The following is a 72,089-nucleotide window of genomic DNA, read 5'->3' as shown; positions in this document are numbered from 1 at the left end:
GCACGAAGACGTGCACTCACAACCTACTTCACTTGTTCAGAAACAAAGAAAGAAACTAAACCTTTTCTATGCCTTCCTTTTCTTTCCTCGGCTGGAACTCAGAGCATTGAAAAACTAGTTTCCATGGTCCTCTTCAAAAATAGCTACATTTTTAAGAAAGCCAGGAATTTGGGGGCGATAATCAACAAACCATGGCAATAATGGGATGTTTTACTCTTTAGTTAGATGACAACTGGCAGAGACTGTTCCCGTAACCCCATGCATCTTCACTAATCTTAGAAATTCTGTGCATCAAAATAATTCTTCAATTATTAACTTCGGATGTGGTTTGGACTCCCTTAATTAACTTTGTTGGGTTTCCCAAAACACATATATGCAGTAGAAGTAATAAATTTAAAATTTTTCAAGAATTTAAGGATCTCATTAGACAATTACTAATGAAAAATCTCTTAAACCCTTTTAGAAAAGAGGGATTGCTATACATTTAATTGGTAACTCTTTTTTGTGTATTTTAGATATTTATGTATTGTATTCTACTCACCTTTCTATGTGAAAATAAAAAGCATACCATTCTATTTATAAAAAAACTTAAAAATTATGTAAATGGTAAAATATCAATTTTCCCCTTAAATAATATCACATGTATTATTTTAAGATAATTTTAGAAATTTATTCAATCAAGTCCCTACTTAGTTTTTTCTAGGTCTAAAATTATAATTCTCTATATTAATTACATTACAATCAAGTCACACTTAATTAATCATATCATTTTAATTACTGACTAATGGTTCTTATTTATGTGACCCATTAAGTTTTCTAATAAGCTGGCCCAAATACAAATCATAATTATAAATAAAATAAGATCAAATAAATAAAATAATTTAATTTATTATTAATTTAACAATTGATTGATTTATATTTGAAGATCAAGTACAATATCTAACAACCTGTCATGATCCCTAAAATTTTAAGAAAATCATAAGTGGTTTGACTTAACCTTTCAATGATTAGTTTCTCAATATAATTATTATCCTTTCATCATGAATGTTTTAATTTAGATATTATAGCATAAAGTATGCATGCTTTGTTAAATCATATCATTTCTCAACACTATAGTCATTGATTATTTGAATAAGATTTTGTAACTATTTTCAAACCTTATTCTATCTTGACCAAGAATTTCACAATCAATACTATTAGAGAACAAGTGAAACATTTTCTCTAATTCACATATATGTTTCACATAACTACTGCCTCTAATCGTATATGATCATAAGTACTCATCCAAACATATAGGTTAATTGAATATGACCTAATTTTATAGCATTAAACATATTCGATTAATGATAACCTTGAGTAGCTCAACATGTTATCCATGAATAGAACTTTGGTTTTATGCATATAAAATTGGTAGGCAACAAATCATATTCTCAATATTTACTTAATATATTAATGAAGGATTTATTATCAATTTTTAATTAGATCTCATTTCATGGCATTATATATCATACATAACAATTATATATTAACATACATCCCTAACATATCATTCTAAATGGATGATTATGGACATATCTAAATTAATTCCTTCGAGCTATCGAGGGGAATTAGATGGTAAAAACTTAGATAGTTAATGCAAATTTTCATAAATCATTTGCAAGCACCGTCATTCACCACCATTCTTTCTTTATCTTGGATTACACAATAATTTTTCTTTCTAAATTTCTAAATTGCATAACATTTACATAATTGAATAAAAAACCTTGAGTTATATTCAAGAGGAATTATATGAGAAACAAATTTTACAACTCATAAAGAAAAATAGAGAAAAGACAGAATACACAGGCCCTATTTAATATTACAATCATTCAACCATAAGAATACAATTGCATTGGTCTTTAATGTCTATAATCATACATCATGCATAATAACACATTATTATGTATAAATAAATATATTACAAGCTTCAATTCTAATTATTATTTTTATATGCAATTTTAAAATAATATTTCTAATACTTAAAAATATTAAATCAAATCTAATTTGATAATTTTCCAAACCTAATAAATTTTATTTAATATAAACTCTTTTTCATTGAAAAACATTTTAAAAAAAAATTAGAAAGAAAATCAATCATATTAAAATTCTTATTGATATCCTAAACTATTTTAAGATCAATTAAATAAAGATATTTTGGCTTAAAAACTCTCTTTAATTTAGAAAAACCATTTTCTAAACATTATTAAGTTAAATGTTTTAATTAAATTCTAATTCTATTAGGATATTAAATGACTTAGAAAAATTGAATTAAACATTTTAATTCAACTTGAATCCAATTAAGAAAATCAATTCTGTAATTAATTTAATTTAGGGTTTCAATTTTAATTTAAAATTATTATTTTATATATGGAGGGCTAAAATCATAATTTCAGCCTCATATATACCTAGATGTAATTAGATATAAGTTATGGGGGTAAGTTCATAAATTAGACCTGAAAATCCTAAATAAATCTTTAGGGTTGATTCGTAAAGTACGCTTGTTCTTCTTTTTCTTCCTGCTACAGCTAGTAGTGGGCTCACTAGTTGCAAGACAAGGCTACCCCTACTCATAAAAGGCATTGACAACAACAACCTTGTTGTTGCTTCCCATAATAGTCTTTATGCGCGACGCAGTAGCCTCACACGTGGATGGACAGCATCGCCAACAACATATGACGTTGTTGTGGCAAGGCAACAATCTGCTGCCTCCCTCTAGCAATGAGCTAGTTGTGCGTAAAGCACATCCAACAGCACCAACATTGATATGGTAGTTATTGGTGGCTTTCTCAGCCACCAAAAAACCTTTTTTATAAGGATTCCAACTAGATTTGGAAAATCTAGTCAAATCTTACCAGACTAGTAACCAAAAAGTTTTTTTTAAAAAAAAAATTTTGAAAAAAAAATTACACACAAATTTAATTCACAATTAACACCAATAACAATTAAAACATACAATCAATAACCCTAATTGTCTAATGAAGGCTCTATTACAACTGTTAGGTTTCTCAAAACATATACACACGTGGAAATGGTAAATATAAAATTTTTTAGAAGTCCCAATAATCTCATTAGACATATCTAGAGTTGTTTAAGGTCTATGTGAAAGTTATCGCAAATTCAAATGTTCATTTCAGCTTTGAATATTTGCTTCAAGATTGGGTTGTCTCACATCACAAGTTGTTCAAGTGTTCAATCTCTAACGTTAATTCAAACGAACCACCAGTAAAAAATCTCTTAAACCCTTTTTTGGAGAGAGAGATCGTTATACCTTAGAGTGTTAACTTTATTCTTTTGTGTTTTAGGTGTTTCTGTATTATACTCTGCTCATCTTTTTTCTTGGAAATAAAAGGCATAGTATTCTATTCATATAAAAACCTAAAAACCCTATATATGGCAAAATATTAATTTTCCCCTTAAATAATATCACAAATATTATTTAATGATAGTTTTAGAAATGTATTCAATCAATTTCCTAATTGATTTTTCTAGGTCTAGAATTGTAATCTCCTGTATTAATTATATTATAGTCCTCAATTTATAAAATTTTATTACTATCAAGTCATACTTAATTAATCATCCAATTTTAATTTCTGACCAATGGTTCAAATCCGTTATAAGATGGCTCAAATATAAATCATAATTCTAAATAAAATAGGATTAAAAATTAATTTATTATCAATTTAACAATTTTTTATTTATAATTTTAAAATCAAGTACAATGTCTAGCAACCTATTATGATTCCTCAAATATTAAAAAAGTCATAAGTGGTTTGACTTAACCTTTTAATGACCAGTTTCTCAATGTAATTATTATCTCTTCATCATGAATGTTTCGATTTAGATATTATACCATAAAGTATGTGTGCTTTGTTAAATCATATTCATACTCAACATTATAGTCATTGATTATTTGAATAAGATTTTGTAACTCTTTTCAAAACTTATTCTATATTGGTCAAAGATTTCACAATCAATACTATTTGAGAATAGATGAAATATTTTTTCTATTTCACATAGGATGATGAATTATCTCTTAATTACTTACATATCTTCGTATAGTTTATGTTATACCCAATATATATCATGTTACTCTTGATTAGAACAACATGTGGTTAGGATCATAACATAACACCTTATATATGATAATTTACTGATCTCAAGTCTAAATATCACTTACACAACTATCAGGTGAATATTTTTATGGACATAAATAATCTCTCCATATGAAATTCTCTTACAGGTCATTTCAGCATACATGTCTTCTGACAAACACCTATATATTAGTTTCAAGTATCCCATATACCTCTGTTGATAAGAGCAGTTGTTTTTTTAAAAAAAAATAATAATATGCATCGGTTTTAATAACTCTAATTAATATCTAGTATTAAAAAATATTAACTAGAAACATTTAAAAATAATGTTTTGATGCAATAAAAATCTTATAATTGTAATAATTTTATAATTTTCTTTGCAAAGCATTTTTGTTCTATTAAATTTATTTTTACTTTAAATTTATTAATTAAATATAATTAAATATTTAAAAAATTATTAATAATAAATATATTTTATATGAATAAAATCAATATTTTAGTGGGTGAACCCAAAAACAATCAAATAAAAAAATTCAGTGGGGTCAAAACATTTGTACGGTGCCCCTTGTCAATACCTGAAGAGGGAAAATTAAAACGTTTTTTCTTTCTATCAAATATGTAAATTATAAAAGAAGACAAAAACAGAGAGACTCCCCACATAAAATTCCTCTCTCTCTCTCTCTCTCGTAACAACTCAGAGACAAAAGAGAAGCAGACATTTGTAGAGGGAGTTTTATCTTCAATGTTCTATTCTATCAAAAGAAATGGCAGTTGCAAGCTCAGATACCCAATCACCTCCACTAGCAAAATCAAGTCCTCAACTTGAAGTAGAGTCAGTCAAATGCCACTCTTGTGGATTCACTGAAGATTGCACTCCTCCTCAAATTTCACGCGTTCGTGAGCGATACCAAGGCCGCTGGATTTGTGGGCTTTGTGTGGAGGCGGTTAAAGATGAAGTACTGAGATCAGACAGGCATATCTCCACCGAAGAAGCCTTAAACAGACACATCACTTTTTGCAAAGACTTTAGGTCCTCAAGCACTGATCCCCTGAATCAAACAGAGCATCCCATCCTTGTCATGAGCAGGATTCTTCGAAGGAGTTTGGATTCTCCGCGAGCTCTTCGATCCGATTCTAGCAGTGCTTTGCCTGCTGTTGATAAGATTGATGGGTCTTCCTTGGTTCAATCAGGGATTTGTTTCTCTGCTTTATCTCGTTGAAATTATGGTTAGTGTTCGTGTTGCATGCTAAAGCTCAAAACTAAGGTTCATACAAAAACAGAGGAACTCTGTGCTTGAATGATTATTTTAATAGGGTGGTCTTGTTGGTTAATTAAGCGTTATCTTAATATTTAGGAAAAAGATCGAGATTTTAGCTTTAATTAAGGAGTTTCATAGTATGTAAACATTTTATATGCATTTCTCAATCATTTGTTAAATTCTTAGAACTTTGTGCTTTTGTTCTATTGCTTGCTTGTGTTTTCTCTCACCATGTTGTAGAATTGGAAAGACCAACATGAATGATCCAGCAACTCAATCTTATTCACTTCTTTCACCAAGAAAAAAATAGTATATTGGCCATTGATAAATATTTCTGTTCATGTTCTTGGCTATTATAATTCACCAAACCTTATCTTGGAGTTCATGATTTAAATGGTGACATCGTAGATTGTACAGAAATATTTGGTGTCGAAGACAACGGAGCATTTCAATTCCGTTTTCAGTAATGTCTGGACTGTATTAAATTTTGTGTCTTGTTTGCATGATTTAAGGAAATCTCACAGATAATGCTTTTAATAAAATATGGTAATTCAAGAATGATTAGGTGTTTTTTTAGTGCTTGTCAGTAATGCATTATGGTTTAGTTGGAAATTGGAACGGACGCCATATAAGGAAAACTAAGTTTTTTTTTTTTTTTTTTTTTTTGAAGTTCGGTTCTCGAGACAACAATAGCCCCTCGGATATCAATTCCTCACCAGGTAAAACCGTAAAAGATTTCTTTTTAATGTAGCCTGTTAAATAAGTAAATACCAAGAGAGTTGTTTGGGTTTATGAAAATAGTCATTTATTAAAGTATTTTTTACACACAAATATATTAAAATAAAATTTTTTAATTTTTAAAATTATTTTTGACATCAACGTATTAAAACAATTCAAAAATATTAAAAAAATTAATTTTAAATAAAAAAAATTAAAATATAATGAATAACAAAAATAGATTGTTGACAAAATTCCTAGATGTTGTCATTGATAATAAAATTGGAGTCTGTTTGATATAGTGATTGATTTTGTGTTTGTGATTTTAAAAAAATAGTTTTTGAAAAAAAATACAGTTATTTTAATGGTTGCTTTACGTAAAAAAAACACCCTCGAAATCTAATAACAGCTAAAGCCCATGTCAGTATTTCCATTTGAGTTGGGTCTCCAGGAGTAGAGCACATTTCTTCTCAGGCCTTCATGCATGGGGGCTTTTTTTAGCCACGTGTCAATCTGTAAGGATTAGCCATGACAATAAATGCTCAGAGCTGGAGCTCTCCCTCACGACCCAGCTGTACATTCTGGATTGACATTGGAGACCAGATTCCTGGTTAGATGTGAACTGTTATGATGTAATGAAGAATGACAAGAGGATACGTGGGACAGGCTTGTCGGTGCCCCATCTTCATTTTGGTCAGGTTTGGATCGACGTTTTGGGTCATGTTTATCCTTGTAATAATCCTCAGGAGGCCATCTTGCAGTGCCGTGTTGCTGTATTCTCCTTGGTTTGGGTCATGTTTATCCTTGTAATAATCCTCAGGAGGCCATCTTGCAGTGCCGTGTTGCTGTATTCTCCTCGGTTTGGGTCGAGCGTGCACTCGTGGTTTCTGACATTATCTAAGATAATTCTGAAAGAACTTTGGTGCCTTGGAGATTCAATTTTTACTTCGCAAGACATTCTAATATATGCGTCTTGAAAGACTTGTAATTTTTTATTGCGGGATTTAAGGTTTCTGAGTTTCAAGATTTTGTCAAGTAAAAGCTTTTAAGATTCATTTTGTGTTCATTCATGATTGGTTTATGACATGTTAAAGTATTTATGAGTAGACCAAGATTTAATTTAAGCTTGTATCTTTTCATTAACCATGTTGAAGCCACTTTCCAGCAATCTCAAGGAGAGGAATGGATTAGGACATCGGTATATTAGGATAGCTATTTTTTGGCTTTCAATCTTTTTTAATGAAGTATTATCAAATTGCTCAACTATGTCTCAACTATTCGGTTTTTCATGTAAAGTAAAACAATAATATTCATATAATTCTTTTTATAAAATTGTTTTTTTATTCTCATGATTGTGTTCTTTTTAACTCTGAACAATTCTTAATTTTATAAATCTTTTAGAGAATTTAATTTTCAAAAATCTCAAAAAAACAATAATGTTTTCTACTTATATAAGTAATCTCTCATTAACAGTATTTTATTACACATACCACCAACCACCCCGAGATATTCATAATCACCCCCGAAAACAATTCTACATCTTTCATGGTCACCAGCCATATCATGTTGTTTGACCAAACCCCAAACAAACAAACTTTTTCCTCTTGTCTTTTTCAAACACACCATTCAATGTATACACACTACATGTTTTTCGACTTACAAGGAGTTAGAATGAGGTTATGAAAATATCCACACAACAAATTTGTTTTATGATTTATTGATATATTCTTTTTAAATATATATTTTTAAGGCAAGATTGAAATCATATTTTCTAGCAAATAGTGACAATGCAAAAACTATTTTCTAGCAAATATATATTTTTATCAAATAAGTCCATTCAGGTCTTGCTTATGCCCTTTCGTGCTGACTCTTTCATGTTAATTTTTTTTTTTTATGTATTTTTTTTCTCCTTTTTTTTTTTGTCAATTGGAATTTATGGTTTTTCACTTTCGTTAGGGTCTGTCTTCTTTTCCTTCTTTGCTAATTCAATATGTTTTGTTGAGCCTTCAGCTTGGGCTTGAGATTCAATTCTTCTTTTCACTCATTGGTTTCCTTGGGTGTTTAAGAACGACATTTGGCTCTCTCTATTTTTTTTCTTTTTTTTTGTTCTCATTTTACTGTCTTAACTACTTTCTTTTTTGAGTTTCATATCTGTGTTTGCCATTGTAATGTATGACATTGACTGCTATTTGTGGTTTGTTGTGTTGTTTTTCAGGAGTTGGAAGATATGCTCCCTGCTATGAGCAAGTCATTATTCGTTGCGTTTGGGCTGTCCCTTCAATCCGTTGCTTTCTTCGTGCCTTTTTACCTTTTCCTTGTGTTTCTCTTTTGGCCTCCTTACTTTCATGCTTTACAACCACTAATCAAGTTCCCGGTTTTTTCCCACACTTTTTAGATAGTTTTTAGATATATTGCCCAATCATAATCGAATAAATTTTTTAAAAATATAAAAAATGTAATAGGTTAAAAAATATCAAAGTTCAAGTCATTTAAATAGGCAATTTAAAGATTTATAAAAAAAAACAACAGCAATAAATAAACTGATAACAAAACAAGGAAAAAAAAAAGAATCACATCCGAATCTATTCGGATTATCAAACAACTTAATGTTAATCTAACTTAAAGGGAGAAAAAAGTCAAACTTCAAGAAAAAAAACACCAGCTAAAAAAAAAAGCAAGCGAATCTAAGCAAAACTCCTAAACTTAGTCTAATCTAAAAAAGTTGCAACTTGTTAAATCATGAACTCGAGTTCAATCAAGAAATTTAAATGTCATCCAATTTATTTTTGAAGGATTGAATCATTGAAAAAACTATTAATAAAAAAACTTGCAACAGAAAAGGAACAAAAAAATGGGGCTAAAATCTAATAGGAAAAAAATCAATAAGGATTAAATCTAAAAAAAATATTGCAAACAAAAGAATTGTAATTAAAAGAATTAGGATCAAACTTGAAAGATTAAAAAATCATAAGGGGTGAAATTGAAAATCATTTATAATATGGTGGATTATTTATAGATTAAAACATGGTAAGAGTTAAATATATATATAAAAAAAAAGTTGTCGAGGGTTAACCCAATAGAATCAAACAAAAAAAAATTTAAAAAGGAGAGAATTAAACCCAAAAAAATAAAAAAAAAGTTAAAAAAATAGGATAAAAAATAAGACAACATCAATTTAGAAAAAGAAAAAAAATGGGATAAACCTCTTAAATCTAGTCTACTTTCTAAAAGTCACATCTCGTGAAATGTTTTACCCAAATTTAATTAAGAAGCCTAATTCTCAACCAATTTAATTTCAAATGATGAGATTGGTAGAAAAATATTAATAAAAAAACTGCAAAAAAAAGAGGATAAAATTTGATAAAAAAAAACCCAAGAATGAAGCAATTTAATGAAAAAAATAAAAAAAAAATGATCTCAAATAAAATAAATATCGATTAAAAGAATAAGGATCAAATTTTAAAGATTAAAAAAATTATAAGGAATGAAATTAAAAACATTTGTAAAAACAAAGTAAATTCAGACAAACATCCGAAACATGGTCAAATCTTAAAAGCTCGCAATCTATGAAACTGTGGATCCGGATCCTATCAAAAAGTTTATTATAAAGCAATTTTAAAATATAAATTTTAAAACTTTTTCAAAGTAAAAAAAAAGAGATAACAAAAAAAAGCATCGAGTGAACCCGACAGTCAACTTGGGTCAACAAATTAAACACATAATCTAGGACATAAAATTGGGATGACCCTGTAAATAGGAAATCGAAAAAAAATACAGTAAAAAAATATTCAAAAACAAATGCTTTAAAAAAATGGAAGTCAACTCGTGTTAATCCTTTAGATCTAATACTCGGGTCATGAGACCGAGGTGACCCCATTAAATGCAAACCTGAAAAAACAAAGAAGCATGATTCTTAATCAAATGAAATTAAATCTTTAGGGACGGAATTGTAAAAAAAAATCCATTAAGAAAATGATTAAAAAAATAGCAATTAAAAGAATTAAGATCAATTTGACATAAAAATTAAATGAAAATAAATATCTAGGAGTGGAATTGGAAGAAAAAAATCAAACAAGAAAATGATTCAAAACAAAACAAATAGCAATTAAAAACCAAATTTGAAAACAAATCCAAAAAAAATCAAATGACTAGGGATTAAATCGAAAAAAAATTCAATTAGAAATAATCAATGTAAATAATTACAAATAAGGTAAGAGGAATTGAATCAAAAGAAAAAATAAATTGAAGGGATGATGATTTTTTGCATGGCTAGCACGCAATTTGAAAAGGAAAGAGAAGAAAAAGAAATAAAGAAAAGAAAAGCAATTTTTGGTCAAACCACCATACGCGTGCTACCCAGAGAGGAAGAGGATGCTGAGACGAATCAAATGATGCGAAGAAATCACAGTTACTACCACTAGAGCCACTCTCACGCACCTCCAGAAGACGACGTAGTGGCTGACGCATGTGAGGCATGTATCATCAGCTTTTTTTTTCTTTCTTTTTATTATTTGTACAAAACTGAAAATGCGTGTAAGACTAAATAATAATAACAAATAAACTGTGATGAAATTACAACCAAGCCCCTGAAGCCAAGGATAAAAAATTCAAATGGTATGGATAATGCAGTAAGTATACTGCTGTATCAAATATAAAAATACAAAAATACCCTTGTGCATAAGGTATTGAATTATTGTATTCAAGGGCTATATTGATAATTTCACTGTGCATTAAAAAACACAATTACCAAAATAACCTCACACAATCTTCAAAAATAACATTTATATCATAATAAAAAGACCACTTTCCTTCAAAAAAAAAACCAAGAAATAAAATAATAATTACACTATTATAATTAATAATAATCCTTGTCCCGGGATACAATAATATCACCGTCGCTGGAGGATTATTTTTGTTTTTGGATAATTGTTGTACAGAGTTGTTATAGGAATGGTTTCTTCTGATTGCTATTCTTTTTTAGATACATTTGTTTTTGACAGGTCCATTATTAATTATTTTCACGGCTACTAATAGATCAATTCGTTGATTTCAAGTTTCTTATGTTTACAGTCCTTTGTGATTTTTTCTTATTTATGACCTTATTGGTCAACACATCATTTATTTTTTTTTATTATTATTATGAGTATCCGATTCAGTTTATGTATATCTTAATTAATTTTATGAATTCTAAAATTAACGATTATATAAGTCTTTTATGATCCTGAAAAAATTCAAATCAATCGCGATTAAAAAAAGCAAATTCAAAATTTGGTAAATTTAACTATCCATCTTTAAGTTGTCATCTATTTGTTCTTACGTCTATTCGTTCAAGAGTTGGGCAACAAATGAATGGCATCTCTAGACGCACTTCTGCAAGGAGATTTTGCAGGCAATCACATCTCTACATGCACTTCTGCAACGAGATTAATAAGTATTTTATTGGAGATTGAACAATAATATAAAAAATTGGATGGGAGCGGGTAGTAACAGAAAACAGAATCATTGATTGTCCTGGTCTCCTGAGCACAATGGCCTAATTGTAATAATCGATATTTCTTTTACAACGGAGAGGCCAATAAAAAATAAAAAAAACAAATAAAAAAAAAAACATAGAGGTCTCCCTTTTCTATGATCTAACATCGGCGTCATTTCACATCCACCCAGCCAACTACCATTCATTCACAAAATCCAATAGAAAATATCGAAGCAAGGCAGCTTCTTTCTCCAAATCGATCATCCTCATCATAAAAGAAAAGGAAAAATGATGCACATGACCTTGTACTGGGGCATAAAAGTGACCCTCCTCTTCGATTCCTGGAAAACAGATTCTTGGTTCAGTTACCTCCTTTCTTTACTTGCTTGTTTCCTCTTCTCTGCCTTCTACCAATACTTGGAAGATCGTCGCATCCGATTCAAGGCCATCGCTGTCTCCAACCCTCCCCAGCAACCAACACCTGTCAACGCCCCTCTTCTCACCCCTAAACGACGCGCCAGTTCAGCCAAATTCGCCACCGCTTTGTTGTTCGGGATCAACTCGGCCATCGGGTATTTGTTGATGTTGGCTATCATGTCCTTTAATGGGGGAGTGTTTTTGGCTATTGTTTTGGGTTTGACTGTTGGGTATGTATTGTTCAGGAGTGGAGATGAAGAGGTTGTTGTTCTCGATAATCCATGTGCTTGTGCTTGATATCTATATCTTCTTTTATTTTCTTTCCACTAAATCTCAAAGCTCAATTTGTATTATAGTTGTTGTAAGTTTATTTGTTGTTTTTGAATTGGGGCGTTTCATTTTCAGATCTGAATTTGTAAAACAAGAATTATGGCTTCATTTGTCAATGAATTTCAGTCGTTTGCTTACTTTTAACCTCTGATTATCGTTGTTTGAATGATTTGTCAATTGTTGTCTTCTTTTGTTGATTTCATACCCTTTGCTCCTTGCTTGCCATGGAATTATGTTTTCTTTATTTCTTCACTAGGGAGATGGGGATCCTTCCAGTGTTGATATTCCCTACAAATAGTATACTATGCAATACAATACAATACAATACAATACATTAATGGCTTGTTCTACTCGCCTGGATTTTTTATGGGATATGAGTTGTCAGATCAAATCTAATTTTGTTGTCAATGATTCCATTAACAATCGAAAAGAGTTTCTTTTTATTGTTTAGTTCTAAGCCAGCAACCCAACGAACAGTTTCTTTTTCCATTTTGAGATTCAAAAACACAGCCTAGATCAAGATTCTCTGGCTCTCTCTCTAATTTTCGTCAGTCACGCTCACCCCTTCTTCAATTACTAGATGAACTAGTGACCACCACCATTAACTAATCATTCTGAACCGAACTCAATCAATGAAAACAAGAGAGCAGAGGCTGATTTGCATGAATGGACGTTAGAAAACTTGAAAAGTCATGGTGGAAAATCATCATCCCTGAACCCTTCATTTCCCCTTCTGTCCAGGTATGTGACCCCTTTTTTTCTATATAATTTGCTAGGTTTAATTTAGTGGAATTTGAACTGCTGTTAGGTTTGCCTAGCAAAAAGACTGTTAATTTTCCACTTGGAGGGTACCTACATATGGTGCAAGCAACTGCAAAAACCAACCTTGGCTTGGTGATCGACATCCTAGTAACATTATGGCGCATTGCTACCAGTAGATACTGAATGAAATAAAGTGTGGAAAGAAAACAGTTACTTTTGGGATTTTCTCATATTTGTTTTATGCAGCGGGAAGATCTTGCATATTGACTTTGGAGATTGCTTTGAAGTGTCAATAAACCTGGGAAAGTTCCCTGAGAAGGTATACTGCATTGCCATATTCTTCCTAATTAACAATGGTTCTCTTGGAATTTAAAAGGGTTAGTATGCTTGCGATGATACAATGTAGGTTCCTTTTCTCCTGCCTAGAATGCTTGTGATAGCCATGGAGGTTATTAGTGGTACAGGGGGGAGTTTCTGCTTTACTTTCGAAGGCATGATGCAAGTTCTTAGAACTGTGTTATGGGCTTATGGCTAGAGTGGAGGTAGTTGTGTTATGGCTAGAGTGGAGGTAGTTGTGTTATGGCTAGAATGGAGGTACTAATACTGAAATTGATTGTTCCATTTTGTGTTTCTGTGTCCCTTCTTATTTTGTCTTCTGAGTAACTTTTTTATTGATCGGGATCATTTTGCACTACAGCTACTTAATTTCTCACTGTCAATTAAAGTTGGCCTGGTCGGATACTTCTCAACTGCTCATTTCTCAGTCTCGGTTATTGGTTCTGGTTCTGCACGAGGAGGCTTGTCTTTCCACCCGACCCAATGTGTAATAATAAGGTTTGCTCAACTCATTGAGGCATTGCTGCTGTTCGCTCATGTAACTTCACCTTGAGAACTGTTCAGATGGACTAATGTGAGCTGGTGCTTGCTTAGGTTTGTGATGGAGAAGCTGGTCATGGTGGTGCATCTGATATTCTCTTGACTTTAACTAATCGTTAGTGAATATTTGATTAAAATTACTTTTAATTATGGCATTGGTGAATACTAATATTCTTGATTCTAGCGTAAATATATATTAGTTGAATAATATTTTTAATTTTAGCATTGGTGTGAATATTGCTCAAAATTTAATATTTCTACTTATATCAATAAATATATTTTCTTTGTGGATGTTTTAGTCTATTAACCTAAAAAATTGAAATTAACGGTCAAAATGTTTTTGTTTTGATTAATGAAAGAAAACAAGGTTGGGTTATTATATTTTTTTAAAAAATAGATATGTTTTTTTACAATGATTAAAGCACGCAAAAAATGCAACTTATGGTAATTTTCAACATTTAACAGACTTGGCCACGCGAGGTTTTCTTTTAAAAATAAAAATTAATGGAACCCCATTTAACAGACTCGCGCAAAACCCACGAGGAAACCTGATTTATGCACATGAAAAAGATACGGAGGCATACAAAAAACATGGGAAAATTCAAATTAAACATGCGACATCACTTGGTTTTTCACACGTGGGATTATAGCATGCAAGAAAACAAGCGGACCTTGGAGGAGTTTGAACATGCTGCCCTAAAACACAGAGAAGCCTTGAAAAAGAAACATCGTCGTCACCATGCGGGAGCAAAATACAGACTTCAGAAACGATAGATTAAGGGATCTTTCTATGCTTCAAACATCACTTTCATTGCCGAAGCTTATGCCGAGGAAGACAAGGCCTTGAGCTTAGAATCCTATACACAATAACGCATCAGCTCACTTGGAGATTGTTTTTACACACTTGCAATTGATCTTTGGAAACAAATAAAGTCGGTTTAGAAGCCACAACAGACATGCCAACAAAAAATATGTCTAAACTCTCAGACCAAAGCCTCATTGTTGTTTTTTTTTTTTTCCAGGAAGGAAATTTTATTTCACCAACACATTAAGATATCAACTCAAAAGTACAAATATAATAAGGAAAGGAGGAAATATCTTTACCTTCCTAATTGCTGTAAGGTTTGCCGATGGTTCTACTTTTTTCGTTGGACTAGAGGATGAATGTGCACTGCGCAGGCGAGTGGTGATTGAAATTTTTTATTAAATGTCATTTGGTGTGTTGGAGGATGATCCTTTCAAGTGAGGGAATTAATCTCATTGCCTCTTAGTAGTTGGTTATTAGGGGTGAGAAAAAAACCGAATAACTGATTAAACCGAACAAAACCAGAAAAAAAACAACAAAAAAAACTAAACAAAAAAAAAATCGAATTAACCAATTAAAAAATTATAAAAAAAATCAGGTTCGGTTTCGGTTTTCAAAGTCTAAAACTGATTGAACCGAACTAAACCGAACCGGTTCAACCAGGTCATTACTTAAAAAAATAAGTATAAATAAGATATTTTTTTGTAACCCTAAACTTAAAGTAACATTCTCTAAAAATAGTCGCCACTCCCTTTGCTCTCTACATTTCTCACTCTCTTTTCTCTTTGATTTTCCTCGGTACTCCACATCCCACAATTGTTAGGAATAGTTAGGCTCTTGCTGCTCCATGCTCATCTATCCTCCTATCACACCTTTCTTCATTTTTTATTTTAATTCTTTTAGTTCAGGGACGCCTTTTTTACTTTAACTTTTGCTTTTAACCTTGTAATTGTTATGTAATTTTTCATACCCATGTAACCGAAGAAAATTGTTATGTCAAACTAGTAAAAGGTTTTTTTTGTGATTTTCTTGATGTTGGTTTTTTTGTGAGGACAACAATTAAATATCGGGTTTGGTTATTTATTAAAGAAACTGAGTATAAAAATACCACACACTTAATTGATGGTGTGGATCTATGTAAAAATTTATAATTGGTTTCCTCTCGTTCTAGTTTTACATTTGAATAATTCATATATTTTGATCTTCATTTTTTTTTCAATCAAATGGCTTCTTCTTCTTTTTTTGTATTTTTTACGCAGAGATTAATTTTTGAGCAAGGATCTAACAAAAAAAAAGTTAGGGTTGAATTTCTGGATATTATCCTGTTTGGCTTGTTGAAAAAACCAAGATTTCTTAGAAAATAAGCACAAAGCTATGAAAATAAAAATAAGACGAACTAGTTTAAATGGTTTGAAAGGAAAAAAAACCAAATCGAACTGAATATGGTCGGTTCAAACTGGTTTTCAATTCGGTTCAAAAACTTTTAAAAAAATAATTTTAGTTTAATTATTTATTTTAACTCAAAACCAGACTGAATTAAAAATACACACCAACCAGTGAGAAGGTATATGTGTGAAGTGTTAGTATAATTAATTGATAGGGGAGACAAATATGCAGGGGACGAAATGAGGCAATTAGGCATTGGAAATGTGTGATTTTTTTTATATAAAAAAAAAAAACAATGCATCTACTTGCATTCATCCATGGTCATTGCTGCTATCTTCGAAAGGATTCTGGATCTTTTTGTCTTTGAGGAAGTGAAAAATGTGAAGAGTTACAACCTGGAGGTAAGTGGGGAAAACTTCTTAATTACTCGCTAGATCTTTGTCTTCTTGGAATTTTGATGATAAAGATCATCACTTTAAGGTCAAGACAACAGGTTGGAGATAAGATTGATTTGGCTTCATTCTTGGATGGAGGTTGTGATTTGTAGTGGAGGCCAGCCATGGAATTTTGGGTGGAAGGAGAAAAAGGACCATGAAAAGGGTGGTGTTGTTTACAGTACTGAGAAGAAGGGAACAAGATGTTAATTGTTTTTTAATTTCTTTTTAATGGGGATGTTTTTGTCCTTTCGAGAACATTTTCTAGTGATTAATATAATATTGATCCCACTTACTTCTCTCATTTTCTCTCCCCGTTATCCCTCCCCATCAAAAAGCCTAATATATTTTCTCTCCCCGTTATCCCTCACCACTAAAAGCCTACTGTAGGCAGTAGGCTTTTTAGTGGTGAGGGATAACGGAGAGAGAAAATGAGAGAATTGAGTACATTCTCAATCTAAAAAAAACATATTGGGGTATTATTAAAATGTTTTTAATTAAAAAAAAACTATGTAAAAATTAATTTGACATGACTAGCAACTTAATAACTTTTAAAAAAATTCAAATAATCGGTAAAAATATAATATAATTTTAAAAAAATAAAGATGATATTGTTTTAATATTGAAGTAATAACATATTGGATCGACTAACATCAACTCGAGTTAACCTGATAAATTTATGACTCGGATTATGAAACCGTGATAATTCTATAAAAATTAAATTTAAACAAATTATGAAGCTCAATTCTTAATTAACATAATATTAAATGATAAAATTAAAAAATATATATTTAAAAAAAACCTGAATCAACCTTAGTTAATCTATCAAACCAACAACCTGGGTTATGAAACTAGGATACCCTCAAAGAAAATAAATCAAAATAAATTATGAAGTCTAATTCTCAACCAACCAAATATTGAAGGAAGGAATTGAAAAAAAAATTAACTAAAAAAACATAAAAAATAATCTGAGTTAACTGGGATTAACCCACCAAATCAAACTCATGATTTATGTTATGAGATTGGGATAATCTTGCATGAAATAAATTGAAACAAATTATAAATAAACACAATTTTAAAGGATAAATTAAAACAAATCAAAAAAAAAAAAAAACAAAGCATTACACATTACTTTGCAAAGAGGTGAACAGTGAATTCAATTCATCTTTTGAATTTTTGTTAATATATCCAGCCATGGATAATCGGTTAAGCTACAAATCTTACTAGGCTAGAAATCAATAAGATTAATGCACTAGTCATCATTGCTAGCAATTGTCCTGTGCATGCTATAATGAGATGCCTCATGGAAGGGCTAGCGTTTTCATAAATCCGTATATTCTTTAGTTCAAACTAGACGTGTATCCGCGTGCTATGCTGCAAGTTTATATTATTTTTTTTCTTAAAAAATAAAAAATTAGTACTACAAGCATCTTTTAAATAAAAAGAAAACTTTACGACTATAGCGCTGAGTAATTAAATAAACTCGTTTTATTTTAATTAAGTGAAAAAAGCTAACAATAATAAAAGAATAATAAAAAAATGATGATAATAACTTTATAAAAATACCTTTTCTCAGGAGCATAAAAAATGTTGATCAATTTTTTTTTGTAAAAAAAAATGTGGGTCAACTCAACTCAGGTTAATAGGGATCAATTATATATGATTAATTAGAATTGAATGATGAAATCAAAAATAAATAAAACTTTTAAAAAATAAGTAGAAACAAACATTAAAAATAAAAAAAAAATAAGAATTGTATTTGAAATATTAACAATAAAAATGATCAACATGTAATTAATTTACAGGGAAAGAGAGAGGGAAAAATAAAAAGTGACACCAGCTGTACTCGATGAATTTGGTAATAACAAGAAACTGGAGTTAAAAGACCATCCCTGGATGCATGATTTATTTATTTTTATTTCAAGGATAATCTTATTATTTTACTGGATTTAAAAAATTAGAAAGATAAAAATACTCCTCCTCTTCATTAATTTTAAATTTCTTGACTTGTAGTGTGACCAGATCGTTTTAATGTGCTTAAAAAAACTAGAAACAAAAACACTTATACCCCGAGTTAATTATATTATTTAATGACTAATGTCTCAAGTGAAAAGATCTAAATTACTGAAGATTCAATTATAACTGCTCTCGTGTTTATTTATTTATTTTCTCTTGAGGCCTAGACAATTCAAATAGCCACAATTGCACATCTCCAATGCAATGCTTCTGCTTCTCCCGCTGTACTTGATGAAGGAGACCGATTCAATGTCAGCCAGATACCTTTGAAATGAAGGCAAATTCATTTCAGAAGAAATTAAAGGATAATGGAGGGACCTACGTCCTTCTTTGGGCAATTTACAGCTTATGCTGCTCGTCGTTGATTAATATAATCATCTAGGCTTATTCTCTGTATAATTTAAAAAAAATAATGCTATTAAATTTGAACTAAAATATAATTTATATTATTTTTTAAATAAAAGCTTTTTGATTTTAAAAATTTTTCATACCATATAAAGAATCAATTCAGTTTAAAAATTTAAATTAAATAAAATCTAAAAATATAATTTATATTATTGGTTATGTACAAAAATTTTCCAAACTTACTGTAGTTCCGCAAAGATCTACTTACAAAGCGCACCTGCTAGTTCATTTAACCAAAAAGAAAAAGAAAAAGGAAAATAGGGATCGATGCTGAGCTAGCATTAGCTTTCGGGAGACAAAAGCTACTAATTCGACATTTTTTTAATGTGACAGAAACTATAGCTTCACATCTGAACAACTTCTGGATCAGCACCTTGTCGATTCACCATAGATATAATCAAGAACTGCAATGACACCGAAAGTGAAAACCTGATCAATGCCTGGTCTTACAACTACATGATAGAGATCCTTGTTTGCCATCAACTGGTCTACTTCCTTATTGATTCCAATCTGTGTACGTGGTATTGAAGAAAAACAATTCACATGCAGGTTAGCATCTTTGTCTTTTGTAAAAGTTCATAAATATATGATGCCGTCAAGGATTGTGCCTTACGGTTCAATCAAATTGAGAAAAGAGACTAGAAAAAAGCAATAAGAAAAAAGGAAGAACAGTGTTTTCTTAAATTATCAGAATCTAACACATATATAATTAAAAAACAATTCAAATATTTCTTTTTCTTTTTCTTTTTTCCTGGTCTCTTTTCAGCGTGTCATTTTCTAATGTATAGTTTAATGAATAACTCATCAAACATATATATGACACTTAAACTGAGAGAGATTCACTGAAAAATACACAATTATATATCCTTTACATAATTGTAAGTTGGAGGAAAGAACCTATAAAAAGAAAAAATTGTATAAGAGAAGAAATTAACCATAAAAAAAAAATAGATTACGATGACGGACAAAACGTTTCATTTACCCATGAAATCTCTATACCAATTGTGGAACATATATAAATCCCATACCTGAGCTACAATATTGCCCAAGGAGTCAACAATGCTACAAGACCGATCAGGAAAATAACCTTTGATCTCAAAGTCCCAGTCTTTGTTGCTTCTTCTAGGCTCAGTGGAAACTCTGATTGCATTGTTCCTTACCAAACAAGAGAAGTTTGGTTCCTTTAAACTGAAAACCAGCTTCTGTGATCCTTCATAGTCAAAAGTGTAACCTTTCCATTTCCTATGGATGCTTAAGGCCTGAACCATGCCTCCCTGCAGGATAAAAAAGGAACAGAAGGAACCAAATTGAAACACCGTGCAATTAGCCAAGGTAACTTACAAATCGGATTGAATGATGTGCATGTATGGATACATTTTCCTATCCATGTTTACATTTTATTTATTCCTGGGTAAAATGCACATGATTTGGCCCTTTAAAGTACTTTCTAGGTGCGTGCATGAATGATATTATGCTGTTTCCTGTTTAATTTGAAGCAGTCCAAAAACAAGACGAATTGATAGCCTAGCTGGCTAGCTCTTGTAAATGGAATAATATATAATGTCTAATCTAAAGATGAATTAATGGATATATACTACGTACCTTTCGACGAATAAGTAGCAAGGCTTCACCACTACTGTCACGTAATATTAATTCCCCTTCTGAGCCACTAACTCCACATCCATCAACCCTAAAAACAACCTTTTGGCTACAATCTGTGACTACAAAACCCCCTCCGCTGACCACATGAGGCCTTTTCCTAACTACAAGCACTGCTTGAGAAGACGAACAATATAACTTGCTTATGATCGGCATGGCATCTGCCTTTGCTGCAGCCATACACATCTTAAACCTGTGTCTTTCTTGAAGCTGTCTCCTTCTTCTCTCCAATAATGAGCTTCTTGCACGTTCCTTGTTGCAATACAAGAATCTATTTATACAAACGAAAAGGGAGAGAACAACAATGTAATTTATGTTTTTGCTACGTTCAAAGGTTTGGCAAGCTTTTGACTTTGTGTTACGTAGAAGTTGCCCATTCATGCGTGGCAGATGCATTCTACTTCAAAGGTTGCTTGTTAGATGAGGAATGTCGAGTCACGCGCCCCTCGTCAACCAATCACAAAAGAGCGTGGGCTGCTGGGGGGATGCATCAGCTTCTGCTGCACAAAGGGTATATGGCTAAGATTTTCGAAGCAAAACAAATACTAATAATAAAAAAAAAAGTTGGTGGCAAGTAGAACTAATTTTCTTTCTTTGATGGCAAGGCAACCACATAGTTTTTCAAAAGGGGTTCGTGAGCTTTTTGAAATTTGGCAGATTGGAAACTAGAAAACGAATATTATTATTTCAAACACAGGACTTGCTGCCCTCTACTGACTATACTCCAAGCCCATTTTCAACGTAATTTCCTTAAGTGGATAACTTTTTGAAACTGGTTTTGGACTAACGTTTGGGAAACTTCAATTACTCATGCATGCATTTTGATTTTGTGCTAATTAAGGATATGCTAAGCATGACTCGTAGGCTTAATCAAGCAAAGGTCGCAAACCCTGCACCCTATTCATATTTGTAGAAACAAAATTATTAATCCGCCACTTGAGGTTTGTATCATCTGAGCAACGTCTGATCGATCGATGAGAGTACATGATCATCATGATATAACGGTTTTGGAATACGATGGATTATCTATGGATTTTTTTTCTTCGTCTATTGAGTAGCGAGAAATAGGTTTTTATTCTATTAATAGCTTGAATAACTTCTTACAATAAATTAATTAGATCAAAGTATTAGGTAGGTGAACGGAAGCTTTAGCTTAGACAACTTTTCTTTTCTTTTTTCTTTTTTTTGTTCTTGAACAATGTAAATTATCATGTTTAGGATCGCGGTTCAACCCGTGTTTTTAAAAAATTAAAATTTTTTTTTTGTTAAAATTTAATATAGTTTATATGTTTTGGATCGTTTTGATGTGCTGATGTCAAAAATAATTTTTAAAAAATAAAAAAGCATCATTAATATGTATTTTAACATAAAAAATTATTTAAAAAACACCTGCAACCACACTGCAAATAAGCTCTAAATCTGGAATGTTGATTGTTGACTAGTCGACCAATAATAATTGCAGAGGGACGGCATGCTAATTGTCAGCTAATAAATCTCTGAAACCAGAAAGTCTTCCCCTTTTTCCTAAATTAATTGTGTGGTCATAAAGCCATAAACTAGGTAGACATCTATCACGACGAATCACTAACACCACCCCAGTTGGATTATTAAATCATAGAAAGTTACTAATTATTGGCTGAATGACCAAATTAAAGGTTGCATGTTGCTCTAGGGTTATGCTGTGCTAGCTTGTTCAAGAAAGTTCGAAAGGAACCTGTGAAAGTTTTATCTCAGAAAGGCCAGCCTGCGAACTAAAAGTAAACATTTTATGTTGGCTAAATCTCAATTTTCCCTGTTGTCTTCATTTCACATAAAAGCTTTTATCTGTTTTAATCACGTCCGGTGTCCTTGATATTCGTTCCCCTCTCCATTTTCGTCAATTTCAATCTATAGTGATAGAAAAATATGTAAATCTCACTTTTATCTCCAAAGTTAATGTAATATTTCAATACAGCTCAAAAGGTAAGAATGGATAAATTAAAATTAAAAAATTCATTAAAGAAAGATATTTTTTTAATAAAACAAATACGATAAAAAAAAGATTTTTTTTCATTAACAGTACTAGCTACCAATCTTTTGATAATACAAGAATAACATTAAGCTAAAAACAATTATGATGAAGAAAAAAAAAACTAACAACGTGAACCAGCACAGTTGTTGCCTCTCCTTCTCTCTCTCTCTGATCTCATATCATAACTAAATATTTTATCAAGTTTTTCATTGAAATCTTTAATAAAATCTTGAAACCCTAAAAAAAAATCAAAATCCCATGTGTTTGGAATGGTAGAATAAGGATAGGTCAAGTTCATCATCATCTTAAATTTATTTGAATTTATTTTAGTAGCAACAAAGTAAAATATGATGGTACAAATGAGAATCTAAGTTGGTAGAATTTCAGTATTTCTTGAAAAAACTAATTGATGATGTCCCCAAATCTAATACACTAATTAAGAATAAGGTTATTTGATATTTGGATAGTGGTTAATCAAATATTTATCTTAGTATCATCTTCTTCGTAGCTTAGGAAATACGTAATGGATGGTAGATATTCTAGTACATACAAAATAGTCTTTTTTGTAGGATTTGAGGTCCCTCCGATAATAAAGTCAGTAACTTTAAATTAGGATTGTAATAAATAAAAAAAAGAACGTTAGATTTCAAGAACAAAAATATTAATTCTTAGTTTTGTGTGATATATAAATGCTCTAAAGATTAAGACATGAATGTTTGGAGAGTAAAAAAAACGAATCATTTATATGAGTGGTTTAGGGAGAATTTATACTCCCTAGATCTTGTCATTTTTCATATGGTCTTGATGGCATTAATGATGGAAAAAAATCTCTGACACATCAACACATGCATATTAATTAAAATCCGCACTCAACCCTTAAAAATCTTTTATACATCTACAAATGCTGCAGGGACATTATTATTCTGACATGAATAGTTCATGTCAATAGATTTTAAAAAAGAATTCAGACCGATTAGGTTAGATGCATAGTTAAATCAAGGAGGGATAGGTATGGAAGTTTATTAGATTCATGGTACTTTGGATTCGACTCATGATTGAACTCAAGTATATTGAGTTTGGAAACTTACGAAACCTATTATCTCTGGTATATATAAGATAATAGGTAATATATATAAGATAATAGAAATGACTACAAGATTTCACAGTTTTACCGATGGAAAAATTCTGTCGGTGTGTGATTAGAAGTTCGTCGGTGATTTTTTTACCGACATCATCACCGACGGATTACGTCCGTCGGCTTTCCTTTCGTCGGTGATTCCCCATTCCGTCGCTATATCGGTCAACAAAACAAAAAAACCATTTGCCGATGGTTTTACGGACGGAATTTGTGCGCCAAAAAAAAAAATCCCGCTTGAAATATACCGACGGATTTTTAGTCCGTCGGTGATATCGTTATTTACCGATGGCAACTAACCATTAGAAAAGTTGTCGGTGAGTGTATGAAATACCAACCGAATATATCCGTCTGTAACTTCATCGGTAAGTGTGGCAGCTACTGTTAAATGTCGACGGATTAATTCTGTCGGTAAGTCTATCGGTGAGTGTTTAAAATACCGACCGAATGAATCCGTCGATAAAATCCTTGATAATATTTTTTTTCTAAATTTGTTTTTAAAAATTATTTAGGATATATAATATAAAACTATATAAATTAATTGTAATACAAACCAATTATGCAAATAAAATTTACATTAAACATAAAAAAAACGAAGTTAAATAATATTCATTACAAACTGAATATGTTTCAAAAAAATTATTAAATGAAGTTTTAAAGGTAAATAATGTTTATTACAAATTAATATAAAGGTGGAGCTGGAGGAGGAGGCTGGTGGTTATACGGCCAAAAAGGATTAAGCGCACATGTTCCACTATTTGTCATGTTCATAACCATTTCGCAAAGCTGTTCATAAGTTGTTTTTTGTTGTTCATACTACGCTTTTTGTTATGCTTGAGACATTTTGATTTGCTCAGACTTCGCTCTTTGTTGTGCATAAGACGCTTTGAGTTATGCGTACTCCGCTGATAGGTGGTCGTATTTATCAGTGAGCTGAGCCATGTGTTGCTGCAAGGCCACGAACTCCTTAGATTGGGAGCTCGATATTGATTGGGAGCTCCCAACGGTTGAAACACTACGGGTCGACCGCAAGTTGTCGGCCGTAGTGTTGGAGAGCCTGTAAACTCGATTTTTTCGAGTCCACCTGACGAGCCAACCTCCATCCATAAATCCGGATCGAATTCTAGATGGGTCAAAATATCGTCCCCGTATCTCTCCCTCAACCGATTATTATAGGTCTCCTGAAAATAAAATAAAAAAAGTAATCATCATATTCAATTCAATAAACATAATAACTTACAAAATAACTTACAAAATAAAAAGGTCGAACAAACATACCACGAAATGTTAAGCATGGTTATCAATGAACTGTTGCGCCCCTTTTTGGCAGTCTTGACTCTGCACGTGCGTCTCCACAAACAGCTCCATCGGGCTCGGCTCACATCCAAAAGACGCAGCCTATAATGAAAAAAGATATATTAGCAACAAATTAATTTAACGATATATTTCATTCAAATTAATCTTACCATCTGTTTTGCATGTGCAGCAAACGGAACGGAACCGCCAGTTTGCATTGTCACCAAGCCATGAATTGGCCGATTCCGGTTGCCAGCACCGGACTGTGAGCGTCGTGTGAACCGCTCAAACGTCACGTGTTCAAGATAGTGCGGCCATATATCTTCCGGGATGTATATCGGTTTGAAATCCCTCCAAACCGCAACATCGTTCCAGCTTTGAAAACCCCTATCCCTCGCAGTTTTTCTTGCCCTTTTCTGTGCTTCATACCAAAAATCACGCAACCTACTTCACGTAACCAAAAATTACATTTCAAAACATAAATTTTAGTCTAAAAAAATCTTGTATTTTTTTCGATCTTACCTAGTTGCCGCGTGATTTTCCCACACCCTCCTCACAACAGTGTTATGCTCACTGTCCCAGCAGAATTTGTTCTGTGTATAAATAAACAAGTTTAAATAAAAACAATAATTTATTTACAATTATATTAATAATTTATTAGAAATAAGCTGAAAATTATAAATTAACACCAACCTGAAATCTGCCAAACCATGCATTGATTTGAGGCATCCATTCAGGATGCTTGGATATCTGACTCCATTGAAACAATGGAATCTCCATCGATGATTTAAACGCCGATGATATTACTCGGGCTGCCTCAATGTTTGTGAACCTGAAAATAAATGAAATAAATTAAATAGTGATTACTTCATAAATTATGTTGTAATTTTAAATAAAAAAAATTAAACCTTAACAAACTTACATTGAAAGGTCGTCCTTCCACTGTGCCTCATACTTGTCGGTAAATTCATTCCGCTGTGAAGGCACACCGCCTCTGCGCTGTGAAGTACCACTGGAAGAGGTATCATCAGTTGACGGCGCAGGTGGTGTAGGTGCCTCTTCTTGAGAGGCACCTAAGGAAATATCATCATCGCTGTTAGATGAACTAGCTGCGACCGTTCGTGAGCGACTAGCTCTGGTTTTCATTCTACGCATCTCCACAATTTTATACAAATAATTATATAATTAAATTCAAATGTTAAAAAAAAATCCGATAACACCTCCCCTATACCGGATACTACCCAAATCCACAAACCTGCACATATTAACAAAAGCCACAACCAATTGACCCAATCTATACTAATTATTCCAACATATTCAATTACTAATCTTAAGATAAATTCAACATTAAGAATTACAATTCAACAAATTATTCAATAATTATGCCAATACAACAATAAAATATATTCAATAAATAAATAAATAATTGTAGACTAACAATTAAAATTAATTGAAAAAAATTAAACATAAATCATGCAATAATAGAGTAAAATTAACAATTATTCCAAAATATTCAATTACTAATACTAAGGTAAATTCAACATTAACAATTACAATTCAAAAAATTATTCAATAATTATACCAATACAACAAAACAATAAATTAAAAAAAAACTCTAGAATAACAATCAAAATAAATGCAAAACATTAAACACAAATCATGCAATAATAGAGTAAAATTAATAATTATTCAAACATATTCAATTACTAATTCTATGGTAAATTCAACATTAACAATAAATATTCAACAAATTAACTAATAATAATTATGCCAATACAACAATAAAAAATATTCAATAAATTCAAAAAAAAACTATAGACTTTATCTACATCACAAAAAATACACCAAAACAAAAAACATACCAAAAACAAATAGCAAAAAAAATCCTTAAAGCAAAAAACATACATACCTTTTAAACTGATGGAGATTCACGAGAAAAATTGCTAGAGATTGCTGGTGAAACCTTTGAAGAACGGAGAGGAAAAGAATCGGTGAAAAACTAAGGAGAAAATCGGTGAAATGCTAAGGAGAAGAAAAAATGAACTGAATGGGCGGTCGTTGGAATTTATATGGCAGTTTTACCGACGGATTCACCAATGGATATAAAATTAATTATTATTTTAATTTATTCTGTCGGTAACGTGTCAAAAATCCATTGGTATTTTTTGAATTTCACAACAAAATTTTTAATGACCCTTCATATTTTTCGTGGCCCGTCGGTAATTCCGTCGGTGAAGTAACGCAAGTGATGATGAGTGTATGATATTACAATATATAATTAACAGTATATTACTAACAAAGTTTAATTAGTATAAACTTACTGAATAAAAGGTCTCAGCTCATCACAGTTAAATAGAACATAGTTGTGTGCTTGTTTGAACTCTATTTCCGACAAATATCTTCCTCTTACGGTATTTTTAGGTGTGGGTCGTCCAGTATTGGAGAATATTGACAAGTTCTCACTAGAAGGCACTTCACCGCCATCATCATGTCGTGGAACGCGATTGATTCTCTTTCTCAGATAAGGTTCGAAATAGTACAAGATAAATGTTAAGCTCTCTTCAACAATATAGGCCTCACATATCGAAGCCTCAACATGCGCCTTGTTCTTAACCTTTTTCTTGAGATTAAACAAGTACCTGCATTGAAATATTAATCAAGTATTTTCAATTAAGAAAAACATATAAAATACTTTTATATGTGAATTACATTGCAACTATAATATCTAACCGTTCGAATGGGTACATCCATCTATATTGGACCGGTCCTCCAGCTTTTGCCTCGAACGGTAGATGTATAGGGAGATGCTCCATTGAGTCAAAAAATGATGTAGGGAATATCATCTCAAGTTTGCATAGTGTCTCGACAATATTCGTTTGAAGCCTCTCAATGTGATCAACATTCAACTTGCTAGAGCATATATCTCTAAAGAAATGATTGATCTCCGTGAGTGCATCTCATATTCCCTTTGGCAACAAATCACGAAAAGCTAATGGGATGAGTGTTTGCATAAACACGTGGCAGTCATGACTATTCATTCCATACAATCTGCAGTCCTCTATATTAACCAGCCTTGGTATGTTCGATGCATGTCCATCCAGAAAACGCAGACTCTTAAGCCATTTATAGACTAGCAGTTGTGCGTTTTTCTCTAACACGAAGCTTGCTCTTGGTTTTGCGACCCGTGACTCATTATAAACCAACTCTATATTTTTACGGTTACAGTATAAAGTTATATCCAATCTAGCCTTGATGTTATCCTTTGTCTTCCCCTTTACATCCATGACGGTGTTGAAAATGTTCTCAAACATGTTATTTTCGATGTGCATGACGTCAAGGTTATGACAGAGCAGATTGGTCTTCTAATAAGGAAGCTCCCAACAGATACTTCACTTTACCCAATTATGGGTCAAACCAAAACCAGGAAACTTTTACTTACCTGATTGAAGGTCAGGCACAATGTCACCGTACTCTGAGACAACATCATGCAATTCTTCACCAGAAAGACGCGGGGATGCAACATCTTTTTCAACTGTGCCAACAAAGAAATCTTTTCTGTTCTTTCTGTACCTATGATTAAGTGGCAAGAAGCGACGGTGACAGTCAAAAAAAGAAGCTTTACCTCCATTTGCTAGCGTGAATGCCTTGTTGTTTTCCACGCAGTATGGACATGCGAGTTTCCTATGCGTGCTCCAACCAGAAAGCATTTCATAAGCTGGAAAATCATTGATAATACACATCAAAGCCGCCCTCATAAGGAAATTTTGTTTCCTCAATATATCATAAGTCAGAGCTCCGGAGGACCACAACTGCGCCAACTCATCAATCAACGATCGAAGACAAACATCTATATTCTGCCCCGGGCTGCTTGAACTGGGTATGACAGTAGATAAAAACATGAACTCCGGCCTCATACACATTCCCGGTGGCAAGTTATAAACTGTGAGTATGACCGGCCAACAAGAATAAAGAGCAATGACCCAAATGGGTTGAATCTGTCTGTACACAACCCAAGACGCACATTCTTTGATTCAGCTGAAAAGTGAGGATGAACATGTTAAAGCATTTCCACGCTTCACCGTCAGAAGGATGAACCATCACTCCATCAACCGCATGGTGTGCTTGGTGTCATGTCATGTGCTCAACAGTCCTTGGTGACATGAATAACATCTGCAGTCTAGGTGTGATCGGGAAGTATCTAAGTTTTTTATATGCCACTAGAGTCTTTCCCCTGCCAGTTCTAAGTTTGTAACGGGAATGCCCGCATGTCATGCACTCGGTCATCTCAGCATTTTCAAGGTAGTATAACATGCAGAAGTTAGGGCACATGTCAATTTTCTGGTATCTTAAACTGAAGGGTTTCATCATAGACTTCCCGGTATAGAAGTTCTCTTTCAGCCTGTTCTCTTCAGGTAAAATGCTTCTTGCCAATTCAATAATCTTATCATACCCGGCCTCACTCAACTCGTGATCTAACTTGATGGTGAACACCTGTGCTACAGCAGATAATTTACTGTGGTTCGTGCAGCCATCCCATAATGGTTCGTCAGAATCTTTCAACAAATCAAAAAACCTAGCTGCATCTACATTAGGTTCTTCTTCTATAATTGGACATTGACTGACATTACCTTGATTCATTCTCATTGCATCCATAACCATATTTCTGTAAGGATTAGTGTTGTCATTTGCCGCTTCATGCACGTTGCTAGCACTAGAAGTAGACCCAACCACCGATTCTTCCATTCTCCTCTCACTAACATATACTTCTCCATGTGCATACCAACACTGGTAATTCTCCATAAACCCTTTGTGTAGAAGATGCATCATTACAACATCTGGATGCAGATACTTTTTATTTTAACACTTCCTGCATGAACACCTAATACCGCCTCCAGTAAAATTTCTAGGAATAGATGTTGCGAAATTAATAAAACCCTGAACCCCGTTACAATAATCCATCCTCCGCAATCCTTGGGGTGAATCTCAATACATCCATGAACTATCATCCATGATTTATATCGAATCTCTATAAAATTATGATGACATAATTTATTAATTAACTAAGTTAGGTAAATAAACTTGCAAAAATATTACTTTACCTCGAGATTACCCAACAAACCAATCATAACTTCTCATAAATATTAAATATTCATTATCATTTATCAACGTCCATACAAATTAAAATATAAAAATTTACAAAAATTACCACTTCGCAATACCATTGATAAAACTTTAAATGGACCCATTAAGTAAGCTATTAATTATTTCAAAACAGCACATGTATTTCGGTAGTTCCATAAAGTTTTAACAATTTACAAACAAATACAATCTTACAAAATCTAAAACAAACCATAACATGTATAGAATTATACATTCATATACCACAAGTTTGTTTGAGAAATAACAATAAAACATATACATTTACTAACAAAATACATATACTAAAAAAATAATAAAATTGACATTTAATTAAATGTTAAAATTTAAAAAGATAGAATTACTAACAAAAATTTATAGAATCCATCGGTAAATCAGAACACGAAAGCTCTGACCACAAAACTTCAAGAAATATAACTTGTTGTGCTGATATGAGGGAGGTTTTTGTTTAGGGGGGAGGGGGGCTGGTTGTTTGCAGATGGGAAGAGTTGGGATTAGGAAGAAGAAGGAGAAATAGGGGAGAAGAGGGTCAGTAGAGTGGATATATATTTTCCCGACGGTTTCACCGACGGAAACTCCGTCGGTGAAACCGTCGATGATTCTGACGGAACAATCAACACGTCACCGTACGGATCTGCCATTTCAAATCCGTCGATGATTCCGTCGGTAATTTTAACTTCATCCCTGAAATTTATAAAATATCTCAATGTAATTCAAATGGTAACAATGAACAAATCAAAATTAAACAAAATCATGAAAAAATGTTTTTTAATAAAAATAGATATGATTAAAAAAAAGGATTTTTTTTTCATTAAAACTATCTACTAATCCTTTGATAATACAAAAATAATATTAAGTTGAAAATAAATATGATAAAAAAAATTATAAATAACATCAACTACTATTGTTTTTTTTTTATATCATTAAATTGTCTTTCCTACACTTTTTCACTATCATATTATATGTATATTTGTTTTATCTAATTTTCATTATAATATGCTATTAACTCTTAAACAAGTTCTTAAAAAAAAACAATATTGAAATCCCATATGGTTGAAATGGTAGCTAAAGGATAGGATAAATTCAACATCATCTAATTAAATTGTGATTATTTACAAAGGTTCAAACAACATTAATTACACCAAAAGTGCTATTTACAAAGGTTCAAACAACATTAATTACACCAAAAGTGCTATTTGACGACGACATCAAAGAACAAAGAGGCTGCATCAGCTAGGGAATAATAGGAGAAAGAGGTAAATATTCTGTTTAGATCTTGATTTTCATTTAACTCTCTAGTATTGACAAAGAAAAAGATGATGTTGTTATTGCTTATAACTACGATATGATTTTATAGGATTTTTTGAGATACTAACTCTCTCATATTTTATCATATTTATTTTACTAAAAAATATATTTTCCATTTTCTATTTTTATAAATAATTTCAATTCATTTATTTTTTTATTATTTAGATAATATCAAGATATTTATATAGGAAATTAAAATTTATAACATAATTTTTTTTTATTATCATTCCAAACAGAAATGGACAAAAAAGGGGAAGTTAGAAAAGAAATGAGAGTCAGGCCGGCTTGGCCCTTCTTTTTATAATTTCCCTTCAATTTTTTTATTTTTTATTTTTTCATGTTTTATAATAAGATTCCCTTACATTTTATTCAAATAATTATCTGATTATGACGTTGTTTTTAAATAATATTAGTGTTTTTTATGATAATATTAATAATTATTTTATGAATAATTACATATTTATGAACTTAATAGCATAATTTTCTAAAACATTTACTTATAAATATTCAATGCAAATGAAATATTTATTTATTTATATATTTTTAATACATTCATGTCAAAATTATCATTTCATGATTTTTTTATTAAAATTATCTTTCATGCTTATGATAAATTTTTATTCAAAATACAATACTTTCAATAAAAGAGAAATTTTTTTGTCGAAAAAAGAAAAGGAAAGCATAAATAAGAGAAGAGAGTTTTGATTAAAGAGATACATCTTTTGCTGCTTAGTTTAAATTATTAATTTTGTTTTTGAATATTTATTTTAATTGTCTTAAGTTCTTATGTAACAAACCATATAGCTAAAACAATATGCTTTTTCTTGGGAAAAAATACATTTTTTATGAAATCATTATATTGTTTTATAGAATTTAAACTAAACAATTATATTGTAATTTAGACTAAACAATTATATTGTTTTATAGAATTTAAATCATTACTTTTTTATGACAAATCATTTTTATTGTAATATAATTAAATAAATAATATTCAAAAAATACATTGCAACGCGAGATAAAATATTTGTATAAACATCTATCTTTTACTCATTATAATGAAGATTGGCCTTTTACTTTAACCTTTAATTGGTGTTAATAATTTTTTTATATTTTATTGGTTTATATATTTTAAATTTATGTTATTAAATTCTTGTATCAACTTTTTTATTCTTAATGAAGATGCTAAAAAACATGTTTACAACATATGTTCATTCTTCACTTGATATGTATATATATTTCAAGTATAAGTTTCTTAATTCTCAGCAAAATCAGAAATTAAGTGCAGTTCTACAGAAGAATATAATAACCCTTTTCACAATATAGTAACCTTATCTCTTGTGTTAACTACGCTTCTAAAAATAGATAGCATTAAACTTTTGATAATGATCAAATTTGGTGAGTTTAAAATTTTGTATTCTAAGAAACATGATCTCTATTCCTCTTTTAATTTTGGTATGGTTGGTTTATGATATGTTTGTTTTGCATAAAATATTTTAAATACATAATATTTTTTAATATTTAGCTTGAAAAATATTTTCTCGTAACTAAAATATTTTTCAATGATAATGATAATGATGATGAGATAGAAGTGATAATGGTTAAAGTGAAGATGATGGAGGAGGGAGAGAAGATGGTGGTGGTGGTGGTGGTTGAGATAGTAATAAGATGATGGTGATGGTGGAGGAGGAGGAGGTGATGATGAGATGGTCATGGTAATTATTGAAATAGTTAAATAATATTTCATGAATCTTCATGAATTAAAAATATTTTTCAGTAAATAAATTAAATTTAAAAATTTATTGATCAACTTTATGTGTGTGTGTCTGTATTTGTTGTTTTTTATGATGATATGTTTTTATATTAAAATAACTTTAAAAAATTTAAAAATCAGATTTTAATTTTATTTTCATCTCCAACATACTTAAAAGAAAACACTATTAAATTTGTCCCTTTCTTATAGATGTACTAAATGCTTCCCTGGTTGTGTACTAGAAATTTAGAACACCGCCATTGGACGTTGGCGGCACATACAATACATATACCTCATTTAGTCATTTTCTACATGTCTCCGGAAACTTCCGGGAGGAATTGTCGAAATAATTTCCTCTTTTGATATTAAATATTTATGGACCGTAGCCGAATCTTATTACATTTATTTATTTTTGTATTTTTCCAGGACATATTTTAACACTCTCCTTCTGGCTTTGATTTTAATTTGGGAAAAAAAAAAATGCATCCCAGAATCCATCATACAGTGCAATTCATTCTCCTAACAGACAATGGGAAGTGCTCAAGGTGCAGCCGGAAAGTAAAGCACGTGACATGTTATTATTATGTTTCAGAAATATTTTAAAAAATATATTTTCAAATCATATTATTAATATAATAATATAAAAAAACAACTTTGAAAAAACAAGAACGATTGCTCCTTTTGGCCAAACACCACCTTACCCCACCCTGGTCGCGTTAACTTTGGACAGCTAACCTGTTCTTACCACTGACACGTCACTTCACTTTCTTCTCTTGTCCTAAGAAAATTTAACCGTGTGGTAATCCTGTGGAAAAGATCAGGAACACGTTATCGACTTGTCGTCTCAGTGTCGGACCCACAACACTCCCTCCCGGATTTGGGGATCCCACGATTGGGGTGGGTCCCATTTTATATTGGGAAGAATGATCACGCTTCTCGAGTGCGCGTGGTTCTCAAGGCAACAAGTCCAGAAAACTGAAGGGCATGGGATAAATGGTAATGGCAGGTTGAAATTGAGACCCGCACGGAAGGGCCAGTTAAGTTTGGATGAACGAGATTATGGAGGAGACCTTTAAAAATTGATTTCCTTCATTTGTTGGAATTGGTAACTGGAATTAGCGCATGATAAACTTACATCTTATGTGTTAATTAAAGATATGTTTGTTTGCATAAGATATTTTTTGATAAATTTATAAATTTAATTTACCTATAAAAATATTTTCAAATTATATAATTCAATAAAATATTTATGAAACGTAATTAATTCATAAAGCAATCCAACTATTTCAATTATTGTTACTGCCGCTACTCGATGTTGCGGCAATAATGAAAGAAGAAGAACACATTTTGATGTGTTCTTTTGTAAAATAGCCTAAACTTATAAAATAAAGTGTCACCTAGTATTATAGTCATTATAATTCCTAACTGATCTTCAAAAATTTATATTAAAGGACAAGTTATGCATAAAAAATGATGTTATCACCTCTGAAACATGTTACCTAAAATTGGATGCATTGTTGTCTTATCTTAATTGTTTAATAATATGTTATGTTATACCACTGTGGTTTATTTACAGGGTGATGGTGAGTTTATCACAATGGATTAAACTCTGATTAAAAGTTAAAATCTAATCATTTTAAAGTTCGACTGGTTTTGTCACTCTCGATTACTTGATGAACTAACAACACTAAGTTGATTACCCTAAATCACAGCTCAAGCTCAAGTTATGTCTATCAATGAGCTTATATTGGTCTCATTAAACGTAGCACAAGTCTCAAGGAAGGTTTTTGAAAGGAAACTCGATGAAATTCACTTAACTTATGCTACCTCAATACTTATAACTCAGTGTTAGTAAATATTAAACTTAAAACTGTTATTTTTTTTTAGAAAAACATGTTACTTCTCTCAACATTAGAAGCAACAACTTGTTGTGAATTCATTTACTTCAAACATTGAAAGTAATTTACAAAATATTTTTTTTATTATCTCGAGAAAACCAATGATAGATTTTTAAGATTTTGAATATGTCAGTTTAATGGGCCTTTTTAATTTTACACAAGTTTTAATGGACTTGACAAACTAGTTATTAATTCCAAGTATGCATGCATAAATACATTTTTTAAAATAAAACAAGATTAAAAACTTTTTTTAAAGTTTTAGATTTTTATACTAAGACAAGTATTTTTATTGAATGCCAAAAAATATGTAAAAACAATATTCTTTTGTAAGAAAAAAATTGTAATGATAAGAATATGAAAAAATAATATATTTTTTTAAGACTTGGCCATAATGCTCACAAAATATTTTTTTTTTATTTTTTTATTTTCTTGAACATGAGTAAACTTAACTAAAACCCATCAAACCTATAAATATAGCCCAAAACAAACTAACCCAAACTTATTAGACAAAGGAAAAACCTAAGCCCATCCCCTTATACATTAAGTCCAAAACACTAGCCCACATACAAACACAGCCCATATGTCAGTAACCCATCATACACAGCCCAGGCCATACAAACCCAATGAAGACCAGGCAAGCCCACACGCACTACAAGCCCAAATCCACCCAAGACTCAATGTTTCCTTTTGCCCAAACCTGTTCTTGCCTTCATGCAGTAAACAGAGACAAGGATGAAACACTGTCATTAGAAGACAGTTCCTAAGCATGCAAAGGCACAAAAAAAAAAAAAAAAAACTTTCGTACCCAAACACCCTCTAGTCCCGTGACTTGAACACAAATCTTCATGATATACGAATGTTCTTGTAGCAACCAAACCGTGAGCAAACAAGAGGAAAAGAGAAGAGAAAGTGTTTCCAATTATCATTTGGTTGTTTTGGGAAAGCTATATCTTAAATTAAAGAAAGATTATGAACATACATAATATACAAGCTATTTAAAAAAAAAATCAATTAAAAGTTTTTAATCCTAACATAATCTAAGTTGTGTTAAATTAAATCGTTATATTCTAGCATGAGAGTATAAATAATATCTGTCATTTATAAGTTAGATGTTGAGTGCAAAGATAACATAAAAGGTGCTCAACCAAAAAAACTTGTTGATTTAAGCTATATCGATCTTTTTTACTGTAAGTTTACTGTTATCACAAAAATAAATGTATTCAATGGTTATATAGATGCAACACATGCCTCAAAATATATTTGAGGCTTGCAATTCATTACTCCTGAAAGCCCATGAAAAATAAATAATTTGTCAAAAGTTGTTTCTCATGCATATTGGAGTGTCTTGATTGGACATCCATGAAATCGAAACAAGAATAATTCAAACTTGAGAACAAGCTCTCTCTAACTTGAAAAGACCGATACAAAAGGATTTTATGAGAATTTATTTATTTTCTTAGTTATTTTTATTCTTATTTAGTCAAGAAAAATATTTTCTTTTATTTTATTTTTATTTTTATTTTTTGGTATTTAGTTTAGGAAATCAAATATTGTACTTGGTGATTTTATTTTTTCTATTTAATTTAGGAATCCTTAGAATAACTCTATGATTGTTTATTAGAATTTTTTCCTCTACAAAATAGACCTAGAACTAATAAGTGTTTGATAGTGTTGTAGCTTATAATTTTAGTTGCATTTTGAAAATGCATTTCACTTGAACAAATGTATATGAACTCACTCCTTGAAACTTTTAAAATTGAATTTACTGTGATCCTTCGCCCAATTTAAGGGCAGACCGTAACATGGGAAAATTAAATAAGACTGTGTTTGAAAATAACGAGACTGCGAAAACCAAAATCAAACATAAGGGAGCAGATCACAGAAGTGTCCTCTATCTATATCAAAACGGTATATATTTGAATTATTTTAATATATTAATATTAAAAATAAATTTATAAATTAAAAATACTTTGAAAAATAAAAAAATCTCTGCTACCTCAGTTTGTCTTGTTCGTTGAGTGCTTCCTTCAAAGAAGAGGAACATCCCATCTCTTCATTTCTTTTGAAAAAGGTAACTTCAATAGGTAGACGCTCCCTCCATATCGGCGGATTTACCCTCACGGTGATTATTCCTTTTTCCCTGTCTCAAAATCAGAGCTGGTTCATGCTTGGAAAATGGCGAACCCCAGAATCTTGCTAGTTTCTCCCTTTACCATCTCTTGGTCCTCACAAGTTCATCCCCGTCAGTTTCATTCCCTTGAAATTGAAGACATTTAATTTAAACCCATTTTTATGAATTACACACCATAATGTTTTGTTTTATTGAGTTGAACTCAGCTTTGCTTTCCTCATATTGAGTTTTTCTTATAAAGATATATTCATTACGACTAATTTATCCACAAGTTCCTTGATACAATCTCACTTAAAATATTATTTGAATCTCGTGTATATAAGTAATGTTTAGTGTCCACGTCATGTAGTTAATATTATTTATGTTTTAAGTATCAGAATAAACAATTCTTAATTATTTTTCTAAATTATGGAAAACAATTAATTAGTCAAATACATATATGGGACTAAATCAAATTAAAAAAGAACAAAATATACTCTTTTCATAGTCATATAATATTACTTAAAGAAGTGGTTTCTATGAATTCCATTCTATCGGAAGTTTTTGAACCTATTCGAGAGTGTAGTTATGGTTATTTTTTAAAGTGATTTTCGTGTCGAAATACATTAAAATAATATATTTTTTTATTTTTTAAAAATTATTTTTGAGATCAGCTTATTAAAACGATGCACAACACAAAAAAAAAATTGAATTTTTGGGTGTCAATGATGCTATTTCACAAAAATAAAATAAAATTAAATCATAAATCATAAAAAACTACAGGCCATTAAATTGGTGAAGCTAGTGATAACTCCCATGCCAATTGCATGATTGTAAGACTTACAATGTTTCTTGTAATATATTCTTTTTAGATTTTTTATTCAATATAGCAATTTATTGATTTTACGGTAATCTAAACTTACAAATAGATGCAGCTGATGAAGTCCTGGGGACAAATTCGCAAGAATTTAAAGATTGGAGACTGGATTGTTAGTTACTGTATACATTGGGGATTGATCCGTAGATAAAATCTCAGTCCGCCCTTCGCTCCCTAGTCCCTCCTCCACCCATTACACAAAACGATGATGCTACTTGCTCTCCTGGAAAACCCTTTTATCTCTCCTACGCAGCCATCACGTGTCATCTCAGGTACTGAGCTACACATCGTGCTTTTCGCCTCTCCCTCTGCACATCCACCTCCACTTCCAGCGACACTCTCTCAGACCAAAAAAAAAAAAATGCAGACGCACGAGAGAGAAGAAAAACTTTGTCTTTGTACTTACTTATCTTTTACAATAGAAGTGTAGTGAAAGGAAAAGAAGAGCGCACACACAGAAGTAGCTGTAATTTTTTATTTTTTATGAAAAAAGAAAGAAAGGATCAAAGCACTTACTAGCTAGTTACTGGAGGGTGAAGTGGGGCGGGCCAAGATGGGTTCGTACACGACTTGTTTGCAGGCTTTTCCACGGCCGACTTTACCATTATTACCATGCATAAAGCCAGTGTCTTCAGAAGATCACCATCAGATATAAATACAGACGCATAGATCTCTCTCTCACACGCACAGTCTCTCTGTGAAAATAATAAATCACTCTCAATCTATCAATCTATATGGTGCAACTATTATACACACGTACACACACATTCATTCACTCTCGTGTACCAACTCTGCTCTTATTAAATTGTTACAGTCTCTTGCTTGCCCGCTTCTTTTCTTTTCTGGGTATTGTAATTATCCTTGTCAGGTTACGTAATTACTGCCTACCTAGCTCTGTCTCTGTCTCCCCTCCCTCCCTTTCCACTCAACTTTCTTTTTTTTTCTCTTGCTAGTACTCTTACTGCATTCACACCTAACATTGCTTGCCCGCTTCTTGTTTGTCCCTTGCTATGTTTCCATTTCCCAGTGCTATACTATTACCTGGTGTTTTTTCTTTGGTACTCGTTAACCAATAGTACCATACTTGTTTTCTCTCCATTTGCATTTCTTGCTTCATTCTTCTTCTTCTTCTTCTGTCTAGTTGCTAGTTTCTTGAGATTTAAGTGTTAAAACAAGAGGTTACAAGGAGTCATGGCTCCTGCTACGACGGGTGGCTCTTCCTCTGTACCATCATTGCCGCCGCCTTGTCCAAAGTCACCGCCGGAGTATCCGGATTTGTATGGAAAGCGAAGGGAAATGGCTAAAGTGCAGATGCTTGAGAGAGAGATTGGTTTCTTAGAGGTGGGCTTTAAATTTGTTATCATTCTGTGTTCTCCCCCTAACTGGCATGTCGAGGTTTGGTTTCTTTAGTTTCTTATATGCTAAATCTTAGTGGATATGAGAAGTTGAGGTGATAATATCATAACAATCAAATAGAGGAGAAACTAGAAAGGGGAGTTGAAACAAGCTTAACAAGCGTTTTATTGGTTTGCTGCAGTGCAAGAAATTCTCATCAACAATGGAAAATTAGGCTGAAACTTCCTTTGTATTGTTAGCTTATAGTGTGAGTGGAATTTTTGGAGGTACGATCCTTCTAGTTGCGAACACTCAATTTAAACATGATAAAGAACCTACTACTGCAGGTAGCAGAAGGATGAAAATTGGGTATTTTTTGGTTGGTTGTTTTATCCCAGATGCACGAGGACCTAGCTGACTGATATCTTGTGAAGGCATCTTACGGAAATTGTTGATGGGTTATTATTGTTCAATAATTATATATAAAAAAAAGATTTGTCATTGTTGCTGGCTTTGCCAAACCTGAAACTGGAAGCAATTTTCCTTCTTGAATTATATTAACTGTTCATCCAGTAGCTTTGGACGTTCTGTATTCTGCTGACTATTTGCACTGCCAACCTATCAGACTGAGTTGTGTATTTAGTACCTGTTTGTTTGTTTCAACCCAAACCACGATGGACCTAGTTAGTAGTCTTAGAAGTGATTATAGCTGGTTATTTCCTGTTTTAGATATTTTCTTCAACAGTGCTATATGTATGAAAGTTTTAGTTTTGAATCTTAGCCTGGTCTAACTGGGCATCCTCATAAGAGGTTTCAGTGATGATATCATCTGTTATATGGTAGAAGATAAGCAGTCATTAATATCTGTAGCTGCTCCCTACCGGCCAATTTATTTCATGAAGTTTGTGTGGAGATTGATTAATTGGATGGGAAAAAAAAATCTTCTCTGATAAGCTTTTATTCTCTCTTTTATACAATGAAAGAATATTGAGTTGGCAATTTCAATTTGAGCAGGAGGAACTAAAATCTCTTCAAGGTCTCCAGCCTGCATCTAGATGCTGCAAGGAGTACGTCAGTTTTACAATTACATGGCATAGCTTCAAGTGTTCCAAAATATATATGCACAAGTTATAGATTCTGTTCAATTATCGGCTAATTGGAATATATTTTTTTGCAGGGTCACTGACTTTGTTGTGGCAAACTCAGATCCTTTGATTCCTACGTAAGAACAGTATCATCTGTTAAACTTTGCTTTCTGGTTTTGAAGAGGAATAATAGCTTTATGTATCTCTCTTTTCATTTTCTTTCTTCTGTTTTTTTCATTTTAACCAGAAGTCGGAAGAAACGAAGGTCTTGTCTATTCTGGAAGTGGCTATGGTATTGTTTCCTCGTCCAATTTTCTTATGTTTCTGTATAGAACTCTATTCAATCCCAGTAATTGGTGTTTGCAAAATATTCATTCTGGATTCTTTTGGTTCTTGATGTTCCATGAAACTCTTTATTTTGAGAATTTAGACGACTTTAACTCTTGTAATTAATGTGTTTAACGTTCTATTATGAACTTAGTGGCATATAAGTTATGCCATCATAGCATACTGCAAAATGCAGTTAAGAAGACAAGCCTAGAGCCTTCAATCCATTTTTGTTACATAAATGACCAACAAATTTCTCTTCCCTGCATGACCTGACTCTTTCACAAATAACGCGATTTCCTTTGTCGTTTGCAGTGGTATACGCTGTTTTAACCTATCATGGATCTGTTGCTGCTGTTCTTCGGGATGCTCTCTTCATCTAGAATGTCCGAGCTGCTGTGAGTGTAATCCACGTAACTGCTGTTCCTGCATCAGCTGCCCAACTCTAAAGTGGCGATGCTGCTGCTGCTGTCGTCTTCCTAGATCCCATTGCTGTAGAAAGATCTCATGCAACAGGAACTGCTGCTGCACTTGTCAATTGCCTTCATGCCCAGATTGCTCTTGTTGCAGTTGGACATGCTCTTGTCCCAAATGTCCAAAGGTACCCCCCCTTTGTTGCAACTGTAAAAAGGCTTGCTGTAATCCGTGTTGTTTATTCTTCTAGCATTTCAGTGTGCAGTATTTTAAGGAAGCTTTTATCTACAACATGCCATTCTATTTCTCCATATAGTATCAATGGTGGGAACTTTTTTATTTTTTGGTTTCTTGAACTGGCCTTGGCTAGGTCTATAATGCAGTTAAGAAAGTTCCATCTATGCTAAGGAGCTGTCCATTCAATTATGTATTAGGCTGCATCACCACACTTGACAAACAAGCCCCAAAGGAAACTTAAAACCACAAATAATAGTATAGTAATCTAGACACTGATTGGATTTTTTTTCGGGCCTGAATTGGTTTGGCTATATTCGTAGAAGACTGATGTTCTCGTATTTGTGGTCTTATCACAGTCAGAGGTTTGTTGTTTGTTTGCTTAAGGCTTTGTCAAGAGCTTGCTGCTATGTGCAAGGGATATGCTCTTTTTTCACCTCCATCACAGCCCTTGTTCAAGAACTTGTTAATCTTTGAGTTGAAAAGAGACTTGGTGATTATTATCGATACACGCATAATTCAAAATCACTGGACCTACTACTTGCTAATTATTGATGCGAAATAATTGAACTGGGTGGCCTTATTCTGGCTGAGTTATGGTCGTTACTGGCCATAAGACTATACTCTCTGCAGAACTGTAAACTACAGGGCACAGGTGCTGTCTTGTCATTCAGTTCTCTAAATGAATCATAGTGACTATTCAACATGATGCCTTTGCCAGTGCTTCTTTTGTCAATAAATAGTACCCACTAAGGCAGGCTGCTTGTCTGAGCAGAGTGGAAGGCTTTACCAACCATATAATTTAGAGAATCAAATGGCGCTGGTTTAGAAGGCCCCTTTACATTGCTTCTGAAACTGTGTCAGAGCAATGAATTTGCTACGAAAGCTAGCCCTAGACGGACATACAGTTTCTGAATATTTTATCTAGTAAGCTACGAAAGCTACTATAAATTGCCAGGTATGCTCAAACTATCCATGATCAATATTTTCCTTCGGCTACACAAGCCCCTTCTCTTCTTTTTGCCCTTTCCCTAAATCGGCCAACATTCGGCTGGTCAAAACCTGCCACCCCCATAGAAAGGTCAACAAGTTACAGGAAGATAAGACTTTTTTTAGTCCATGGTTCGATGTTATGTTATAAGGTCGATCTTGAATTTGTATCCATTCAAATAGTATTACATTAGGTTCTCGAGCACGCGGTTAATTAAAATCAAACTTTTACCAGCCCTATTCATCTATAACAATACCATAAATCATATCCCAGCTCTGGCTTCTCCCTGTTTGGCAGCTCTCTCAAGCAAAGTTGTGATTAGGCCCATCAACAGAAAACCCATATTCATCTATAACAAATAAGAAACCTGAAGAAGAAAAGCTCACAACTGCGTCCATGAAAATGCAACTGGGCTCCTAACTTGGTGTTGAGCATTTCTCCACACGATTGCACCAAATTCAGATCTACCAGTGAGGCTGGCACCTTTCCTTGCCACAAAAGTCACTGTGTATCTAAGCTTGTCCCCAACATTTTTAAAAACAAGCTTAGAAGGCTTCACTGTCACCTGCACCGCTTGCGGCCCAGTCACGGCTACTTCATAAATGGAGCCAGCAGCGCCCACATTTGTCAATTCTCGGGTGTACCTTACAACCCTATTGTTGGTAAACACCACTGAGAACGACGGATAGTTGAGATTACCAGGGTTGTTGAATTTCCTCGAACAAGTGATGTTTGGGCGCTTGACAATGGCTTGGACATGTTCAATGGTGTAGTCCAGAGAGCACAAGAATGCTACGTATTCATCTGTTGAGATATCATACACGAGGCCCGGCGAGAGGGCTTTCTGTGGGTCTACTTGACCAGACCCATGAGCCCATGGGTTTGAAAGTGCACCACCTGCAGCGTCCTGGAGCGGGGAGTTGGTGTTGTCACTAACATAGGCAGTGGTCATGAGAGCAGATTTAATTGCACTTGGGCTCCATGTTGGGTGGGCTGCTTTCAGCAATGCAGCTACACCACTTATGTGTGGGCATGACATAGATGTACCTACAATGACAAGTATACATGATGTTATGCGTAGCAACAGAAGCCTGTTGGGTGACTTACTCACTAGCCTAGTGTTGCTTACTTAGCAAGTGTCTATTTGCGAGTTTTAAGATGTTTTTTTTTTAAAAAAAAATATTAATTTTTTTTTAAAATTTAATTTTCACATATAAAATATATCAAAACAGGTTCAACTCAAACAAACGATAACGAGTTGAAACAAGTTCAACTCAAACGATAATGGGTCTGTTTGGATGTTTGGAAGTGTGGTTGCCGTTATTTTTCAAAGGATTTTTTATGTTGAAATACATTAAAATAATATTTTTTTAAAAAAAATTATTTATAAGAGAAGCACATCAAAACAATTCAAATCATAAAAAATTAATTTTTAACAAAAAAAAAAAATTAAATTTACTAAAAACAGAGGTTAACTAGAAACGCTCTCAATAAGTTGACGAAAAGCAGGTTCGACTCCAATATCAAAGTGCATCCTCTCGGGGAGACTCACAGAAAAGAAATAGAATAGGTTGGTTAATCATAAAACCAATTAACCTTATGCTAAAAAAGCAGGAGGACCACAGACACCACATTGACCCCTAGGCTACCATCTTTTATTGACTAGTGCTAGCTCCAATGAAGCCAGATATATAAACAAATTGGCAGTGGAAGAGTTGATAAGAGTATGTGATCTGTCTAGTTCCACTTTCACCAAGGCTTTGATTGTGTAATAATATTTTTGTGCCTGTCATTGTCAACACCCGAACCCAGTTTCGCCGATTGCCATTGTTATTTACCACCACCCACCAAGATTTATTAGCACAAACAAACCAGCTCCCAGCCGTGATTAATCCATTTACTAAACTACAGACTCCACTAATCATGTATTTACCTCCACTCCAAAGCAAGCAAACTTGGCATGCTGAACCTAACCTAACCTAAATAAGATATTACTCCTAGGTTAATAACAATAAACACAGACACACAAGGAAAACAAATAGTACGATGATGACCGTTACCAGATTAGCAAATGAGAGGGAGTGAGTAGAGCACCTGACATGATATTGAACTGAGTTTTTCTAGTGTCGGTCTCTAGTCCAGTGGGTCCAATTGTCTCTGACCAAGCAGCCAATATATTGACTCCAGGCCCAATCAAATCCGGCTTCAATATCTCCCTTGTCACCAAATTTGGCCCTCTTGAACTAAATGCTGCTACAACTGGTGAAGGCCTTACATCCAAAACTGTCCCACCAAAACTCAAAACAGCCGTTGGATTTGGATCGCTCTTAACATACTCTCGAATCACATCCCCAACTTTCCTCCCCACCGCCACAGCCGGCAACAAGTGACTGTCCGCCACCAATTCTTCCCCACTCTCCGCCGTGTTGGCCAATATCATCCCAACCCCACCTGCATCCCTCACGACCGCACCCTTTTCGACACGTGGATTAATCCCCCTGTCACAAATCACCACCTTACCACGGACTAACTGCGGTTCAAGTGAGCCGGGCATACACAAATTGCATGTGCTATTGCTTCCCTTCTTATAAACCAAACCCACCGGTTTTTTCCCCATTCCTGCTCCGCTATACAAAGAAACACCAGCGAACCGTTTCTTATTTCCCATTACAGCATAAGCGGGAAAATCCCGGTCCAAAGTTCCAGCACCAACGGTCATGATCCAAGGAGCCACATTTGCGAGTGAAGCTATATTAGGCCCACTGTTACCAGCCGAGCAAGACACGAAGATGCCTCTCTCCATCGCCGTAAAAGCACCGATTGCAATCGTATCGCGATAATAAGGAGCCGATCCGCCACCAAGAGAAAGGGACATGACATCCACGCCATCTTCAATTGCCCTATCCATTCCTGCCAGAATGTCTGAACCAAAACAACCAGATGTCCAGCAAACCTTGTAAGAAGCAACACGCGCGCGGGTGGCCATTCCACGCGCCGTGCCGCTAGCATACCCAAGTAAACTCGCATTAGCCACTTGAGACCCGGCGGCTGTGCTTGCAGTGTGAGTGCCGTGCCCGTCTTGGTCACGCGGAGATTCGATCTCTTTAGGCTTTTTAAAGAAACCTCTACCACCAGATGCCATATGGTATCCCTTTGAAAAATATCGAGCGCCTATCAGCTTCTTGTTGCAGAGTTTGGGGCTGAAATCAGGGCCAGACTCACATTCTCCCTTCCATCGAGTCGGGATCTCAGGCATTCCCGAATCATAAAAAGACTTCGATTCGGGCCAGATCCCAGTATCAAGAACACCTACAATAACATCATTTGATGATTGATTAATGCCCATGGCGTGATGTCCATCTAAGAGTCCTAAGTCAGTATTAAGGCCCAAAAAAGCAGGAGTGCGAGTGGTGTGGAGGGAGTAAAGAGTGTCTTCGTAAACATCGACGACAGATTGAGATTGTTTCAAGAATTCAACTTCTTCTTCACTGAGGGAGGCAGCAAAGCCGTCAAATGCATTGGTGTAAGTGTAGAGGAGGGAGTCAGGAGTTGAAGTAACGGATTGGAGGCTTGCAGTGTACCAGTCATGGTGGGTTGGGAAGGAGTCTGGTTTTGTGTTGTGTTTCATGTGAACTATGTAGGTTTGTTTCGCGGTGGTGGAGATGGATAGGGAGAGGGACAGGAGGAGGGGGAGGACAGCGAGCGGCCAAATCCCGGCCATAGAGGAGGAACCCATGATGGCTGTGATGGTCAGAGTGAACAGGATAAATTTTAAAAGGAGAAGAGAAAGTGGGAAAAGATGGGCTTGCAGTACAGGCAGCCACTGTCACGGAGATTATAGGACCAGTGTCGGTTATAAAAAGCATCGGGGTTGCAAATCAGGCTTCTAAGCTTCATTTATTACACAAATGCCATTTTGAGAGATAAAATCTGCAGAAATGGGTGAGGGTCCCTGTGAAAACCCATGCTTATTTGGCAATTGAACTGTCTCCCATTCCTCTTTGTTTGTATCATGTCGTCTGCCAGCACGGGCATGGGCTAGTCTATACCGTGAGCTGGGCTAGTTAGATCAGCACGTCTACTGTCTCCCATTTTAGTCGAGATTTTATATTTCATTGTTATTTTAATTAAATGGCAGATTTCATATTTCAATGTTACTTTTTTTCAAGGTTCCTTCCATATTTTGCATATATAAATAAAAAAATAACTTAAATACCATCAACTTCAATAACATTTAACCTCAACTAATCAATTTTATTTTTAAATAATAAAATTTAATATCATAATTTTAATTCATCATCTAAAAAGCTTGGATTTAATTTAGTTTTTTTTTTTAATAAAGAAGATATTTTAAAACTACTGGTATATTTTTAGACAAAAAAAATAGTATTTAATCCTATAAAAAATAAAAACAATCAATTAAGTTGAAGAGTATTGATATTAAGGGTGTTTAAGTTATTTTATAAGTTATATAAAATAACTTAAAAAAAGTACATGATTTTAATTATATCAAAGTATAAAAAAGTCAAATTAAAAAATAAAAATATATAAAACTAATTTTCAAGTAATGTAAAATTCAAGAAAGGTTTGACATGTTTAGTTTATAATAAAATCAATCCTAATTCTAAGGTCCTATGGGTTGTATTAGCACTGTATTTTTAATAAATTTTGATTTTTTGATTTTAAATTTTGATTTTTTATTTCTAAATTATTTTGATATGACAATATTAAAGATAAATTTTTAAAAATATATATTATTTAAATATATTTCTAAAAAAACCTTTAAAAAACAATTTTAATTAAACTCTCAAACATTTATAAATATTTTTTTATTAATGTGGGTGTTCGGGTTAACTTGTATATATCTCGATTAATTTTGTGGACTTTTAACTATTATGTAAATATTTAATGATCATAAAATTTATTAAATTTAAATTAATAATTTCAAAAAAACAAACTTATAATTTAACCACTCAAAAGTACATCATAATATTAAAATCTATAAATATTTGTTTGGTTATGAGACTGTACACGTAGTGCCACTTCCGTTTCTTTGTCCGATGCAACCTTAATTTTCTAGTATAAAATATTAAAATAATATATTTGTTTTAATTAAAAAACATAAATGATATAAAGGAGTATGATAGTATGAAAATAAAAGCAAACATAGTGGGCATTTAAGACAAGATAAATTATTGCACGGGAAACAGGGTTGAGATGATGGTGTCTAATTTTGTCTTGTAATTAGTTAGGTACCTTGGATAAGCCCTCTCCTCGAAGGTAACGGCTAGATTTTTAGAAAATGATGCGTGGACCAGTCATCGCAACTGAAAGCTTCTGTGTTTCCCAGTATTGTACTTGAAAGTTAAAACTACTACTCGCTACTTATTTTTTTCTTTTTTTACTGTGCTCTCTTTGTTTAAATCGGTATTTGTTTTTGTGGTGGTATTATTTTTTTTAAAAAAAATAATATTGAATTTTTTTATTTTTTTAAATATTTTTAAATTATTTTGATATACTAATATTAAAATTAAAATTTTAAAAATAAAAAAATTATTATTTTAATATATTTTCAAACGAAAAACATTTTGAAAAACAACCATTACCATAATATTAAACACTACGGCGGTATTTGGGAATATGGTTGAAACCGTATTTTAAAAAAAAATTTACTTAATTTTTTTTTATATTTTAAGATTGTTTTGATATGCTGATGTTAAAAATAATTTTTTTAAAATAAAAAAAATATTATTTTAATAAATTTCCAAATAAAAAATATTTTAAATCGAAATCGTTAATATATTTCTAAATACCCATAACTAAATAACAAGAGGAGATTACATCAATTTCTATTACAAGATATAAATAGGTCATTATAGAAAATAATTTAACAATTACAAAAAAAAAAATAAGTATTCACAACTAAGTATTATAATTCTTATAATTATTACTTCTAATCTCACCATGACGCACAAAAACATAATGTTTTATAATACTTTAACAAGTATGATTTTGTTTTGCTTGCTTACAAAATTCATTTAGCCCCACACTCGCCCCTAAGTGTATGTGAACGAGTGCGGGGCGAAATGAAATTATTAAGTAAGCAAGACAAATCATACTTATTAAATCTGGTTTGAGGTTTCATCTAATCAAATAGTTATATTTTAAATCATATATGTTAATATTAATCAATTTTAAAAAATTAAAAATAATATTTGAGATTTTAATATCTCATGTAAAAAAATTAAAAACAATTCACGTGAATAAAAGCTATATATATTGTAAATAATGAATTTTAAGAGATGATTTCAAAATATTTTTTTATCCCGTATTAAAAAGATATTATTATCTCTTTTTAAGTTAAAATATTTAAACCAAAATTTTTTTATCTCATATTGAAAAAACATAATTTTTTTGTGTGAATATAGAGTATATATATTAATGGACTTTTAATTCTACATTGAAAAAATAAAACTTTTTATTTTTATATAGTGAACTTTCAATCCCACAGGATTACAGGGTCAACCCAACGGGCCGAGCGGGAGCGGATAACTATGAAACAAAAGCACCAAATTAAGAAAGATGAGAAATAAGAAGAAAAAATTAACTTAATTTAGATGAAATTCGTAAGCACTCTTGGCAAAACAAATGCACCAAATTTTAGTTTAAATAAAATATTTTAAAGGATAACTAAATTTACTATATTAAAATAGACTTCTCGAATTTTGGATAAGTAGAGGAATTACTATCAATTCTTATATTATCATTGAGAAACTCCTGTTTATTTAGATTTTTTTTTTAGATATTAAAAAAAAACACCTCATGATTCTCTATTCAAGAACTTTTAGTCTTAGGTTAGAATGACTCCCTAAATTGTTTTTAAGAAAATAAAAATAGCTCAATAATAAAAACAGATGGAATCAACCCCAAATAAGGAAAGCAAAAGGAAAGAAAAAAAGCAGTACAGGGGACCAGTGAGAAAGTGTTAACTTAACCACAGATTGCGCCGCAAATCGAGCCACCAAGCCAAAAAGACTGACAAATTTGCTGCAGAAAGGCCGCACGCTCACCATGCTTTTCCTTTATGTTATTATACCAATCCTAATTCCTCATAATATCCACGCGCTTTCTGCTATCCAGCTAACGGACCTCCTTTTCTTTATTAATTTCTTTTTTTTTCCCTTAAGCAAAGAGCTAAATTTATTACTGATAATAAATAATGATACACGTTTCGGTGCGGAACGCGTCCTTATTTGTCCATATTTGTCCATGACATTCGGATCTGTTTGAGAATGGAATTGAAATTATAATTGTTTTTTATGTTTTATATTTTAAAATTATATTAATACATTGATCTTAAAAATAATTTTAAAAAAATAAAAAATATATATTATTTTGATATATTTCTGAACAAAAAATATTTAAATCATAACTACTACCATACTCTTAAATACCCTTTACAAAATAAAATTGTCATGTGTAATTAGGTTACGTTTGTTTCCCGGAAAGTATTTTTCGGGAAATCACTTTTCAAATTTTTCTGTGTTTGTTTGCTATTAGAAAAATTGATTAACAAAAAACATTTTCCGGTCAACGAAAAATACTTTTCAGTCAAAGAAAAATTTGACTTGGTTTCCAAGAAAGTGCTTTTTTTTGGGCGAAAAACACTTTCTAGAAAGTTGTCAAAAATTTAAAAATGTCATATTATTTGCTGTTTATATCAAATTTGATCCTTAGATTTTTTATTGCTATATATATATATATTTTTTGTTTTGAATATTTATTTTTTTAATTTCATCCCTTATAATTTAATTTTTATATTAATTCTGATCCTCATTTTTATAATTGTTATTTTCTTTTCCCTTATTATTTTTTTATTGAAATTTTTTATCTATCAAATTTGATCCCCAGTCTTTTGATTGTTACTTATTTTATTTGAAATAATTTATGAAATGTTAATTATTATTATTTTAATTTGTTCATCTTTCAATTTTTTTTTATTTTTTAGATTTGATCTCTATTATTTTGATTCTTATTTATTTTATTTGAAATAATTTATGAAATGTTAATTATTATTATTTTAATTTGTTCATCTTTCAATTTTTTTTTATTTTTTAGATTTGATCTCTATTATTTTGATTATTATTTATTTTATTTGAGATAATTTATGAAATTATATTTTTTTTTCAATTTCATTCTCATTTAACTTTTTAATTTGTAAGATTTGTTTCTCATTATTTTAATAAACTTGAAAAAAATAAAATATTAATAAGTTATTTTCCAGCTCATTTTCCATGATATAACCAAACACTAGAAAGTGTTTTCCGACCTATTTTCCATTACACTACCAAACATTGAAAAATAATTTGCTTTCCAGCAAACAAACGGGGCCTAAGAAATTTAGCATTAAAGCAGGAGAAAAACATGGGAGGAGAATCACTTGCAATAGAGTAAAAGTGCCCAACTAACTAAGGAGTTTCATAGCATATATTCTTGATACATGAGTGGTGTGTGAGGAAAATTCTCAAGAAAATTATTCGCTAAAGAGTTAGAAAGCTTGCAGACTTCTAGGGGAGTTCTCGTATTAACTATTAGCAACTGAATGTTTCGGTTAGGATGACAATAGTTTCGAAGACCATCAGGTTTTATGGCAAGCTATTATTGGTAAAAGACAAAATTAAATGTTTATCTTGACAAGTAAGGTAGTATAAATATAAAAGATTTGTAGGCGACAATACTCCTCTAATAATCTACTAAACTAGTGAAAGTTATTTATCCTAGGTTTGGCTTGCCCCGAAGGGTTTTTTTTTTTTTTCAAAAGTTGTTCAAAAAAAATTTTCTTTGTAACCAAATAACTTGTTCATTTAAGTTTTCCACATTTATATTTATTTGGTTATTGATTAGTGTTTGTAAAGTGCTAGCAAATTACTAATGTTTAGTTTTCCCTTTCAGGGAAAATATAATTCCTATAAAGAAAGCTCAACTCATGCAAGAAGGTCACCAAACAAGGTTATAAATAAAAATAGAGCATGAAAAAAAAGCCCGATTAAAAACGAATGCTCAGGAAAAGGTTGACAACTTAAAAAAAAAGGTAGAAAAACTTACAATTCAACTCAAACAAACACTACAAATCATCACTATAAAGAGAAAAACACTTAAGATAAATCAAGAACATACAAAAGAACAACCCTTTCTTAGTAGATGACTTGCATTCCAAGTGCAAACAATGTTATTTGCCTTCATCCTATAAAAATAGGAAGCAAATGATGCCTCTTTAAGGTCCCAATATATTAAAGTACCTTTAATAGTTGATTGGATAAATGAAAAGCTAAGAGGAACAATTACTCAAACAATAAGTAATGTGCAAGGAATGCCTAGGATGTAACAATACTTGAATAAAGAAAGCCCACATTCTAAAGAGTTAGGGGGAAAGAAGAGCAAGTTAGGTTCTAGCTTAATTACTCAAGAAAATGTAGTTATGCATTAACTACAATAAAAAGATAAAGATATGACCTATTAACCTATATATAACAACAACAAAATGTTTCCAATAATTACAAAAGAAATTCAGAGTATTATAAGATGCTAAGAAAGAGAAAGATCATAAAATAACATATATAGAAGCAATACTAAAAGCTAAAAATAGCAAGTAATTGAAAGTGACTCATGAGTTAACAATAGTGAAATGGTTATAAGTTCTTAATAAAACGGAGGGAATACTTCACCGCAAATTCAACCATAAGAAATTAATAGAGGCGACTTTTATATATACCTCATTTCTTGATAAGAATTTCTCATTTAAGCATTTAGAGTTGGGAATTCGGTGTTGAACCTAATTTCCACAAGGAAACAATACTCCTTATACCCAAATTTATCTCTTAGGACTTTAATTTGGCTAAGAGTTGCTAACATGGACACAAAGAAACAAGCATGAGTGACATTTAAGCATATATTACATTAATATTTGATTACAATCCTTGCCTTGAAGAACATATCAGAAGATTCTCATAAGACATCCTAGACTATTCTTTACACTCTAATGAGCTCTTTGAAGTTCTAAAGATATTGGTTAACCTTATTGAGACAACTATATGAGCTATTTACATTAATAGTAGTTTCTCAATTAATATTATATGAAAGATATTTAAAGGTTTGTTGGAATCAATGATTAGCCTATAAAAAATCTGAAAGTATATCCTATGATAGAGCTATACAAAATGTACTAGAAAAAAAATTTCACAAGTAAAATTTATGGATTCTTGGAAAGAAAACATAAATATAGAGGTTCTGGTTGATGGTCAACTTGTGGGCAAAGGTATTTATTGTTCAAAGAAGAAAATTACACACAAGATAGCAACCAAGGATACATTAGGGAACATCAGGAAAGTCTTTGAAGACAAAGAGCATTTATGAAATACACATGCACATTTCAGCTTTGCTAGAATTTTATTTTGGTTTTTCATGTTTGGGGACTGTACTAGATTTTCAATAAAACATCCTTTTCTATGTCATTTTTGTTGTTTTAAAATTAAAAGATGTTTTTATAAAAGTAATATCTGACATTTTATTTTTGTTCATAATTGGATAAGTATAGTGATGAATTTACCTACAAATACTTGAACTCCAAAATGTATCATGCAAATGTTAAGAGGCCATCCCACCTTCAAACCTTGAAATGTCCTTTCACTTCTAATAGATACATAGATATAAAACCTCAATCATTTTTAGTTAGCAAACATTTGTAATTGCAAAAAGAGATTTACATTAACATTGCGTTAATTTTTTTTATTTAACATTATCTACCCATCTTAATGACTTTTTTTTAATGATTTCCAATAGTACATACTAGCTTTATATCAGAGAAATGCATTGAAAAAAGAGAGCAGTGACTAACCTGTTAGGCAAATCATTTTATTCTTATTTAGAGGTAATTCCCCTTAAGTTAATTGTAACTTTATGGTCCATATATACATCACCAATAACAAGCTAATAGATGTTAAATTGTATTTTGAGTTATGCCGACACTAATTATAGTACCATTTGCAATGTTTAAAAATCTTATTGTTTCCAACCTTATATGTGCCATAAAATTCTAAATTTATACTCCATTATTATTTTCTAAGGGATCATGTCATAAAAGCTAGTGATTTATAATGCCTATTGAGAGAAAAACTTTTTGTGATATGAAAAATATGATTTATGACTTCCTTACTAAGAGAACTTCTTTATAACAAATGATCGTGAGAGATGACACCTTTTACCATCTAGTTATCGGTGAAGTTATAATTTACAAACCTATAAAGAATCTATTGAATGCATTTTATTATGGGCCCTAAATCATTAGTAATATGGAAGCATGTTTAAGTTGATTTAATTTATAGTAGCTTTAATGCCCGACCAGAAATTTATTGTGTTACGAGAGTTCATATCTATCATGCCGTTATTGATATTAACAGTTAGCAAACCACTAATTTACCTAAACATTGACCATAATGTCCCATAAAAACGAGTGATTTTTGGCTAGATACAAATTTAATTTTTAACAATGGCTGTTATTCTATACCTATGTTGATATGTTTTATAAGACCTTACATGATATCATTTCTTTCATCTTATATATTTTTTTTATGATCCAATAGTCAATTGTAATTTATTATAATCATAAACACAATAAATTATCTCTCATTATAGATATGGACGCGCAATGGTTTGATGCACTATAAGAGGGGGATTATGATAATGTAATGAATCACGTTGTTGATTATGTTAATTAAGGTGGTGGTTTCGATAGTAATGGAGGTGTTGGTGATGACAACAATACAAATGATGATGATAATGATAATGAAGAAAATGATTTAGATGACAAAAATGAGTTGTTTCTTAGTAGAGAGTTTGATCATTGTAAACTAGTACTGTGTATAGCCAAAGCTCTCACACTATACTATAATAATTATATTTATAAAGAACCATGTATAGTTTCATACAACACAAAAATGCGATGGTTGAATGAAATTTTACATAAACATTGGAAACGATCTATAAACATGTTTAGAATAGATGCGATGACATTTTAAAGTCTTTACTTTGAATTAGAAAGCCAATATAGGTTAAAAGCATCAAGAAGGATAAGTATTTTTGAAAAGGTCAGAATGTTTTTCTATATATTAGCATTAGGTGCTTCAAATAAGAAAATGCAGGAGAGACTTCAATATTTAAGAGAAATTATTAGTAGATAATTTAATGAAGTTCTAAGAACAATAAGTTTACTTGTAGTATATGTCATTAAACTAGAAGATCCTGAATTTTTAAATACACTACATGAAATTGTGAACAATCCAAGATATATGGATCATTTCAAGGTAACGATAACATACTTTTTAATCAATAATGCTATAGATTAATAACTTGTATAATTTTAGACTTTATCTAAGTACATTGATGCTTACTGCTTATTATTTTTCATGTAGAATTATGTAGGAGCAATCGATGGAACATATCTACGGGTGTGTGTATCTACAAATAATTAAATACTATTTATTAACATAAAAGGTATACTGATACAAAATATAATGATTGCATATAGCTTTGATATGCAATTCACTTTTATTTGGGCTGGATGAAAGGGTAATAAACATGATATGCAGATTTTTCTTGAGGTTATTAATAATCCTACTATCAAATTTTCTAAGCCATTAGAAGATATTAACAAACCAAAACATGTAATGTTATTTATTTTATGAAAATTTAATGTTATTATAATTATTGGGTAATAAATAATAAAGTCAGTATATTTTATCGCGGGGAAAAACTACATAATATTTTGGGATGTCTTAACAAATATGACTTTTATGTTCATATAAAGGTGAGAGATATAATTTGCAAAAATTTCCTAGGTGATGACAACCATGAACTCAAGAAGAAACTTTCAATTGTGCTTACTCTTCAGTATTTAATGTGATACATTTGGAGTGTGGAGAAAAATAAGGAATTTTTATATAATATACTTTCGTTTCCTTACGAAGTACAAGTTCGGATTATTGTGGTACCTATAATACTACATAACTATATTAAAAAAAAATCATATGAAGATGTAACATTTAAAAAATTTAGTCGTCATATCAATTTTATTCCTAGGGATTTTTTAACCTTTGTATTTCTACGTTCACAAACCCATAAAAACTAAAATCCTTCTTTTATGAATCATGTGCAAATTTAATAAAATAATAGTAAAACCGGTGTTATAGGTGGCATGGTTGTCTCTATAATATATTAATAATAAAATAAACATTAATGTAAATGCATTAATGTTCTCTCTCCTTCCTTCCTTCTATCTTTCTTTTTATATATTATGTGAATGGGATCTATCTAGCTACCTAACACTAAAAAGGTTCCATTAATTACATGGATAAAAGAATGGCAGACAAAAGGAAGCTCGATCTTACAGAGGCAGTGAGTAAATTTATAAATGAGACATATAACAATAGTGAAGCACGAATGCCAAGCCATGAGAGTTCCAACACTAACAAAACCGTGCTTGTTTTGTCCTAAATAAAGAATCCACAGCCCTTTATCCTCTCGCAGCTAGCCCAGCAGAGATACATCTCTGAATTTTGAAAAGAGATTAACAGATGAAAATGAAAGAAACAATCCCCTTCCTTGCGAGGTGATGAAGTCACAGACAATGGAAAGAGTTACTAAGAAGTTCTTATGGGTAGAAGTAGAAGGAAAGCACCTCCTTCTGCTAGAGCCTTGAAGGAATATCAAGGAGCAATTGTGGGAGCATGAGCATAGTCTTGTAAAAATTAAAGCATTTTCATCAAAATTACATGTATTGTCACTCTTGAGACGAAGAGATCTAACTATTTGATAATACTACAGTACGAAGAAGGAGTGAATTCGTGTAGGTTTCTATTCAGTAATAGAAAACCTTCTTTTTTTTTTTCTAATGAAAATTGAGAAACTTGTTCATTTGTCAAGAAAGAAGAGAAATTTTTCCATAAAAAAAATAAGATAAGAAATACGTTAAGATTATAATTATTTTCCATAAAAATTTAAAATAAAAATTTGTATTAGTCATCTTAATGTTTATATACTCATGATAATTTAATTATAAAATATAATTTCCTTTCATTCAAATTAAAAATTATCATAAGAAGGTTATATTTGTTAACTAAAAAAGAAATTCTTTATATTTGATTTACAAAAAAAAAAAACTTATGACACTAGGTATATGAAAACATATATAAAAAACAATTTTAATGTTTTACATTACTAAAAACAAATGCTTGTGTATAAAAGAAAAAACTTATACTTTTTATGTTTTTTATTATTTGAAAAACAGTAGAAAACTTGTACAAAAAAACTGTTGGAAAGCTCTAAAATATGTTTTCCAAACTCAGAACAAATTAGAAAACTAATTTTCAGTTTTTTTGATGGAAAAATATTACATTTAAACATAAAGTTTTTCTTCTTTTTTTCGACCTCAATTTTTCAGAAAAGTAGAGTATTTTTTTTTAATAAATAAACCTTTATTTTCTAATTAAAAACAGTTGTTTGTTGTTGGGCTTTCTTGAAATTGTCTGTTTTTTATTGGTGAAAAATTAATTATTTGTATAATTAATGCAATGTGAATATAAAAAAAATCAATAAACATGTGATAAACAAAGAAACAAGTACCACTGTGTATAAGCATAAAATGAACCACATATATACAAATTTATAATAACTACTGAAATTTAAAACAATGTAAATAGAATACTTCCTGAATTTTGGATGAAAATAAGAGGATAAATACATTGCTAAATATAAAGGGTTACACTTTATCTTTAAATCTAACTTGCTCATTTAATGTATATAATTTTAACATAAATAATCTCTCATGAATTCAATAATACCACTTTAGAAAATTACACTACTGATCAAGGCTTAGAAACTTAAAAAACAGACTCAATTTTCTCCCTACAACAATCGAATCTATCTAAAATTGGATAATAGGTAGAAAAATAGAATGGAAAAAAAAAGTTGGAGGAATAAATAGAAGACGAAACAATCATGAATCCTGAACGAAACTAGTTTTATTTTTTAAAAAGGTATGAAAATACTCAGATAAAAAAAATACGAGACCTAGAATGCCATAATTAATAACATTAAAAATATTTAAGATATGATATTAAAGAGTACATAAAAATTGTTGAAGTCATTAATCCAAAAGTTAAAATATTTAAGACTTTAACAAAATTAGCATCTAGCTATTAAATAGGATGATAATTTATCATGCAAGTACTAAACCTAATATATTGAATGAATCCAAACAAGTAATTATTCATGAGTTGATAAAAAAAATATTTTTTTTATATCAAAAAACTATTTTGTAATTAATTTAAATTTAAATTGATCCTGCAGGTGGTATAATCCAAAACCCTCACTGTTCAGGGTTTTCTCTCTAAAAATTTGTAGAGTTTGATAATTTTCTCAACTAAAAATTTTTCGGATCTATTTTTTATACAGACATTTTCTAGCAAAGATTCAACCCTTAATATAAAAGCACCGCATTTTAAATTAGATTTCAAATATACATGCAAGAACCAGTTTCTAAAGCATCTTGAGCCCATTCACAAGTCAAACGAGCATGATAATGCTCTTAGGCCTTCTCAAGCCTAAGCTCTACAGTGTACACCCTCCCTTCCACACGCCTATCCTACTGCTCAAGCACATGCAACTACAATTATATTAACTACTTCATTACAGTTTCTACGATAAACAGCCTTATTAATCAAATGAATTAATTAATGATTATGATGAGAAAGAGACCCAATAGCGTATAAATGTGCGAAAAACGAGATTAATTGTGAGAATATCAAGAAATTTACTATTAAGAATGCAGGTAGCAAAGTGCAGCAGAACAGTGGTGATGAAATATGCAAAGTAAAAAGAAAAAAAAAATGGCTGAGATTGAATGAGAACAATAGTAACGGTAGAAAAGAAAGTCGGAAATCTAAACTGAAAATTACATACAGTGTTGAAGAGCTTGGTGGGGGAGTTTTTGATGACTTCCATTGATTGAATCTCTAAACCCAAACTCTCATTGGATGAAAATATGCTAGTGGAAGTCGTCGCAACTCACTCTCTCTCCCCCAATCTTCCCATAAATATCACTTATTCGTTCATCCCAAGATACGTAATTAATTTGCTTTGGAAACATGATTTTCTGGAATAAGCAACATTCTGAATCATTTCAACGTAGAAATTATATGTAAAGACAGAATCATAAAGCAGCTAGGACTCTGCCTGTTTGTGCGTGGTGTTTCTGATATACAGTATCAGAATGGTTTTAAAAAAGAAACATGGCGTGAAGGAATCAGAACGTTCTCTTCTTGCTTCCCTTTCGTTTGCTTATGAGTTGCACGCGGAGAAGATGCTTTCCCTCACCTTTATGCATGCAAAAACAAAACCATTCATTGATAATTTGGAGTTGTCTTCAAAAGAAGAGGAAAATCATAATCATGCACTTTGGCACTAATCTGAACAGCACTAAACACCCTTTTCCTTTTCTCTTTTGTTCAAGCAATACAAGGTATACACATTAATTGGTAATTTGGAGTTGTCTTCAAAAGAAGAGGAAAATCATAATCATGCACTTTGGCACTAATCTGAACCGCACTAAACACCCTTTTCCTTTTCTCTTTGATAAAAACAAGTTTTTTGCTTGCGTCGAAGAGGATGCACTGGAAAGCAGAATGCAAAGGCAATGGTGGTCATGTCATATGTAACAAGAAGATATTTAGCGGGTCAGACTTGAGCGTTGTGGAAGCTCAGACGCACTATATATTTTCCTCACATTTTATTTAAAGTAAATTGTTTCGTGTCTAATGATTTCTGGGAATATTCGAGCAGTATGAATATATTGAGTTAAATATGTTTTACGAAATAGACATAGCACAAACGACGCTTTGGCCGAGTGGTTAAGGCGTGTGCCTGCTAAGTACATGGGGTTTCCCCGCGAGAGTTCGAATCTCTCAGGCGTCGGTTAAGTTTTTTTTTTTTCAATCCCACAAGTTTGGGCTAAGAGGCCGCTTATGAAGATCCACGATGGGCCCAAAGTATGGGTTCCCTACAAAGACCAGACGCTACAATAGATGTTCATTTTCTCTTCTCTTTCTCCATGCAAAAGTTCAATGGCCACTCTTGGAAGTGTTGATATTCGCCCCCCGAGTTTGCTCCTCTCAGGAATGATTCCTTTCCCTAGTAGAGAGCGGCTTAGCTTGCCCTTTTTCCTTCCTTTTGTTTTTTTTTCGAATTCTTGGTTGATGAGCGTGAGCAAGGCTCTCAAATGGATGGACCTAGATTATCTAACGGAATCACAACATGCCTAGGCACTGATATTTCACTGCTAAACAGAGAGAGGGCACAGCATGAAGCTGGGAGCATGTTTGCCTGTGTTTTACCCAGAGAAACGTGTACTCTATAAAAAAAAGAATCTCACTCGCTTTAAGACAACAAGCGTCGATAATTTGCTTTCAGAAACAACGGTCAGGATCTTACCATGCCCTGGCACGCGCTATTCAATCATACGAGTATTAAATGATAACCAGGAATAAACATGTTTTATTCACACTTGGAAACTAGATGACGTTTGATAGAAGGCAGCTCTCATAAAGTGTCCAAACTCTGTTCGTGGTGAACGTTTTACCAACTACATGGATGAACTTCACATTCTAGAACCAGAATCGATGATAAGCTGCAATTGCATGAATTGATCTATTTAGTACATCAAGAAGACTTTCCCATGAACATGCATGCGAGACATCAACAAACAAGAAAGGCATACCCGTCAAACAGTTTTATCCAAGAGGGGAAAAAAATAATCTTGCATCCACCCTAACAGACTGACTTTTTGATTGATACTATTAAAAATTGCGCTCAGTATGTGTGAAATTCTGAATTTCAATAAAAAACCATAAGAGTATAAGTCGAACAAACATGAGGCAAAGCGCGTTAGAAGTCAGGAATCCAGGTATTCTTCTTGACACCATTGAAACAAGAATGAATGGTGCCCAGAGGCTCCAAACGTTCTAGTGGCCATACTTCTGAAACTCCCACTCACTATTATCTGCAGAGACAACACCACAAAAATAAAAAAAAATGAGAAAATCTTTAGGCGATAAGATGAAAAGAATCAGGGGAAGCAACAAGAAACATACCCAATGGGCACACTTGACGAGTCTTGAGCCATCGGCTGATGCAGTGAAAGTGAAATGCATGGTTACACACCCCTGTGGACATAACAGTGAAGCTTGCTTAAACATTAGGTGCTAATGCCAGTCTAATTTTACACCCTTGACATATTTTATAACTCAAAGACACAAGCATAAGAAACAAATTAAAAAGTATGCGAAGATAAATAAACAAACATAAACAAGGTAAACATCATTATTAAACAGCTCCAATTATAAATTACATAAAATATCCAAAAACAATGAAAATAAAGATAAAAACACAGGATTCCAGCTTAAACAACAACAATGGCAACAATAACAATTGTGGTGGTGGTAGAGAACCACTACCATTCCTTTAGAAGCAGCAGCTAACCATTCCGAAGATGCTCAACAATATTTTCATTGTTGTCAAATCGTGATTTTACAAGTCAATTTGTATTTACTTGCAAAATCGAAAACCAATAAAATCGGACTTGACTTGTGCAAATTCAATAAACTTCGTAAAAAGTTAGTTCGAGTCAGCGAATTTACATGAAGTATAAATAGTTCCAAAATCCTTGTCCTTCCTCTCTGTTAAACTTAGACTACCAGCCAATCTTTCAAAATCCTTGTCCTTCCTGTCTATTAAACTTCTTATTTTGACATCAATCAGGTTAGTGTTTCTTAAACTTCTTGTTATATTGTCTCCTATTCTCTCTCTTTCTCCTTCCCTGTGTGAGTCTGATCTGCTCCTTCAATTCCAATTTCATGATCGTCTCCATCCAGGTTAGTGATTCTTTGTTCTAGTATGAATAACTGGTCGACCAAATATGTGATCCGAGGCTTTCAACATTTTCTATCTTTCGGTTACTTAATTTCCTACATGTGTTACTTTACAACGCACAAGTTGAAATAAATGACTTTCCTTGCCTACTTTTGGTTCGGTATTTCAAATTTATTATGATACTATTTTATAATTGTGCTATATTTTCTTCCACTTGTATCAAAAGTCACAAGTCATCATATGTGGGTTGTGCTTGCTATAAATCTCAAATTCATAATATAATAAAATATTATTTACGATGCAATACATCTAAATACTTATGAGTTTGTAATTATTTTTTAGCATTTATTTTTTTTAATATAACTTTAGAGTTGTAGTTATACTATAATATTAATAACCATGGGATGATTACTTAAGTTAATGACTGATTTCAGGATTGATTTGAATTGATTCTTTAACTGTTGAATACATGACATCTAAAATAATACCACTAGCAATAGACTTCACATAGGATGGCAACATGATATAGATATTGATAAGAATTTAAGAAAACTTCAGTGCAAGTATTGTCAAAAAAAAATTTCAATGGAAGCATTTACCGTTTCAAACATCATTTGGCTTGTACTCGTAAGGATGTTGACTCATGCCAACAAGTACTAGAAGATGTAAAGAAAATGATTTTGAATGTTTTGGTGAAAAATCAAAAAGCAACTAAGAAAAGAAAGGCTTTTTAATATATTGGAACAGATGAAGAAGGAATTAGTTTAGTGGACAGAAAAAAAAGTAGCAAGTGGGAGTGGAAGTACACAAATTACCATCAATTGACTACTAAAAAAGGATCTCAAAGAAGAAGTATGTCAACAAATTGCAAGGTTTTTCTACACTAGTGCAATTCCATTTAACTATATGAAAAACCCTGCGTTTGTTAAGGCACTTGAATTGATTACAAATCACGGGCCATCTTACCATGATATTAGAGAGAAGTATTTGAAGCAAGAAGTAAATCACACAATGAAATAGCTTGAGGAGTACAAGCTAGAATGAAAAAAAACAGGTTGTTCAATAATGTCTGATAGATGGACTGATAAGAAAAGATGTTCTATTTGCAACTTTTTGGTTAATAGTCCTAAAGGGACAATTTTTTTGTAATCAGTAGATACCTCCAATATATCCAAGACTACTGTTAAGGTACTTGATATGTTGGATGCTATTGTGGAGTGGATTGGGGAGGAAAATATTGTGCAAGCAATCACTAATATTGTTGCAAATTACAAGGCAGGAGGACAATTGTTGATGGGAAAGAGAAAAGGATTGTATTGCACACCATGCGTTGCCCATTGTATTGACTTGATATTGAAAGATTTTGAGAAGAAACTAAAGGTCCATCAAGTAACTATTGCTAAGGGGAGGAGAATTACCTCGTACATATATCCAAGATCTATTATTATTTCCATACTAAGGCACTTTACAAAAAAAAATGATTTGATTAGGCCTATTGCTACTCGATTTGCTACTGCATACTTGACTCTTGGATGCTTGAGTGATTCTAAACTATAGTAGTTGATGACAATGTTTACTTCCAACCAAAGAAGGTCATATGGGTTTTCAAGAATAGAAGAAGAGAAGTGAATTCAAAGTTGTTTTTTGGACAAGTTTTGGATGTCACTATATGTATTAAGACAATATATCCTCTAATTAAAGTTCTTCGATTAGTTGATTTAGATGAGAAACCAACTATGAGTTTTATATATGAAGCAATTGATCAAGCAAAAAAGAAGATACAAGTGAATTTTGGTTATGTGAAAAAAAGATATTGATTATCTATCTTGCTAATTCTTTATTTACTACTACCAGTTGATGTAAAATATTTATTTCACTTTTATATTATTTAATTTAATGTTAATGTTAATATTCTTAGTTCTATTTTGTAGTTATATCTATGGAATATTATTGATGCAGGATGGTAACTTCAACTTCACAGACCTTTACATGTAGCAACTTATTATTTGAATCCTCATTATCATTATAATCTCAATTTTAAGGTTAACGCTAACATTAAAATTGGATTATATCAATGCTTAGAAAGGATGGTGCCTAATGCAAGTGAAAGGTGTAAAATTGATTTACAACTTGATTCATTCAAACGTGCAAAAGGGTTGTTTGATATCGAGGCTGCCAAGACAACAAGGAATAAAAAAACTCCAACTAAATGGTGGGATTCTTATGGGGATGAATGTCCAAAACCACAAAAGTTTGCAATTCAAGTTCTAAGCTTGACTTGTAGTTCATCTGGATGTGAAGATAACTGAAGTGCATTTGAGATTGGTTTTTTTTTATTTTAATGTTTTTATATTTAATAAGAATCTTATATGTTATCAATTTGAATTGCTTACTTAGGTTCATACGAAATGAAGAAATCGTTTGCACCAGGAAAAAAAAAATGAATGACACGGTATTTGTAATGTACATTCTCAAATTGAATGACAACCAAATAAAAAAACAAGATGATGGTTTTGGTGAAGTTTTAGATGATCTCTCATCTGATGATGATTGGATAACTGAGGGAGAAAAGCATGATGGTTCATCAAACTTTGATTTAATTGGTATCATTGATAGTGCAACACAAAGAAAAAATGGTACAGAAGATGAAAGCAACGATGAAGAAATTTTTAATGATGTTGAAATGGAAAGTCATGATATTAAAGATGATTTAGAGATTCAAGATGATATTAATCCAGATAATTCAAGGAGTTTTAAGTTAAATATTGTTGATTATACTGATGTTGTTGTTAGTATTAATAGTAGCACTAATGTTCACAATATCAGTGCTGGTACTAGTAGTAGCAGCAATAATAATCTTCTTCATGATGATGATCTTGATGAATCTCTTAGGAAAAATAAGGAAGATAAAAGCAATAAAGCTGGTTTTAGTTTTCATGACACACCAACAGAATGTTTGTTTTAAGTTTGTTAATTTTTAGTTAATGAAACTCTATGGACATAATTGTTTTGTATTTTTGAGTTACTTAAATCATGTATGAATTTTTATTTGAACTATGTATTTTAAAGTGTTTGAACTTTTCTATTATTTATTTCACTTTTTGTTTTAATTGTGTTATATTGTTATTTATTATTTGGGTGGAATTGTCAATATATAATTAGTTAAAAAAATTTATATACAGTTTTATGATTCGAGTTTACATTATATTTTCCGTGTTGTGTCAAAAAAAAGTTTCTGACAACCTTGGTTGTATACTCACAAAGGACAAACAGAGCCAGAACAAAGAATAATAAAGTCTGTTAGAATGTTGGTAGCAGTTGTTGCAGCAAACCAAAGAGATCAGAGGAAGCAACTATTGCAAATAATCTACATGGTTTCTAAGCACAAAAGGCCTCAATTGATCAAATTGATGCATCTAGGCTATATGTTTGGCTTGAATGTAGGATTTCATGTTTTTTTTACCCTATTGGCAGCATGTGCCATTAATTAATCTCAGATGCAGTAACATTAAGTACCATTGCAATTAGTGTATGAATAACAAAACGACGGTGTAAACAATATTTTGACTAGGAGACAGTCAAGAAAGTGAATCTGATAAACATAAATGAAGGAAGAATTGCAATCCACTCAATTTAATATAAAAAGGTTTGCAATTAATATTTGATCATCACTAGGACTAAGCCATGACAGTCAACTACTGTTATATGATCTTGATTCATATTCCAAAGTTGTAAAAGAGGGAAAAGAATTCAAGATTCAGAAACTTATGGCATGGCTCCCAAGTCATAACAAGTGGGACCCAAATTGCTGAAATAATAAAAAACAAGAACTTTGCTCCAACAAAACTTATGGGAGCGGAGAAATCCATGATATCTCAACAAGCATCTAAAATAATTAACGACTTAATCTAGCAGAGATATAGACCAAGAAAATAAAAATAAAAAAAAACTAGGTGAGAATCTGAAGCATAGCACACTCCTACCCACCCCTAAAATTCGTCACAAAATTGCCTCTCAAAATCCAAACCTGAAACAGCATCACTCGGAAAGGGAATAAGGTAATAAAAGCATGACAGAACAAAGAAAGAGTTGATAAACCGCAATGTACCGAAAGTACAAGTAGATGAAAGAAGCTAGTTTAGGATGGAGACTTGGGTTTAATTTTAGTTAAATATTGCCCATAGACAACCTTTGCACATTCGAATCACAGATTCGAGTTCACAAACACAGAACAACAGCAGCAACAATAATTATCGAGAGTGAAAACACATAGATATAGAACAAAAACCGAAAGCATACCCCAAGCAACAGTGCATTCCTCACTAGTAGCGCTAGCCTGGTTTGCTTGGCATTCAATACCTAATCAATAAAAAAAAAATCCCAAATAATTAAAATATCAAACCCTAAACCAAAACAGTAAAAACACAACTCACATAGATCCATGATATGGTTTCTGCATATCGCACAGTTATCAACAACAATATCTGCAAAGACCAGACCAATTGAATGAATTAGTTATAGGGTTAATTAATTATTTATTTAGTTAATTAATAATAATTAGTTAGGCAAAGTACCCCAAGCCCAGAGAGAGACGGCGTTCCACTTTTTGATCTCGAAACGCTTTGGTTTCTTAGAGGAAGAAGGACCAGCAGTGCCTGAAGTCTCGCCTACTGGAACCAGGGTTACCTCCGAGTCCAAAGTTGACATTCTCTCTCCCGCTGCTCGTTTTATTCTGGTGATTTAGAGTCAACAGATTATAAAAGAATGAGAAAAGAAAGAGGGATGCAAAAATAGAAGTTATAATACTCTAGATCGAAGAAACCCGGGGTTATTCGCATTAACAGAATATACATTGCGTGTGGCTTTTTAATTATAATTTTTTTTAATTATTATTGTTCATGCTTTATGGTGGATTGTTATAGTAAAAATTTTTAAAATTTTTAATTTGATTCTTGATTTTTTTTATAATTGAGTTTAAATTAGAGTTACGTTTTTATTTTTTAAGGATTAAATTGAAAAAAAAGGGGTTTACATGATGGCTCTATAATTTATTTGAAAAGTTCATTTTATCTCATATATTTTAAAGCTTTTAGGTAAGTGATCCTTATAATTTTTAAACATTACATTTTGATATCATACTTTATTTTATTTTATTTTTTAGTTTTTTATAGTGGAGGAGAGAAAGAAATCGCTAGATTCTATCTTGAAGAAAAAAGTTATTGTTGACAACAATTTCAACCATTAAAACAATCGATTTTTATGTTAAATATGATAAGAAGAGTTAAAATTAAGTGTTTTCTTACCTTGAAAACCGCTAAAATAATAGATTTGAGCTCTGGAATATTTTTGGTTTTGGGTTGATTATGGATTATGGGGCAATTTATTTTATGTTTTTGAGGTCATGGATTGGTTAAACAAGATTCCAATAGTATTTCATAGGCATTTTAGTAAAAAATTATTTGAAAATAAGTTTTTGAGTTTAAAAAACAAGAGTCTCGTTTTTCCAACCATAATGATTGAATTCAGGGCAATTATAGATGATATTTTATTTATTTTTTTAGTAAAGAATGGGGTACACGACCTTCAAGGAAAAACCCCCCCTCGCACGGGCCTTCTCATTGTAGGCTAGGCTAGACTTATCAAGGGCCACAACGCCTGACATCATTTTTTTATTTTTATTTTTTTAATTACTAATTGTTTTATATGTAATTTTAAAAAATAATTTTTGAGTTTATTTTTTATTAATAACTTTCACTGTGAATTTTGTTTTTGCATATCTAGCCTTTTTTAAATAACGATTAATTTTTTATTATATTGAGTGTGTTTAATTTTTTTATGAGGTTTACTTGATTCTTTTATATATATATATATATAGAATAAACTTATTTTTTAAAATAAAAAAAACATTTATTTTCTTACAACATTTTTAATATGTTCAGCCCTTCATAGAATGTTTTTCTTTTTATTTTATTCAATAAATTTTATATATGTATCAATTTCTATTATATATTGATTTTATAAATATATTCATTAAACACAACCAGTTAAATTTCTCATATTGCGATATTTAATATCATAATTTACATTTGTCACTCAATTTTTCCAATTACATCTTTATTTATTGTTGATGACTTTTTTAATTTATTTACAAAATAGTTTGTAGTTTATGTAATTAAATACAATTATAAGTTTTTTTTATTTACATTTAAGACTTTTTTATGTAAAAAAACACCTTTAGAAATTATACATGTTCAATTTTTTTTTTATCATGTATTGGTGTTTTCAATTTGATCCTTATTCTTTTCAATTCTTAATTTTTTTTCTTGACTCTTTTATAAAAGTTTTATTGTTTTTAATTCTACCTTTCAATCTAAGTTGATTGTATAATGTATTTTTTCTTTATTCTTTTGAATTTTTTTTCTTTTGTTAATATTTGTATTCTTTTCAATTTAACTCTAAAATTAAAAGTTTGTTGTTCCTTTTGATTTATTTTTTCTTATGATTTTAACCCTTATTTTTTTAATTGTTATGTTTTTGGATTTTTTTTTTGTCTAATTTTTTTCAAGTCATCCTTCAACATTTCATTTCTCAGAAGTTGAGCTTCATGTTTTTTTTTTCATGTATAGTGCTTCCAGTATGATGACCTAAGTTACGAGTTTGAAAAGTTAACAGGGATTGACATCTTTTTTGTTTTTTGATATCGTTGTTCGACGTTGTTTTTTTTATATAAAAAAATGACATTGTGATTATCTTTAATTTCTTTTTCTACCAAATTATCTTAGCCTCATGACCTAATAAACGAGTTTGTTAAGTTAATCTGGACTAGCTTGCCTATTAATGTCCAGATTACATGTCTGTTGTGCTGGCTCGGACAAGCTCACACCAATTTTTCATCCTTTGTATACCATGTTTCGTCCTTCCATGTTTACTTGGCTAAAAATTAAACAACATCATCTTTTTTCTCTTGGATAAAGTTTTTCCTCATGTTATGTTGATGGCTTTATTATTATTATTATTATTATATATTTTTCCATTTGCTATCGTTGCCTCTCTTTTTTCCATATGATTTAAATAAGGCCAATTTATTTAGTTGGTGGGACTATAACCCGAGTAATTGAATTTCTTTTTTTTATAAAAAAACATCTTTGCAATGTTTAAATATTTTACTAAAAAGATAGTGTGTACTTGTTGCGATGTCGCGGTCGCACAAATTAATTACCCTAGCTTAAAACACACAAGATAGTATAGAGCAAGCAAGGGGTCGATCCCACGAGGAAGTTTCAAGTCAGATTTTTATGTTGTACGTTATGTAATTGGGGGGATTTGGTTTGTGATTATCTAAACTATGGCAGCAATTAAACTAGCAAACAAAATCAATTAAAACCGAAACTTATCAAGAAAACAAATCTTGGTCGCAAGCACACATCCACCAACGGAAATTAGAACCGATCCTTGAAACGAAAATTGCAGTTTATGTTCTGAAATTTTATCTTTTCTTAACGTTGATTAATTAACGGATCCGCCGTATAACTAATCCTAACCAATAAACAATCAAAGTGTTCGCACTAATGATTCAATTTAATGGTAGCTTTAAGAACTAGATAATTTCATCAAGATTAACATAAAAGCTGTCCGCAGCTTGTGTCACTTTGTTCTAATGTTCTCCCTAAGTTCAATAACGTAGTTCCGCCATAATTATCAAGCTTAGTTGCTTCACAAGTTCATATATCACAACTCCGGTTTTGATATTAAACTAGCAATAGATTGTTCACAACAATAACTTAGAGTCCGCTCTAGCAATCATCAACAACAATCATAGGAAATATGCATAGGAAAACAATCATACTCATTCATAACATAAACTGAAAATAGAAGGAAGAATAAATCTCACGGTTCTTGAAATCCAAAGGTTTGTTGTGTCCTTGCAACCAAGAAAAGAGCTTAGCTTTGCATAACTATTGAACAACTACTTCTAAAGAATGAAAAGAGCATGATTTTTTTGGGTTTTTAGAGGAGAGAATTTGTGTTTATTCTCTGCTGGCTGCTGCCTCCTTCTGCTCTCCCTTTTTTTTCTGCTGGCTGCTGCCCCTTCTCTCTTTCTTTTTATATGCTAAGAAACCCTAGTCTCTATTTTACAAAATAGTCATTCCTTAAGTTGACAGTTTACATTTAAGTACTTCAATAACTATTTTTCCTAAAAAGAAGAAATAGTCTTCCATTAAATTTTTAAACTCTGACTTAAAGGAGCTAAATTGCTTATATAAAAACTTGGATGTCAGTTTAGATGCTTCGGAATGTAATTTGGACTCGTTTCTTCACGAAACCTGTTTGCTGGCAGAATTCAGTTATCATCTTTGGAAAATCATATCTCCTTCATATGATATCTTTTTTGGCTGAAATGTTGAGCGTGGATAGGTCTTTGAATTCGAAATCCAAAAAAATTGAGTTTGCATCAATTGGACTTATGTAGCTCCAGATATTAAATTTTGAATGACCAAAGGTCAACATTAGCAGAATGCGAGATTTGACTTTGCAGGATGTGATTTCCATGATCTTTCTCCTTTTATTTTTCTTGCATTACATTTCCAGAAAGGTATGGATGTTAGCTTTTTAGTGCCACTAGAATCACTTCATTTCGATCTCTAGAACTCACGCTCTGCACAAAACATCGACTGAACATCAAATCTGCCAATTACCTCCAATTTAATCCTTTTTGCATCTTTCATCCAAAAATACCTTCAAAACATAAAACAAAGAATATCAAGACATTTTATATATAAAACATGGACAAAACATTAGGTAGATGTGGGTGAAACTATCGAATAATATGGTTACATCAGTACTCACAATGTTGCGTGTGACGAGTCTAGTACTATATATAGAGAGACAGAGAAAAGAAAATATAAAAAACAATTACCCTTTTTAAAGGAGGCAAAAGAAGAAATAATATTTATAAATAACAAATTACTATGTTTCTTTAGATTCTGTTTGGCATTGTAGTCCAATCGTGCTTTTGGAAATCTTTTTTAAAAAGCATTTTTAGCTTTAAATTAATCTTTTAATGTTTTTTGATCGTTTTGATGTGTTGATGTTAAAAATAAATTTTAAAAATAAAAAATATATTATTTTGATGTATTTTCAAGCAAAAAATATTTTGAAAATCAATATCTACCACACTACTAAATAGGCCCTTATTGTTTTTCTTATCAATAATGTTAAAAACATGTTTGTTTTGACACAACATGAAAAATAAAATATAAAATCAAATCATAAAAACATATTGTAAAATCATAAGTAACTTTTTTTTTCATAGATGGTTCATACCAACAATAAGAAATTCCATCAATAAAGATATGGTGTACTTGTTCTAACATGCTAAAATCCCACCAAGCAAGATCCAAGGGAAAATGTTGGAAGTAGTTGGTAAAACCATGTGTCCAAGAACAAAAACATTAAAAATAGCAATGTCTTCATAACTATGCTCCCTTGTTGGCCCGCACCAGTTCCAATGCTCCCTCCAAATGCATGATTATTTGTGTGATAGTTTTAGTTTATCAGATGTCTTTTGCCTTGATGAATAATACATCACTTTTAGATATTTTTGTTCTTTCTTTTAGATATTGTTATACTTTCATAAGTTTCAAATATTATTTGTTGCCCATAAATCTCAACAAGTGGATCAATAAGAAATTATAGGCTTTGTATGAATTAAAACAAATAATCATCACAAATAAACACTAAACAATTATAATGTAACAAAGATTAAAGGAGAGGTGTGTGATTATTGAGCTACATTATTCATCAAAGTTTAAGGTATAACTTCTTCAATTTATGATGCCTTTTGATTATGAATTTCTTGCCCTTTTTTTAGCTTCTGATCCTTGGTGTTTCCAGCTCTTAATCCTTGATTTTTAAGTTCTTATTTCTTCTTCTTTCTTCCTCTCTTTGACCTTCTTTTAAGAAATTCTCATTTTATAAGCCAAGCTAAATCAGGAGGTTATAAAACCATGGCAGTTTTTCTTAGAATCTATGCGGTTATGCCATTTCTCACTTCTATAACATATTCCTAAAGGTTATGGTGTTTTCTTTCTCTTTGAACTGAATCCTTAACAAAGAAAAAACCTTCCAAGCTAATTATTTTATGGATATTTTCTTCTTTAATCAAGGTTGACTGAGTGAGGTACTTTGGGTATTTTTATTCTGTAGTCACACTTGATTTAGAGCTCTGTAACTCCATGTTCATTAATTAGAAGATTAGTCTCCAATAAGCTTGAATATGTCAACGTAAAGGAGGCTTATTGGGGACAAGATATTATTGATTTTGTCGAGCCAAATAAGGTATAAACATTTGATGTAAATGGTTGGACTTTATAGGTGAAGTGTTTCTAAGTTTTTTGGTGCCAAATATGTCCCTTAAGGTGGTCAAAGACAAAACATTATTCGAACGACGCATCACTTGGTTTCTTCATTTTAGTTCGAATAACGCGTTGTCTATTATTAAACCCTAAAAATTA

At 31.6% G+C, this 72,089-nt stretch overlaps 6 protein-coding genes, 1 long non-coding RNA gene and 1 other non-coding gene across 10 annotated transcripts; 5 read left to right on the top strand and 3 right to left on the bottom strand.

The window, feature by feature from the left end:
* The first annotated feature begins 4,771 nt into the window (after positions 1-4,771).
* Positions 4,772-5,577, top strand: LOC133688977 (uncharacterized). The gene has a single exon (XM_062108660.1). It carries the CDS (start codon positions 4,895-4,897, stop codon positions 5,348-5,350), a length of 456 nt encoding a protein of 151 aa, XP_061964644.1. The 5' UTR covers positions 4,772-4,894; the 3' UTR covers positions 5,351-5,577.
* A 481-nt stretch (positions 5,578-6,058) lies between these two features.
* On the top strand, positions 6,059-7,230 carry LOC133688978 (uncharacterized). The gene is made up of 2 exons (XR_009841239.1): positions 6,059-6,108; positions 6,516-7,230. It is a non-coding gene; the product is annotated as an uncharacterized LOC133688978 (long non-coding RNA).
* A 4,457-nt stretch (positions 7,231-11,687) lies between these two features.
* LOC133688304 (copper transporter 5) lies at positions 11,688-12,470 on the top strand. The gene has a single exon (XM_062107741.1). The coding sequence runs from the start codon at positions 11,868-11,870 to the stop codon at positions 12,291-12,293; it is 426 nt and encodes a 141-aa protein (XP_061963725.1). The 5' UTR covers positions 11,688-11,867; the 3' UTR covers positions 12,294-12,470.
* Positions 12,471-19,130: 6,660 nt separating this feature from the next.
* Positions 19,131-21,094, bottom strand: LOC133690280 (protein LURP-one-related 6). Of its 2 annotated transcripts, none has more exons than XM_062110511.1 (3): positions 20,613-21,094; positions 20,039-20,284; positions 19,131-19,414 (listed from the first exon to the last, which is right to left on the bottom strand). In XM_062110511.1, exons 1-3 carry the CDS (start codon positions 21,063-21,065, stop codon positions 19,355-19,357), a joined length of 759 nt encoding a protein of 252 aa, XP_061966495.1. In that variant the 5' UTR covers positions 21,066-21,094; the 3' UTR covers positions 19,131-19,354. The 2 variants fall into 2 exon arrangements, with proteins under 2 accessions (XP_061966495.1, XP_061966494.1); XM_062110510.1 differs by having other exon boundaries at positions 19,131-19,520; positions 20,613-21,086.
* Positions 21,095-38,774: 17,680 nt separating this feature from the next.
* On the top strand, positions 38,775-41,773 carry LOC133689340 (guanine nucleotide-binding protein subunit gamma 3). Of its 2 annotated transcripts, none has more exons than XM_062109168.1 (5): positions 38,775-39,552; positions 40,561-40,613; positions 40,724-40,768; positions 40,882-40,923; positions 41,274-41,773. In XM_062109168.1, exons 1-5 carry the CDS (start codon positions 39,403-39,405, stop codon positions 41,620-41,622), a joined length of 639 nt encoding a protein of 212 aa, XP_061965152.1. In that variant the 5' UTR covers positions 38,775-39,402; the 3' UTR covers positions 41,623-41,773. The 2 variants fall into 2 exon arrangements, with proteins under 2 accessions (XP_061965152.1, XP_061965151.1); XM_062109167.1 differs by having other exon boundaries at positions 38,778-39,552; positions 40,879-40,923.
* Positions 41,774-42,736: 963 nt separating this feature from the next.
* LOC133689339 (subtilisin-like protease SBT1.8) lies at positions 42,737-46,441 on the bottom strand. The gene is made up of 2 exons (XM_062109166.1): positions 44,692-46,441; positions 42,737-43,644 (listed from the first exon to the last, which is right to left on the bottom strand). The coding sequence occupies exons 1-2, from the start codon at positions 46,331-46,333 to the stop codon at positions 42,980-42,982; spliced, it is 2,307 nt and encodes a 768-aa protein (XP_061965150.1). The 5' UTR covers positions 46,334-46,441; the 3' UTR covers positions 42,737-42,979.
* Positions 46,442-59,540: 13,099 nt separating this feature from the next.
* Positions 59,541-59,622, top strand: TRNAS-GCU (transfer RNA serine (anticodon GCU)). Its single transcript has one exon. It is a non-coding gene; the product is annotated as a tRNA-Ser (tRNA).
* A 687-nt stretch (positions 59,623-60,309) lies between these two features.
* On the bottom strand, positions 60,310-66,409 carry LOC133688128 (RING-box protein 1a-like). Its single transcript, XM_062107516.1, has 5 exons — positions 66,150-66,409; positions 66,009-66,059; positions 65,875-65,934; positions 60,798-60,869; positions 60,310-60,706 (listed from the first exon to the last, which is right to left on the bottom strand). Exons 1-5 carry the CDS (start codon positions 66,280-66,282, stop codon positions 60,669-60,671), a joined length of 354 nt encoding a protein of 117 aa, XP_061963500.1. The 5' UTR covers positions 66,283-66,409; the 3' UTR covers positions 60,310-60,668.
* Positions 66,410-72,089: the final 5,680 nt, after the last annotated feature.

Source organism: Populus nigra, chromosome 3 (assembly GCF_951802175.1).
Source record: "Populus nigra chromosome 3, ddPopNigr1.1, whole genome shotgun sequence".
Taxonomy (NCBI): Eukaryota; Viridiplantae; Streptophyta; class Magnoliopsida; order Malpighiales; family Salicaceae; genus Populus; species Populus nigra.
This window is presented reverse-complemented; position numbering and strand designations above follow the sequence as displayed.

Coding starts and splice junctions, on each gene's coding strand:
- LOC133688977 (XM_062108660.1), top strand. CDS start 4,895: ATGGCAGTTGCAAGCTCAGATACCCAATCACCTCCACTAGCAAAATCA.
- LOC133688304 (XM_062107741.1), top strand. CDS start 11,868: ATGATGCACATGACCTTGTACTGGGGCATAAAAGTGACCCTCCTCTTC.
- LOC133690280 (XM_062110510.1), bottom strand. CDS start 21,065: ATGCATCTGCCACGCATGAATGGGCAACTTCTACGTAACACAAAGTCA. Junction 20,285..20,612: donor TGCTACTTATTCGTCGAAAG/GTACGTAGTATA, acceptor TTTATCCTGCAG/GGAGGCATGGTTCAGGCCTT. Junction 19,521..20,038: donor TGGGCAATATTGTAGCTCAG/GTATGGGATTTA, acceptor CCACGTACACAG/ATTGGAATCAATAAGGAAGT.
- LOC133689340 (XM_062109167.1), top strand. CDS start 39,403: ATGGCTCCTGCTACGACGGGTGGCTCTTCCTCTGTACCATCATTGCCG. Junction 39,553..40,560: donor GAGAGATTGGTTTCTTAGAG/GTGGGCTTTAAA, acceptor CAATTTGAGCAG/GAGGAACTAAAATCTCTTCA. Junction 40,614..40,723: donor GCATCTAGATGCTGCAAGGA/GTACGTCAGTTT, acceptor ATTTTTTTGCAG/GGTCACTGACTTTGTTGTGG.
- LOC133689339 (XM_062109166.1), bottom strand. CDS start 46,333: ATGGGTTCCTCCTCTATGGCCGGGATTTGGCCGCTCGCTGTCCTCCCC. Junction 43,645..44,691: donor TCAGTTCAATATCATGTCAG/GTGCTCTACTCA, acceptor TTGTCATTGTAG/GTACATCTATGTCATGCCCA.
- LOC133688128 (XM_062107516.1), bottom strand. CDS start 66,282: ATGTCAACTTTGGACTCGGAGGTAACCCTGGTTCCAGTAGGCGAGACT. Junction 65,935..66,008: donor AAACCATATCATGGATCTAT/GTGAGTTGTGTT, acceptor TTTATTGATTAG/GTATTGAATGCCAAGCAAAC. Junction 60,870..65,874: donor GGAATGCACTGTTGCTTGGG/GTATGCTTTCGG, acceptor TTATGTCCACAG/GGGTGTGTAACCATGCATTT.